The sequence below is a fragment of the Trachypithecus francoisi genome, unplaced genomic scaffold (genome assembly GCF_009764315.1).
Source record: "Trachypithecus francoisi isolate TF-2019V2 unplaced genomic scaffold, Tfra_2.0 Lachesis_group7, whole genome shotgun sequence".
Taxonomy (NCBI): Eukaryota; Metazoa; Chordata; class Mammalia; order Primates; family Cercopithecidae; genus Trachypithecus; species Trachypithecus francoisi.
Window position 1 is genome coordinate 67,034,483 of NW_022681472.1, and position 72,089 is coordinate 67,106,571.

Genomic DNA, 72,089 nt, shown 5'->3' on the forward strand with positions numbered 1-72,089 from the left:
ATTCGACCCAGAAATCCCATTACTGTGTATATACCCAAAGGAATATAAATCACTCTATTACATGTACACGTATGTTCATTGCAGTACTATTCACAATGCCAAAGACATGGAATCAATCCAAATGCCCACTAATGATAGACTGAATAAAGAAACTGTGGTACATATACACCATGGAATACTATGGAGCCATAGAAAGAAATAGGATCATGTCTTTTGCAGGGACATAAATGGAGCTGGAAGTCATTATCCTCAGCAAACTAGTGCAGGAACAGAAAACCAGACACCTCGTGTTCTCATTCATAAGTGGGAGATAAACAATGAGAACACATGGACACAGGGAGGGGAACAACACACAAGGGCCTATTGGGGCAGAGGGAGTGTGAACGGAGAGCATCAGGAAAAATGCATGATTGGGTTAATACTTAAGTAATGGGTTAATACTTAGGTAATGGGTTGATAGGTGTGGCAGACCACCATGGCATGTGTTTATCTATGCCACAAGCGTGCACATCCTGCACATGTATTCCAGAACTTAATAAAATAAAATAATAAAATAAAATGAAAATCTTGGCCTTTGGAACTTAAAATATGTGACATAAAAACAAATAATTAAAAATTAGCAGATTAGTACACTAGAGAGTAAAAGAGAGAAAGAGATAAAATGGGCAGTGCATTCTTATTGGCTTCTCTCTTTTTTGAGGGTAGACAGGCATTTTGTTTAAGAAGACAATGAAAGGAGAGTGTTGGTTATCTTTGGGGAGCTAAAGTTATTTTTAGAAATACATATTTAGAAAAGTGCCTGCAGTAGAAAGAAATACATTTTAAAGGGATGTGTATAAAATAGAAGGAAGAAGTAGCAATGTATGATCAGAAATAAAAACTAAAACAAAGTTCTACAACACTGCATTTGAACTCTAGTGTTTTTGTGCTGACAATTTTAACTACATAAAAATTTAAAATGCCTGACTCTTCAAGCCGATCAGAATTCAATTTCTTAGTAAGAGCACAATGATCTCTTTGTTCTATTGTATCAGCATAGATCAGCCAACATGGAATATTCCTCCAGATAAGCATTTTGTGTAAAAAAGGAAATCAATATAATATGATTTTTCCATCCCATGAATTTTTCCAATATAAAAACAAATATATCAATTTCAATTTTGCCTTGTTTTTACCTCAAGTTTTCTTTGGCAACAGGAAGCCATTTTCCTACAACATAAACAACTGGCAATCTTTCTTTTTAATTTTTCACTGCCATGTCAGAAGTTCATAAAAAAAAAAATATATATATACTTCTTGAAGTAGATGAATTCATTACAAATAAACAGAGCCAGGAACCAAAATATAATGCAATTTCTAAAGAAATGAGCTGCTTCTATAAATCAGAAACTGATTTAATATTTTCTTAACTCATTTCGGAAACATTACTTTAGAGGAAAGCAATAATAAAGGAATCTTCATTTTGGGTCACTGTCATTAATATTTTTTGTCAGCATAGATTCCTTTCAACTAAAACTACTAGGCTGCCAAAATTTTTTCAACTTTTTATGCCAGCAGAATTAATCTTTATGAGTGATTACAAGGTAAGATTACATTTTTTGTAACTTTTGTTCATACATATTCCTTTTGGAGGATCAAATATTTTGTGGCACAAAACTAATAAAGAAGAAAACGTAGTTTGCATATTTTAACAAGATTAAATAGCTGTACTTTATGCAAAGCTTGTCTTTAAAACTAAGTAACATTTATTAACCATTCTTTGAGAGTAGTTCAATTATTAGAAAGAATCCCCAAACTTGCTATGATCCTTAAATTTAGATTTGCTAACAATTTAATATCCATTTTCAGAAAGAATTGAACTTCTGTTGCTTATGTTCTGTTATAAGCTTTTCCTTTATTTAAGGTTGTTCTTCAATTAACCTCAATTCATTAAAAGGTTTTAAACTATATATCTGTGTTTCCCAAAGAATAGCTTATGGTTAAATCTATGTATTATGCATATGTGAAAATAAGTGAACAACTGTTAATATTGGTAAACTAACATATAATCAAGTGAGATGAAGTCAATATTAATGAAAAATATTTTTACACTAATCATAAATGCAATTGTTATCATTTTAATTATCAGTTATATTGTACACATTTCATTATTTATAGATCATATATTTCTGAATCTGAAAAGGATGGATAAAAATAATAGTGACTGTTATTAAATCAGGTATTTTCAAATAATTATCTTTAAATAAAATGATGATTTAGTAGTATGTAATATGAGCTTCTTATTTCTTAACCTATGCATTAGGAAGGTTAAAGAATAGTTAAATACATATGGTATGTTTATGTAGTCATTAATTTGCCCTTTGATTTAGCTTTTTTGGTGAAAGTTGTTAGTTATTTCGATTGATTATATATCTTAAATATCCTAAATGCAAGAAGAAACTGTTCCAATTTTCAAAATTGGATTTGATTCCTTTTAATGGGTCAATGTCACATAGTAAATGTTAGAGTCAGCATTTGAAGTCAGATCTATGAGGACAGGTATCTTTAAATACTCTGGGGACTGTACAGACTTCCTTCTGATTCTATAAAATCTTTTGATTTTTCTTCTTGCATCTCAGAAAATGGAAGACAGTAATAAATTAGAAAAGGAAAGAGAATCCTCACTGTTCTGTGTCTAGCTCTATCATTTGGCGTAAATATCTGACACATCAAATGTGCTTACAGTCTTTAGAGTAGCCTTTCAGGGTCAACATTTCATTCATCTCCTTTGGCTCTTTCTTTGTTGTTGATATCCAGATTTATTGCAGTGTAATTAACAAATAAATACTGTATATAGTCAAGGTGTTTAATGCAATGATTTTCTATACATTGTGAAATGATTATGCAAATCAAGCTAATTAACACATCTATCTAACTCACATAATTACCATTTGTGTGTATGTGGTAAAAACATTTAAACTACTTTTTAAGCAAATTTCCAGTATGTAATACAGTATTCCTAACTACAGTCACCATAATGTACTTTAGAAACTGAAGATTTATTATTCTTGTAAGTGAAAGTTTGTATGCTTTGACTAGCATCTCCTTGTTCTAGATCATACATAATTTGTGTTTCTGTGCCTGGATTATTTTACCTAACCTGATGTCTTTCTGGTTCACCCATATTGTTGTAAATGGCAATATTTTCTTCTTTTTTATAACTAAATAATATTTTATTAATATATGTGTATATGTATATAATTTTGTTTGTTTATTTCTAGATATGCAGGTTGTTTCTGTATCTGGTTATTATGAATAATTCTGCAGTAAACATAGAAATGCCGATACCCTTCAATATTCTAATTTTGTTTTCTTTGGATATACACCCAGAAGTGGAATTGCTGGATTGCATAATATAGTAGTTTTGTTTTTAATTATCGGAAGAACTACCATACTATTTTCCATAATGGATTTATCAATTTACATTTCTATCAATTGTGTCCAAATATTCCCTTTTCTCTGCAACCTCACCAGCACTTATTATTTAGGATTTTTGGTAATAGTCATTCTGTCAAGTGTGAGATGATACCTTATTGTGGTTTGGATTTACATTTCACTGATAATTAGTGATGAGTACCTTGGCATATCTGGTGTCCACTTGTATGTTTTTTTTTTTGTTTGTTTGTTTGTTTGTTTTTTAAGCCTGCTCATATCCTTCGCTCACTTTTTAAATTGGGCTATGTGGGTTTTTTTGTTTGTTTGTTTTATTTTTTGCTATTGAGTTGTATGAATTCTTTACGTATGTTGGATATTAACTCCTTAACAGATACATGGTTTGCAAACACTTTCTCCCATTTTGTAGGTCTCATTTTCATTTTATTTCATTTGCCATGCAGAAACTTTTTAGTTAAATGTGGTGCCACTTATTTATAATTGCTTTCATTGCTTACGATTTTGGTGTCATATCCAAAAAAATTATTGCCATGGCCAAAGACAGGGAGATTTTTCACTATGTTTACCTTTAGGAATTTAAGTTTCTCTTAGGCCTTTAATTCAGTTAGACTTAATTTTTGTAAGTAGTGTAAATTAGGGGCCCGATTCCATATTTTTGCATATGGAAATTTAGTTTTCTTATTACCATTTATTGAAAAGACGACTCTTTCTCAACTGTTTATTCTTGGCACTCTTCTCAAAGATTAGTTGACTGCAACATGCATGAGTTTATTTCTAGAATTTCTATTTTATTCCATTGGTCTATGTGTCTGTGACTATTCCATTCCAGTACTATACTTTTTTGATTACTATTGCTTTGTAACATACTATAAAATCAATAAATATGACATCTCCAGCTTTGTTCTTTTTACTTAAGAATATTTTGGCTATTTAGAGCCCTTTGTGATTTTGTAGACATTTTAGAATTTTTTCTACTTTTCTGAAAAATGTCATAAGAATTTTTACAGGGATTGCATTTAATATGTAGATTGATTTTGGTACTATGGATGTTTAAACATATTATTTTATGAACCTGAGTTATCGTTTCATATATTTGTGTTCTTTAATTTCTTTTGTATGTCTTACAGTTTTCCACGTACTTAACTTTCATCTTCTTGGTTAAGTTTATTTCTCAGTACTTAATTTTTTTGATGGTATTGTAAATTAAATTTTCAAAAATTTCTTATTCAGAAAGTTTGTGGCTAATATAGAAAAACAAAACTGAGTTTTGCATGTTGAATTTGTATCCTGCTGCTATAATGAATTTGTATATTAATTTTAAGTTTTTGGTAGTGTCACTAGGGTTTTCCACATTTGAGTTTATGGTCTCTGCAAGCAGAGACACTTTCCTTTCTGGTCTAGATTCATTTTTAAAATTTTTCCTGCCTAATTTATCTGTTGAGTACTTCCACTGCTGTGGTAAATAAAAATGGCAAGAGCGAGCACCGCTGAGTTGTATCTGCTTTTAAAGAAAAGGATTTCACATTTTTACCTTTGAGTATGATGTTAGCTGTGGGCTTGTCATATATGGCCCTAATTGTGTTGAGGTATTTACCTTTGATACGAATAATGTTAAAATTTTTCAAAGGTATTTTCTGCATCTGTAATAATAATCATATGGTTTTTATCATTTTAAAATGTAGTGTATCATATTTGTTAACTTGAATATGTTGAACCATGCTTGGATTCTGAGAATAATCTTGCTTGATCATGGTTTATGATACTTTTTTTCATTTTTATGTAATAGAGGTACACATTTTAAAAATACATGTGATATTTTGACACATTTATATAACGTGCAATGATGAAATCAGGGTAATTGGGATACATATTACCCCAAACATTTAATTTTCTTTATGCTCGGAACATTCAAATCCTTCTCTTCTGGATACTTTGAAATATGTAACAGATTATTGTTAACTATATTCACACTACTGATCTATCAAATATTAAATCTTATTTCTATTATGTGTGTGTGTTTTTTTTTTTTTTTTTTGGTACCCAGTAAAAAATCTCTCTTCATCCTTCCATCCCGGCCCCCACCACCTTTCCTGGCCTCTAGTAACTGCCCATCTACCCTTTATCTTCATGAGATACACTTTTTTTGGCTTCTACATATGAGTGATTAACATGAGATATTTGTCTTTCTGTACTGAGCTTGTTTTACTTAACATAATGACATCAGTTCCATCATGGTGCTGCAATGACAGCATTTTATTTTTTGTGGCTGAATAATATCCTGTTGTATATATACACCACATTTTACTTATACAGTCATCCATTGAAGGGCACTCAGGGTGATTCCCTATCTTGGTTATTGTGAGTAGTGCTGCAATAAACATGGGAGTACAGAGATCTCTTGGCTACATTAGTGGAAGGTGAAGGGGAGCTGGTGTGTGCAGAGAAAACATGGTGAGAGAAGAAGCAAGAAGGGATGTGGAGGTTCCAGGGACTTTTTAATAAGCAACTGTCATGGGAACGGAGTGAGAACTCACTCCTTACTCAGAAAAGTGGTACAAAATCATCATGAGGGACCTACCCCCCATGACTTCAACGGCCATTAGGCACCACCTCCAACACTGGGGATCAAATTTCAACACAAGGTTTGGCGGTCAAATGTCCAAATTATAGCAGCGTATATATATTTGCAATTCATACATCCTTTTGCTGAATTGTCCCCTTTATCATTATATAGTTATCTTCTTTGTCTCTTTAAAGTCTTCAACTTATAGTCTATTTTATCTAAGTATACTCGCTCCTGTTCTTTCTTGGTTTGGTTTTACATGAAACATATTTTTCTATCCATTTTATTTCAGTCTATGTTTGTCTTTATACGTGCAATGTGTTTTTCGTAGGCAGCATGCAGTTAGGTCATTTAAAAAAAATCATGTAGCTATTCTGCCTTTTAATTAGATAATTTAATCCTTTGCCTTCAATGTTATTATTTATAGGAAGTGACATAATATTGCCATTTTCCTACTTGGTTTCCAGTTGTTTTGTAATTCCTCTCTTCCTTGATTTCGTATTGTCTCTTTTTTTGTGGATAAGTAATCTTCTATAATAATAAAATTTAAGTTGTTGCCTTTTACTTTTAGTATATCCATCACAGGTTTTTCCTTTGTGGTTATCACAGGCTTAGAAAAAAAAATCTTACATATGTAACACATTATTTTAAAACAAAGACAAGTAATTATTGATCACAAAGAAAAGAAACAAACAAGGAAAGATTGAAAGAAAAAATCAACACATTAACTTCAGTCTCCATCCCCAACATTTTTGCTTTTTGTTTTCTCAATTTATATATTTTATATTGCCTATCTCTTAACAAGTTGCTCTAGTTATTATTATTTTTGATAGATTTGTCTTTTAGTCTTTATACTAGAGACCTTAGTGATTTACATACCACAATTACAGTATTAGAGTATTCTGAGTTTGTTCACGTGCTTACTTTTATCAGTGGTTTTGTACTTTCAAATTTTTTTGTTTGTTTTTGGGTTTTTTGCACATTATCCTTTTTCTTTATTTAAAAACTCTCTTTAGCATTTCTTGTAAGATTGAGTGTGGTGGTGAAGAATTCACTCAGCTTTTATTTGTCCAGGGGAGGCTTTATCTTTTCATGTTTGAATGGGACTGTGTCCTGGTCACAAGACTGTTTCAGGACTCACACTCTAACCAAGGTTGGTAGGCCTGCCTTTGTTGTAGGAGTGTGTCTCCTACTGGGTCTCTGAGTGGGAAGAACTGCTCTTGATCTGTAGCTGAAAGAAGCTAGAGCCAAGTGACATGGCTGCGTTAGGATCTACAGTTGAAGTGAGGTTGGCTGGTTTCCTTCCCAGGACATGGATGGTGTCTCCCAACAGGTTCCTGAATGGACAGGAGTATTTCAGAACCATAGTTCAGAAGGCTTTAGCTGGATCACAGCCTGTTTCCAGGTCCACAGATGTGATCAAAGTCATTGAACCTGTTACCTGAGGCATGAGTGAATGTGACTCCTCCTGCATCGTTGGCAATGAGGGACCAAAGCCAATGGAGCTTTAGCTTAGTCCACAAAGGTTCATGGTTGTTTTCCATTCTATAGCCAGTAGCATGATCAGTGAACCTGTCATCTGGGCACAGTCCTCCCTCACCAAAATGGCTTTTCTCAGTCTTGGGCTCCACTGAGGTTTTGCAACCACATCCTGAGTTCTAAATCTCCCACAAAGTCATGTTAGTTTATAGATAGCTTTCAAATGATTGTTTTTGTGTGTTCTATAAGTAGAGGATTTCTTATTCTATCAACTTACTGGAATTATTCCTTCAGGCTTTTCTTAAATGTCATTTTCTCATTGAACTCAAAGGGGAGGGAGAAATTAAAAACAAACCAACCTATTTTCATAGTTATACATACATGCACTTGAGCAAAGCAAGTAGATGTGAGATTCTTTTTTTTTTTTAACCAGTGGTAATTTAAAGTGTGGTCCAAGGAAACTTAAAGTTTCTGTTGAGACTAGGCAATCTGAATCACCAAAAATATGCTTTGCAATAATAATAAAATGATATTTGCCTTTAATATGATGACACCATCATTTTGACAGCTAATAGAATATTTGAATATGTATTCTTGTTTTCTCAAGAAGTTGGATAGTTTTAGGGCATATATGTGTACATTTTCAGATATTAACTTAGATTGTACTCAGTATTACTGATGTGCTCTTGCTACCAGCTTTCTGTTATATGTGTTATCTTTTTAACTTCATTTTCATACAGAATGTTGATATTTTGAAATCCCTAAATTTTCCTTCAGCCCATGTGGAAGGACACACACACACACATGAATAAGTGTACTTTGTTATCTTAAAAGCGTTTAAAATTTAAAAAGTTTAAAATGACTATTATTTTAGTATTTGACCATTATTTATTCTGGAACAAGTACTTGTCTTTTATCTTTAAAAATTTGTTACTGAATTAAGAAAAATATTAGAAGACCCACTTTCTCAATTACAGCAGAACTGTCTAGATCCAAATATGGTCAAAATGATATAACTGACATATCAGAGAGTTCTTTCACTTATACAAAGAAGAATCTCTTCTAGATAGAATTATAAGTAAGGAATAAAAATATAAAAAAGAAAAACAGAATAAAAACAAAAAGAAAAAATTAGAAAAAAACATGATAATAAAAATTTTAAAAAGATATAAGAATATGATGAATCTATATTTGACTTTGTAAATGTCAAGTAATTTGTTTCATCTTTTGCAATAGAACCTTATTGAATAGCATACATAATGCCAGTTATGTCATCATTTGAAGATCAATGTTTTAAATTTTAAAAGAAAATGTTAAATTTACATGAAGATCTTTGTTACAATTTTTACACTGGAAATAAAAAACTTTGGAAAGACAGACTAAGTTATTATATTGCATTTCTTGAAGATGTGAGTCCAAGAAGCTAAAAGACTAAAAAAGTTGTATACATTTTATATTGTTAAATGCTAGCAGAGTAAAAAAGGTAGCAAAGAAAACCACAAAAATTCCATTTTTAAATGATACAGTAACTTATCAAATTGATGATTTATTAATAAATGTATGAATAATGTTAGTACCTCATTTAGAGTATTGTACTTTGTGCTAGTGGCAAAAAGCAATGGTAGGTAAAACTGTTGACATTTACACACAAATCAGTAATTGGCAACACATTTTACTAGTTATTGCATTCTTTACTACCACATAATCTTAAGAGAAAAAATAAATTCTTTTGGTTTTCAGTTCAGTATGTAAGGAGCTTGGAAGTCATCAATCTTACTCTCACAACAAGAACATAGTTGAATATACTGAAATTTAATAGGTCTTCCTTGATCAATCAGAGAGTTGAGGTCATGGGGCAAACTGCTGTCCTCAAAACTGTAGAGACAGAGGTATACGCAGAATCACAACATACTGAGACAGAAATCTAAGATATAAAACCTCCACTGGGGAGTTCCCATAGAGCTCAACATGTTGAATGCTCCTAGGGGGTGGCAAGCGGGAGGGGAAGAGAAACTTGGCACCCCTTCTTCCATACCTCAACCTGAGGTCTCTTCATCTGTATCCTTTTTAACATCCTTTATCATAAACCAGTAAATGTAAGTAAGTATTTTCCTGAGTTCTATGAGCCACTCAAACAAATTAATCAAACTCAAAGAAGGGGTGATGAGAACCTCAATTCAAGCCAGTTGGTCATAAGTTCTGAAGGCCCAGACTTGCTACCGGTATCTGGGAAGAAGGGAGTACAGTTTTGGAGACTGAGCCCTTATCCTGCGGGATATGATGCTATAGTATAGGACTGAATTGGAAGACACCCAGCTGGGGTCTGTTACTTGATGTGTGGGGAAGGAAACCCCACACATTTCGTCAAAGAAGTCTTCTGTGTTGATTGTTGTGGTGTGAGAACAGAGGAAATACCTGATTTAAGAGATTTTTAAAAAAAATTTTCGTAAATAATTGGTATCAGATTAGTGCGATTTGTTGGAATAAGCCTAGGCTCAGGGAAACGTGTAGTTTGGGAACAGAAAAGATGAAATGGTGGAGAGTGAGGAACATTTGGTTCTTCAGTGGCTACCTGGTCACCCATGGCAAGAAGCTATATTGTTCTCAGTTACTAAAGGTAAAAGTTATCAGTGGAATTTGGTATCAGATGGAATTTAGAGATGGATCAAACTCCCAGGAAGATGGTTCACCAGCTGCTTAAAGAAATCTACACTAGCAAGAAAAAAGGCAAAACCAATCCCTTCGTTATTGTTATCTATAATAGCTAAAATGAAATTGAAGGAGAGTGCTGGGTCTGACCTTGATGGTACACTAAGCTTAGATTTCAGTGAGTCTGACTTTTAGCCACCAGCTGAAACCTGGCACCTAAGGACAAAATTATGCAGAGACAACAGAAAGTACCTCTGAGACTTGTGATTACCAAGAAAGTAGTTAATGTGGGGGAAGAACAGAACCACAAAACTATTGAAACCAGATGGTAAAGTGTGAAGAAATTATTCCATTTTGTTGTTCCATATCATCAGCTTTCTGATGAACCTTTACTAAAATTGATTGTGCTAATAACTAATTTAGGAGCAGGGTCTTTGGTTTTAAATTCTGCAGAGTGGAAGAGCATGTTTGGTTGATACAGGACTTATAACTACAATCACCTGACAGGTTCTTCCTGCCTCCGACACAGATAAAACCAGTTCACTGAGACCATGGTATTGCAGTAGAGTTTTATTGTCAAGAGACCAGCCCAGTGGGAGAACTGGAGTTACTGCTTAAATCAGTCTCCTGGAAGGTTCAAAGATTAGAGTTTTTATGGACAATTTGGTGGGCGGTAGGCTAGGGAATAAGTGCTGTTGATTAGTTGAGGATGAAATCATAGGAGTGTGGAAAATAGTCCCTATGTGCTTCTGGGTGGGGCCACAGAATCTGTTGAGCCGTCAATCATAAGCCTGGGTGGGATCAGTCTGAAAGATTCAGAAAAACAATCTTAGGTTTTACAATAGTGGCTTTATCATTTTTAGGAGAAATTGGGGAAGTCACAAATCTTGTGACCTCTGGCCGCATAACTCCTGAGCAGTAAGGGATTATAGAAACTATGCCTACATTTTAGCAGAGTTCATGACCCTCTCATAATACTGTTCTTGTGGCCTTTCATTAGTCTTATAAAGGGAATTTTGGTCCTTGAGCAAGGAGGGGTTTAGGGAGAGACTATTTTCATCCTTGCTTTCAAGTTAAACTATAAATTAAATTCTCCCTAAAGTTAGCCTGGGCTATTCCCAGAAATGAGCAAAGACACACAGCTTGGAAGTCAGAAGCAAGATGGAGTCAACTAAGACAGATTTCTCTTACTGTCATAATTTTGAAAAGGTGATTTCACATCTCATTATCAAATAATTATAGATTATCCGGATACACAGGAAGTTATTCTTGAGGAAACGGCCAGCCTGTTGGACTGGATAAAAGCCACTGTAAGATATTTATATCCTCAGAAGGAGGATGTCCAACTTGACCTATAAAGGCCAAGTGGAACACCCCAGATGAAGCAGCTCATATGCAAGCCATGTGGGATCGACTTTGTGATGACAAGGATATTCACCCACTGAATATTCCCATTACTCAGGTCATGGAATTTGCTATGATTAAGGGGGTGCTTTTTACATGGGCACCCCAAATGACATTAATCCTGCAGACTCAAACAATAGTTCAAAAAGTTTTACCAAATTTGTTACCTCAGCCTCTCCTCATGGGTCTTATGATGCTAATAAAAACATTAGGTTAATTAACAAGAGAATGGTGAAGGATATTGGGGAGAGTCAAAGGACTCATCCAGAAAAGATTTCTTCCAGAAAAGAAATTTTTACATGGCTTTTTGAAAATAAGATGGATAAGGAGAACATTGATAGTGGTAAAACCAAGAGGAAGAAGAATGAGGAGAGTCATGGGACTTTTCCCATCAGAGTGGAAATCTTCAGATGATTATTTAAAAATGGAATGAATAAAATGGGAATTTGTAGGGTTAAAACAAATGTCTTACTACAATATTACCGACGGTTGGGTGGACCAAAGGGAGCCCTGCTGTTCCTCCAACATTAAAGAGCCCCAAACCAGTTTGTTATATTTCTCCCCACTTGGAGACATTTTAAAAGCACAAAGGTAAACATTTACAATTAAAAACTGCATCTGAAATTGCCTAGGGATAGTGGTTAGACTGGTTAATCAAGGTAAAAATTGACAAAGAGGCCAGAGTCTCTTGGCCCCGTCCCTGGCTATGAACCCAAAACCTTTTGTACAAGAGAGGGTAAAATGGTCTGGGGGTTGAAAAGAGAAGTTTCTGGAAAGAGAACATAAAAATGTAAGGGTTCATAAGATTACAAAAGTTGGTATATTCTTGTTGTGCCTCTTTTACCTGACTGTATTATTGAAATGGACATTGCATCTGACTAGGGAATGTTTCCCCTACCTAGCACTGTAAAACAGCAGGCATGTAAATCGACCATTCAAGCAACTTCAATTGTACAAACTTAATGGGAATCAGTAATATTGCCTGAGCCCACACAGTGGAGAGTAGAATCTGGAGTGCTGGTAGGAAGGAATTCTCCACCTGATAATCTTCTGTGGAATGTGTACTAGGGCTTATGGCAAAAGCCTGTGAGCACCTCCCAGTGACTTTGGACTTTGGACTACAGGATTTTCACTTGAGGTGCATTTACTGCCTTACTATGGGAAGTTCACTGAAACCCCTATTACTGAAAGATGTAAAATGATCTTGACACCTGAACTACCCATGCTGTCTTGAATGAAGTTAGAGAAAAATTCTAATGAGGACAGCAGTACCCAGAAAAATACTGTAATAAAATGGAAATGGTTTATTCAAGATTATGCTATCTGGAAAATACAAAAAGAGAATACTAAAAAGTAGAGAGCTTTTTAATCCTAGGGCTGACTTTGGAATGGTGTGAGGAGCTGCTGGATTTTATAGATACCTGGACAATGTCCTATGAACAACTCTTGATTGACCAACAAAGATTTTCTTGGTTTACTGACAGCAATTCAATGTGAATAGACAAAATTCTATTTGGAAGTCTGTTACTTTGGTCAAAGAAGGTTAAAAACAGATCAAGTCAGTGGGCTGAATTGCATGAATTAAATAGTGGTAGAATCCCTGTGTTGGGATTTTACTGACTCGTGGGCAGTGACCAATGGACTGACAGTCAGGCAGAAGGGCAATGAATGCCTGACCCATTAAAAGAATGTCCATATGGTGTATGGCCCTATGGAAATTTATCTGAACATTAAAATCAAATAAATCAATGTCCATCAGGATAATTTCCTTCCAGGCTCACAAGGTGACTGGAACTGACAAGCAGGTATCCTCATGTGCTCCTTTAAGATGGACACCTGGCTCCGTGAAATAAATGGATGTGGGGGTACTGCAGCAGTGCAGAGAAAGGCTGAATATAGATAATGTTCATTTTGTACCATCTCAGGTACACAGTGCCAGTAAGAACTGTTCTGATTTTCAGCAAGAGAGAGAGAGAGAGACTGCCCATGGCTATGGGGCAAATTCCCTGGTGGGAAAGCCATGAACATAGCAGGAAAGACCTATGAGATAAACTGACATTGATAGCCCTGAGGGGCTACAAACGGGTCTTAACAGGAATAGACACAGACAGGCTTTGCTTTCCCAGTAGAGGATATAAACAATGAGAGAGACATTAAAAACAAACAAACAAACAAACAAACAACAACAACAACAAAAACAGAAGATATTGCATGGATTCCAATGGTCAGTCATTATTTTTTCAGATCAAGGAACACATTATACATCTCATAATGTCCAAGAGTGGGCAGAGAGAGAGAGAGAGAGAGAGAGAGAGAGAGAAAGATAGCCTGTTCAGTGCAGTGCAATAGTTTGTTAGAGAAGTAGAACAAACAATTAAAACACTGGTTGTCTATACAGGAGGTAATGAAAACATGAAGAGCTGACTTACCTTCACGACTGTGTGCTCACACTCAACATGAGTGGGATTAAACGTGTTCCCCCAGTAAATTTTTCTGTTTTCCCGGGAGATCTGGGGAAGAGAGGGTGGGGAGGATACTAGTATGACTATATAACTCTGTAACTCTTGACAAAGGGAGAGTACATTACTCACAGAATACTCTGTGAGTAAAATCCCAACACAGAGATTCTACCACTGTTTAATTCATGCAATTCAGTCCACTGACTTGATCTGTTTTTAACCTTCTTTGACCAAAGTAATAGACTTCCAAATAGAATTTTGTCTATTCACATTGAATTGCTGTCAGTAAACCAAGAAAATCTTTGTTGGTCAATCAAGAGTTGTTCATAGGACATTGTCCAGGTATCTATAAAATCTGGTATAACGACTCAATTTGTTCTTTTTTCCCCAAATTACCATATTTTTTTTTTTTTTAATTTTCTACTTGATGCAGTGGTCCTAGGACCAGGGCTACAACAAGTGCTAGAAACAGGTACAGTTTCTAAGCAAGAAACTGTAACTATGCTTTCAAACATTATGTTAAAATTTCTAAAGGCCTAATGGGGGTAGGTTATACTTTCACCCCGTCTAGCAAAGTTGGAGCTAATAATGAATGTACCTTTATTACCTGGTGGTTAAAATAGCTCACTAATTCTGTACCTATATAACCTTCCCCTATCTGAATGAGAGTAGTCTGAGGAGGGAGTACTTGCTAGACTAGTATTGCAGTCTAAATACAGATCAACACAATGGCAATTCTAATGATATCCATTTCAAAGGTGAAAAATTTTGGATAATAATGGAGAGAAGAAGGAATCATAGAATCATAGCTGAGAATAAAGAAGTCAATAAGTGGATTATTAATTGAGGGAAATTCAATACTACATTACAACTCAAAAGAGTCTCAGAGCAAGAGATGACACAGTTTCCTAGCTCAGTTATTCCAGATACTTGACAGCATGAAGCTATGTATTTACCAATGGGACTCCTGCGTTTGGAACCTGACAGGTTTGAAAGGAAGCCTACAAAGCCAAGTGATCTTATACTGAAAGATACTCATTCACTATAAAGGACCAGACTAAGTATTAATGACTTAATGGGTTTCTAGTAATGTGGTAGTGCCTTTTGAGTTGTATGTTCTTTAGATGTAAGGGATCTGCTCTCAAAAACCAGGGGGTGGCCTGTGTTGTTGTAATATATTTATATATTGACTTTTGTCCAAGGCTCCTGGCTCCTAACTTTCATAGTCTTTGTTATAATGTTGGAGCACTTTAGGCTTCGGGAAACAGACTCTCTCTCTCTCTCTAACCTTCTTCTGTTCTTCTTTAACCCGTCCAAGGCAGGACTCTAATCCGATTGTGGGTCAAAAGATCTTGATTACAGAGTGGGTCCAGTCAGAGCCGCATATCCTGGAGGAAGGAATGCTACACAGGTCAAGAAAAGTCTGAACAGATCAAAGAACTGTTTAGTTTAGACCCTGTGATTTTTGACCAATCACATTTCTACATGGTTATCAATCTTGCCTATGTAATGAAGCCTCCATAGAGACCGCAGAGGGCAAGATTCCAAGAGTTTCTGGATAGCTGAACAAGTGATGGCTCCCGGAGGGTGGAGCCCCTAGGGAGGGAGGGCATGGAAGGTCTTCTCCACCACCTTGCTCTACACATCTCTTCATCTGTATTCTTTGTACTATTCCTTATAATAAACTGGTAAACATTAAAAAAAAAAACAACTTCCATGGGAATTACTATCAGTTGTATCATGTCCGGTTTCAACAGAAAAATGACAAGTGATACTAAGACAAAAAATATACTTTGAAAAGATGGAGCAAGTGTCAGACTGAAACTCAAACATGACAGATACTGCTATTATAAAATTAAGAATTTAAAAGAACTATGATAAGTATGCTAAGGGCCATAATAGAAAAAAATGCACTATATGCAAGAATGCATGGGTAGTGTAAGCAGAAAAAGGGAAAGTGTAAGAAAGAATGAAAAGGAAATGCTAGAAATCTGGAAGAGCTCTGTAACTCATCAAACCAATATTTGCCAAATGGCCAATGCATTATGGTTGAAAATTATGAATGAATCATAAGATCTAATTAAAGTACAAGATATATATATATTTTTTATTTTAGCAGTGTATTAAAAGACCATTCATATTATTTCAGTTGCCACAGTGCAAGTACCCTGTAAGAAACAACTGCTGGCCAATTTTGGTATAGAATCAGTAAAGAATATTCACAATTTTTTGAAAGGCTGTTAATATACTGTATCTGTGTGAGCCCAACTATATCTGTGTGAGCCCAGAATTCTTTGAAATTTTTAACCAATATCACAACATATTGCAAGAAAATGCAGAAAAAACAATCCAGATTTCTTTTATTAAATCAGACATTAAAGAAATTTGCAAGAATATAAATTTTTGTTGTTCTTCTCAATAAATTCTATTTTATTTTGGAAAATATGGTCCTTTTTAAATTTGAAATTATTCTTATACTAAGAATTTTTTTATATCTTTAATAATTGCATAATCAAATGTCTTTTTAAACATTTTACAGTTTTAATTACTAACAACTCACATAAACTAAAGTTGTTTGGGTTTCTGAATTATTTTAAAAGTGTAAAGTGATATTGACACCAACAATTTCAATAATCACTGCTGTAACCAAATGGGCAATTTTTCCCACCATCTAATTAAAACAGTAAAGATGGGGTAATACTTGATGATTTAAACTCAACATTGAATTTTTTTAAGTTTTGTTTTTATACATATTGAATATAATTTCCATTTTAATTTACTTTTTATTTATTTGACCAATGAGTACATATTTTACCCCTGTATTCAGTTTTATAAATGTAACAGATTATTATTTAACTTATCTATTTTTTGTTGCTGAATATACACAAATGATTGTTTTATCATCCTTGCTTTAAGCCATACTTAAAACACTGTGGTATAGGTCTCCTTCCAAAGCAATATACAAGGTGCTGTGACAGAGATGACTTCGAAGGATTATAAGATCACAGCAAAGGTTTGCCTAGAATAATAAATACCTGCCTTATAGAACTTTTATGAGATAAAATAATGTTATTAATTGCTTGAAATATTGTCTACAAAATAATTCTAAGTTCTATATAAATGTTTGTTAAACATATTCATACTTTATTGGTAAAATAAAGCCCAGAGAATACCATCCTTTCCACTTTCTCCCAGAAAAATTGGAACTTCACTTTACCTTTTAATTAGAGACCTAGCCCAAAGGAACATTCAATCTCAGTATTTTAAGTTAGATGCCCTTCTCTCAACTTTTTCAGAATAAAATTTATATTCATCAAATGAGAAGTGCTAGTGAAGCATTATACTTATGAATTGGTAAATAAGGTCTATTGCTTATAATATAAAAGTTCAACCAATTGGCATTTGAGAGCATTTCATTTTTTATTGACTCCTGCTCTTCTAAACAACTCTTACAGAAAGTGCACTACTATAGTCATTATTTTGTCATGTAGAAAATAGAAAAGTAATAATCTCTAACTCTACATGACTACAGTATGGAATAGAATAAGCGTAAACTTTCTTTTTTTTTTTTTTTTTTGAGACGGAGTCAAGCTCTGTCGCCCAGGCTGGAGTGCAGTGGCCGGATCTCAGCTCACTGCAAGCTCCGCCTCCCGGGTTCACGCCATTCTCCTGCCTCAGCCTCCGGAGTAGCTGGGACTACAGGCGCCCGCCACTGCGCCCGGCTAGTTTTTTGTATTTTTTTAGTAGAGACGGGGTTTCACCGTGTTAGCCAGGATGGTCTCGATCTCCTGACCTCGTGATCCGCCCGTCTCGGCCTCCCAAAGTGCTGGGATTACAGGCTTGAGCCACCGCGCCCGGCCAGAATAAGCATAAACTTTCATTGGAGCTGGGGTGGATATTTTCTAAAAATGTATAAATGTTTACTATTTAGCAATGACTTCTACCTAAGATGGAGGTGACTGAATTTGACCACAGTGTACAATACACTGTATCCCGAAAGGAAGGAAGATATTTTGGTAACTAACCAATTTTTGTGTGTGTGTATATGTATGTATGTATAAATGTACATGTATGTATATATGTAAGCAGGTATATATGTATGTATTTATATATGTATGTATCTACTTTTAAAGTGCTAACTCACTTTAAAACTATAGGTGATCATTGTAATATATTAGAATATCATAAAATGCCATAAAACTGTTGATAAATGAAATATTGGGTAATTTGAACGCTTATTATATATGATAATCAAAGCTGATCACTGTAATTTTATAAAACATTATTTATGTGAGCTTATCATATTTGTTCCACTTTCTTAATAATGCTTGATATTTCTTAACATTTATGATAGCAATACATCTATTTGGCATTATTATTCATTTTGTGGGAGATGACTATGTTATTTATTCCTTTTCACCTTGACAATAGCATGACATACAATAGAAGACAATAATAACTCTATTTAAGCCACGTCATTTGACATTCTAGGATATGTTATATAATTAATAGAATAAAGATATTTACTATTTTCATAGAACAAACTATTTTGTATTTTACAACATTTCAGTCAGTAGTCTTGAAGTTAGTACAATTTTTTAAATGTGTTTCTCAAACTTAGTTTTGATTGCAGCAAATAACTTATTTGAAGTTATGAGCAAAAATTTTAAAAAATCTTGGGATATTCATGGTATGTCACTAATTACACACTATATTAAATTGCTTCAAATCATTTCTATATATGACTCTTTTTCTCTTGCTAGATACAAATCATTGAAAGAAAGTTCATGATCTTCTATAATATCAAAGGATAAAGTATTATCAAAAGATAGTGTCCTAGACACACACAAAAAAATCAACATTTTTTATGCTTTATTTAAATGTTTTTTAACTGATTTCTCTAACTTAAGTCTCACATTGCTCTTTCTTTATTTTCTTTATACTCAGTATCATCTTGATAAAATGCAAAGCTATGCACGTAATTCGTCATCTGAAAATGTCTCTGTGGGTCTTCTTTGCATATGATATTAAGAAAAAGTCAAAGAATGACATAAGAAATTATTCATAACCCAAATTTGACATTTCTTTTATCTCCTAGTATTGATCCTTCTCCTTAGATATCTAATGTTTTTCTGACCACCTAGTCCACTAATTAGTAAACTGCTCATTAATATTATCTTTTGCCATTATTTTCCTGATATCATAAAAGAAAGTAATCGTGTTGTTTTAATTCAATTGTAATTTAGTATTTCACCTTATAGCATTTACCATACTTCCTGTAATGGTAAGTGTGTGCATATATATATATGTGTGTGTGTGTGTTTGTGTGTGTGTATAAAATCACATCTGTGTAGAGTAGAAAATATAAATATATGTAAAACATAAGACTTGAAAATTTTGAAATCTGAGTCTTTCTAAAACAGAAAATGTTTAATTTATATCAGTAGTGTCTAGCTGTCTCCATGAATTTTCATTTGTTTTCATGAGGTAATATGCCAGCAACAAACTTATAAAACTTGTGATTTTTTTTTACATTAATTACTTCAAAAATATCCATTGAGAGTGTAGTATTTGTCACAAAGTATATTTGGTACAGAGACTTAAATGGGTCATAGCCATACCATATCCTTGCCTTTGAGAAACTTGTAGGCCCATGGGAAAAATGCATATTTAAAAAATAACAATAATAATAATAAATGTCTACACATGGCAATAGATATATTTAATATAATTTAATATAACCTTTCCATCTTTAAGAAATATGTATGTATGTGTGTTAGATAGATAGATAGATAGATAGATAGATAGATAGATATAGATAGATAGATAGATAGACAGACCTCCAACTCTTCACTCTGCACTTACTCCTATTTGCAGTTTTATTTTCTGTCAATTTACCTCTCTGGGTTTTCAGACAATTAGTTCTCTATCAATACTATTAATACTACTTCCTTGTCTACTAACCATCCTAGCATTTTTAATTCCCACTAACTACTTGATAGAAGCATGAAATCAGAATCCCCATCTATTTTTTTTTTCATTTTAAAATAGTTAAACGAACTTCAAAAACTATATAGACCACAAATTACAGACTTTTTCATCCCTCAGGCATTTTCATTATTGATTACTCCACAAAAATATCATTTTATTTATGATTATCATTTTAAATATTGTTCATGATGAGTGACACACATTCTCTCCTTACCCCCATTTCAGACTCTTACATTTCAGATCATAGTCTTACTATATGGTCATGCAAACAAATTTAATAGGAATATTGAGGATAACCAGGAAGTTAAATTCAGTTGCCCTCATGTTAATCTCAAGAGAGATTTCTGGTTTTCTTTCCTTTTTTTTCTATCTCTCTGAAGAATTATAACTCCATAACTCTAATGCTAAGACTTTTTAAAAAATACTTCATGTTCCCATCTTCTTTGCTTCTGTTTATTTATAATTATTATCTGAATTAAATATTATATAAATCAATGCTTCTGTTAAATAACTTAGTCACTTAAAATATGTTGGCTTTAATTTAGAAGTACATTTTCATAGAGCCAGGCTCTTTTTATTAAGTTTAGTATGGTTTTATTCATAAATTATTATTAAAAGCAATTTAAATTCAGTGGCAGAAAAAATAAGTGCTTTTACAGAAAATACAAGATGGAAAAACTGTTCAAAACTACTTTTCTTTTTCTTTTAACTCTTGAATTCAGGGGTACATGTACATATTTATTACACAGGTAAACTTGTGTCGTGGTAGCTTGTTGTACAGATTATTTCATCACCTAGGTATTAAGCCTAGTATACAATAGCAATGAAATGGAATCAGCACAAATGCCCATCAAAGATAGACTAGGTAAAGAAAATGTCATATATATACACCATGGAATATCATGCAGCCATAAAAAAGAATGAGTTCATGTCATTTTTAGGGACATAGATGGAGCTGGATGGAACATCTATGGATGGACATTCTTGCCTTTCAATTTTATGCCTATTTCTTTCTTTCTTTCCTTTTTTTTTGAGACGGAGTCTTTGCAAATTAACACAGGAAAGAAAACCAAATACTGCGTGTTCTCACTAATAAATGGGAGCTAAATGATGAGAACCCATGGACACATAGAGGGGAACAACTCACACTGGGGCCTATCAGAGGGTGGAGAGTGGGAAGAGTTAGAGGATCAGGAAACGTAGTTTTCTTTTACAGTTAATTTAGAGTTTGTCTCATCGATGTTGCAGGCAGAAAACTTGAGTGCAGAATAACCTAGATGTGATTACATGACTCTACAGTGGTCACCAGTGCACTTCTGTGTATGTTTGCTCTTCACTGTAGTGAACTAATATCAGAAGTTTCTAAAGACAGTCCATTTGTCAGCATTGTAATTCAACTTTATTTTAAGCTGGTTTTGCAGGGGTGAAAACAAAACAACTTCTTACAACTGATGAATTGGGTAACTGCATATGTGCAGGGGCCATTGAAAATAATATGCTAAGAATAGATAAGGCTCAAGGACAGTATCTCTAGCTAGTTGCACTTTCAATGAACTCCAGTAGTCAAGGACAGTATCTCTAGTTGAATTTTTAATGAACTCTAGTAGGCGCCAAGAAAGCAGACAAAATAAGAAAGAACTTAGAGACAAGGAACTAAGCAGAAGGTTATATCTGGGTGCAGAAAGTTTGTTTTGCATTGTGTTATTTTTGCTGACGTGGGATTTATGGAGTATAAATAAAGTGAGGCGGAGGCTCTAGGCGCGGCCGCCATGTTCTCTGTTTGTCTTTGTCTCTTGTGTCTGTTCATTCTCCACCATTCCCGGCGCGGTCCCCAATACATATGTAAGATTTTTCATAATTAGAATAGGAGAGGAAATTTCTACCTACTTCTCTCTCCTAGAAATAGGAGAGAGAATAAGGTAGAAATAGAAGCACTGTTTCTTTTCCAGTGATGAAAAGACATCCCAGGGATATAAGAGAGAATATGAATTTAGTGGATCCCAGTGCTTCTGTTATAAATACATATGGCTTTTACTTGGATTTTATTTGTATTTCTTTTGTTATTTTGTGTGTTTTAAAAATACTTTTGATCCACAATTGGTTGAACCTGCAGATGAAGAACTCACTGAGGTGAGAGGCCAACTGTATTTTGAGATGTCATCATATTGTTAGAGTAGCAATTGATCTTTTCTCTCTGAGTCATAAACATAATCCAATTGCTGGCACCACAGGATCAAGCAGATAAGAAGAATAAAAAATAGATGCAGAGAAGAGTACATATAGTTCCTCTGTCATTCCCTACATCCTCTGTTCTACTTTTTGCATAATAACTTAACAATTTTTCCAAAGTTGATCACCTTTTCATATTACATATATTGTTTTATCACATATTTATTCAAATAGGCAAACCAAAGTATCCCTTTATTTTTTAGCCACACCTCTCCCTACTCTCATTTAATAAGTGGGTGTTACAAGTGCCCATTGCAGTATTCAATCAGTGCACTACTTTGTGGTATTAAGATATATAAGTTCATGGTAAATGATGCTTCTTAGCACATTGGTGCACTGCATTTGTAGTAAAATAAATTATTTGATCATATATGATACAAAATGAAATATTTTCTCTCTAGATATCTATTTGTGTTGAAGGCATTTGCTTCAGTTACTGGATATGCAAACGAAACTTCAGATTAAGTATCTATCCTAGTCAAGACTCACCTGTAATTACATGGAACCATAGGGAGCAGGCCAATGTAACTCACCTACCAGCTAAGCGGTGGTCCAGACCATCCTGGTAGATTAGATATATTTTCTAATTTTCTTATTCACAAAGAAACAAATGTTAGTCACATTTCAAGCTTCTGAAAGAGATAATGGAATATGTGTTTATTTGTTTGTTTTTTCCTGCTTATTGTTACATCGCTTGAATGCCTTCATGCTACAGCTACTAATCTTGTGTATTTAAGAGAACACTTCCAAAAACAAATTTTAAAAGAAGGCATATTATTATTGGTTTCAGTCATATTTAGAATTTGAAATAATATTCTTTTGATGTGCACATGCATGCCCCACTTACATTTTATCCCCTACTCTGCTTTCACTTTCTCCCTCCCGCCAAGGGTCATGAAGTTTTTCATAACATACTATTTTTACTAGGGTTGCCTTTTTCTCCTAGTTTTCTAAGATCAACCTTTCAGATAATACTGTTAGTCCATTGTTTACTATTCAAAAAGCCAAAAAAATTATATCATTATTGTTACTATCCAATTTCTATAGTGCCATAAGGAGCACATCTTTTAAGTCTGCCCATTGAACAGGTATATCTTTTCTCAACTTGAGTCAAAAAGGAGTCATCACTCAGTCACAATGTAGCTGCCTTTTAGACTGCATGCTGGCCTTCCACACTTGAGCTACCATGCTGCTTTTTGGGAATCCTTCAATAACTGCAAACCATGCTGCTGTTTGTTCAATTCACTTATAGTATTTAAAGTAGGACCAAAGGATTGTGTCAGCTGTCTATTTGTAGGTGATGAATAGATGCTTTCCCATCTAATGAGGGAATTCTTCTGAGCATTTTCTTCCTGATGGAATAGTATTTTGATATAACCAGAACTGACCATTTCAGACCTGAAAAATGTTATTTCTTCTGTAATATTATTTCAACTAAAGCCTCGTAACCATCAACAATTCCCTTTTAAATTATGTGTAAATTTTTACTGGCACTTTTTTAACTTGGCTTTGTACTTTCATTGATTTAATCAGTCATCCTCGATTAGATTAACAAGAAATTGTAGTTTACTGTTAGCTCTGATTTCAGTTTGAAATATCAACACTGTATCGTAAGAATCATAGATAAGTTCTTTTCCATGGAATCAAATTCAAGTGTGTTCTTACTAGTACTTACTGCAGTAAGTTGTGGAATTTAAATATCTCTGTAAAAGGACAGTAACTGTGTGTTGGAGTCCATCCCATGTGAATGCAAAATGGCTTTGATGTTATTCCAAAATAGAAGGAAAAAAAGCATTAGAAGAAAATCAGTCAAGGAATACCAATCTCCTTGAGCTTTCTGCACAACATACATTGTTAATTTCACATAGGGCACAACTGATATTAAAAAGTATTATTTTATTAAAATCTCCAAATCCATCAGCTTATCTTACGTGCCTCAGTAATGTATTAAACAAGGAATTTTATGGATACTAGTACACAAGTATTCAATGTATTTTAATTAATACCAGAATATCTTGATGTCCTCTAATTGTTTCTATATACTTTCAAATTAACCTCTTGATTTTCCAAAGATAATTGTATTATCCCACATATCAAATTAAAACACAAATGAGAATGGACATGCATGGCAATCCGTTCTTTCATGATTTCTGTAAAAGAAGTGTCCTACATACAGGCACTCTGCTCATTCCAATAATATATTTGATAAAGGTGAGAAAGAATCGTAACTGTCTATTCAAATATCTCCATGTTTTAGTAGTCTCTTGATTCTTTATTCCTGTGGCTTATTTTTTTTTACCAAATATAAAAAGACAAGGACCATATTCCAATCAAAACGGGTATCTCTCCAACTCCCGTTTGTTGTTATATACATTGCATTTACAGGCCGAAACATTATTCATACCCTGAGAGTTCAAACAGCCTTGAAATGTTTCTTATTTATTTTCATTTTTTTGCTAAAACAACCAAAAGGGCTCAAGAAACCACATTCTTGGTTGCTTTATCTTCCACATCATTTTCTTTATGATCCATTTATTAATTTTCTCCACTTCAGATCATCCAACTCCAAGAGTCATTGATATGTTTTTGTTCCTCTCACTGATTAGAACATGATCTCCCACAGGCATGGCTAGGAATTCAACCTGGCAACAGTGGTTTCTCACCTCACTTCCTTTCTCATCTTTCTTGTCCTCAAATAGAGCCTTAGCCATTTTAAACATTATAGAAACAGAAATAAGTTTAAATGTCCTGCAAACTACACCAACTACACGTATTTCACATGTTGGATAGTTTACAAGAATCCACAGAGCATATGCAATTATAGATTTAATAAAGGGATCTTAAATAAGTTTCTTACAGCTTTGCTACTATTCTTTTCTTAAAATACCATATTGTTTGTTGCTGTAATATTAGAGTGGAACTGAATTATGTATATTAAGATTACATCCAGCAACCTGGTTGAAATCTTGTTAATTCAAATAAATTTATCTGGTGATTCTCTAGAGTTTTCTCGGTGTATAGTCACATTATCTAAAAATAATGTAATTTTTTTCCCTTTCTAAAGTTTATCTTTTATTGTCTCTTACTATACCTCTTTGAAATACTGATATATTATCATAAAGGAAGACATAATTTTAGCAAGCTTCACTGTGCTGTTTCCTGTTTTTTATTTGAAATGGTGTCTTCTAATTTTACACTACTATGAATGACATGAGCTTTGATGGATAAATGTCTATTCCTGTAGAATGTGCAGAAAGTTTCTTTTGCTCTCTGGTATTATGAGGTTTTTGTTTTATTTCTAATAATAAATGAACATAAGAATTTATCAAAAGGTTTTGTTATACAATAGGCTTGGGTAATCTTTAGAAAATGTCATTTTTTTGACTGACTGGAACTTGTGGGCAGCATCCTTAGTAGACAGAGTTCAGAATAACATAAAAATGCACTGGTTATATGTTTGATGTTACCTTTTATTTAAACCTGTATGCATATATCTATATAAACTATAAAATTATTTGTAGGAATATCTATCCTATACTAAGTAAAAGAAAAGTCTTTGAGTAATTTATGCACTATATCCTCCATTGCATGTGTGCATATTGATACAGGTCCAGAAGAACAAATAGAAAGTTGAGAGGATTACATAACAGATTATTAAGCTTGGTTAATTCTATGTTATTGGGATGGGGCATGAAGTGGGGGAAGAGAGAGAAAAAAATGTATTTTTATTTACATATTATTCTTTTATTTCTCTTGTTCCAAAAGTATATATCACATTTATCCTTTAATTTTTAAACTGATAAATATAAAACAATGGTGAGAATAATAACCCTCAATTTTTAAATCAATTATCTGAAAATATTAAACTTTTCAGACATATAACATGATGGATAAAGCCTCTCTAGTTACTTTTCAAAAAATATAATGAATATAGTTGTAATAGGTGACTCTTTCATAATAGACCATATACTCTAGTGAATAGATTAAGAGAAAAACCTGGGCTCTAATCTTAGCTCTGCTTTTTATCAACTATGTGAATTTAGAAAACTTATTCAATACACCAAACTTCCCTCTTACTTATAAAATATGCATAGTAATGTCAGGCTTACTGTGGTGATAAAAGATATAATGCATACAAAGTGTCACAGACCCTTGCACTCTAAATTTACCCACTCATACAAAATATAAAGCAAATTCTTTTAGGAACAGGTCACTTTCCAAGCAGGTTAGCAGCAAGTCTCACTAAAAGTAGCTCTTGATATACTTAGAGCATGAATGAAGAAGCAACCAGGGGAAAACAATTTTTTTTATTCCACCAAGCTTCTGTACATGTCACGTTCTTTTCTAGGTGATTCCACAAGTGCTATTTTATTTAATACATCTACACTATACAAATGTTTCAAATGCCTTCATATCTGTATAAGAAAAGCATGCAACATACTATTATAAAAGTAATACACAGTTCTTTTTAATAGAGTTCCCTATATATTTGTTGTATCAAGACTTTGAGGCTGAAGTGATTTTTTCTCCATGTTAGAAATAGGATCACTAGAAGAACTATAAATATCATTATAACTAGAAGAAGAAGAAGAACAACAACAACAACAAAAAACTCGATAAGAACAGGAAGGCAGAAAGTTTATGATATTTAATTTATTTATTTTTTATCTTCTATAAATATGGAGTTATTACATGCTCTCTACATTTAATAAATCTGTAAATCAAAAGATGAAAATAGAGTTAAACTTTCTCACCATGTAAATTATTTAGCACAGTAGAATCACTATAGTTAACAACAATATATCGTATATTTTAAAATAGCCAGAAGAGAAGATTTAAAATGTTCCCAGCACAAAGAAATGATAAATGCCCCCGGTAATAGATATCCTAAATACTCAGACTTAATAATTACATATTTTATGTATTCATCAAAATATCACACATACCTCATAAGTATGTGTGTGTATATATAGATATATATAATATTAATACAAATTTTTAAAATTATCAAGTACAAACATGTATTTTTATAATCATTAAAACATACAAAATTAATTTTAAAAGTTCAATGTGTTTACCCTTGCCTCAAAATCAAGGTTCCTAGGTCATAAGACAGTTCTCTTTGTACTTGTTACTGATTTATTTTCCATTCCAAATCACTACTTCTCTTTTTAAAATTTTCACCTCAAATATACTAATTTATTATTTAGATATTTAGAGAACTATAAAAACTTAAACCTCTATCAAATGAGATACTAAGTCTTAAAAAGAAGACAATCAACGAAGTTTTAACTATGAAATCAAAGTAAATGTGCAGCCTTTGGCAGTGTGTTATAGTAGAAAAATTTTAAGTCTGCCTTATAGTTGTGTCCTAGTTCAGGTTTATGTGTTCTGAAATAGTCTTTCAAGTACATTTCCGTAAAGTGTAGTCTCCTATAAGTGAAATAATAGTGTCAGCTGAAAAGATTAAGTTTAGCAATAAAGGCAAAATCCAAGTATGCAGCCTAGTCTTGAATTTACATAGTTTTCCTATTAATAAGCAATTAAGGCAAAGAACTAAAATCAATGCTAATTTTATTCAATAAATTTAGAGAAACATGTTAAAATACAAACCTGGATAGCCAACAAAGTGATCCAATAAAGAAAAACTTTACATAGTATGTATTATGAATCATGCGTTGTCTTTTTTTTTTTTTTTTTTTTTTTTAGAAAAACAGAGTCTCGCTCTGTCACCAGGCTGGACTGTAGTGGCACTATCTCAGGTCACTGCAACCTCTGCCTCCTGGGTTCAAGTGATTCTCCTGCCTAAGCCTCCCAAGTAGCTGGGATTACAGGCAGCGCCAGCACACCTGGCTAATTTTTGCATTTTTAGTAGAGATGGGGTTCACCACATTGGCCAGGCTTATCTTGAACTCCTGACCTAAAGTGATCTTCCGACTCAACCTCCCAAATTGCTGGGATTACAGGTGTGAGCCACCACGCCTAGCCATGCATTGTCTTAAGAAATGCTAAAAACATTGGTAAACCAAACAGGCACAGGTGCTGCTTCATGTTTTTTAAATACTACGAAAGAGAGAGAGGGAGAGAGATCGCGTGTTTTGAAGGCCATCTGGGACCTGACCTAGGCCAGCCCCCTTACTGCCTGTATGACTATGGATAAAGTAACTTACTGTGATTTATTTTTTCCTTGTAATAGGCTGATAATGGCTTCCAAAGATGTGCACACATTCCAATTTCTGTATTCTGCGACTCATACCTTAGGAAAATAACTGTTTGCAAATGTAATTAAATTTAAAATTTTGGGATGAGATTATCTTGGATCTTCCTGGTGGGTAGTAAATGTCATAGGAAGTAGCTTTATAAGAGAGAAGCGAAAGGTGGTTACACACACGAAAGAAGAGGCCACGTGGCCATGGAGAGAGTATTGTGGTGATGCAGTTCTAAATCGAGGAGTGGTGGCAGCCACCAGAAGCTCGAAGAGAAAAGAAACAGATTGTCCCTGGAGTTTCTGGAGTGAGTGTGGCCCTGATTACTTCTTGATTCCAGCCCAGTGAAACTGATCTCAAACGTCTGGAATGCACAACTGTGAAAAAGAATCAACTTCTCATTTTAAGCCACCAAGTTGGGGCAATTTGGCAGCCTTGGGAAATTATTACACCTATCTACAGAATGACAATAAAAATGCACCTTTTAAAGCATAATTTCAAATATTAAAGAAAGTGAACTGTGTAGAATTCTTGGAACATAGTGAGCACAATAAAATTTATTTAAAGTACAGTGGGTAACACAGGCAAATAGTCAATCATTCATGTACTGTTATCCTACCTAAAGGAAAGCTGGTGCTGTTAAAGGAAAAGATCAGAATCATCCCAACACTAATGGCAGGAGAGAAGAGAGAGGGAGCGATCAAGAGTCTTTTTTTTTCTGGATTATACCCTTCTTAGTTACACATTTTTTTGTAAATTTATTTGTTACTGCTTAGCGATAAGAGGAATATTTTAAAATGATAATCCTCAACCTGGTATACTGGACAATTTTAAGTGTTCATTACACTCCAATGCCATCCAACCTACACAATCTTCTTGACATTTTGTATTGATTCATTTGTCTTATTTTCATTTTTCAAACTCTTTGACATACATTCAATATCTCTATCTGCAACATACATTTTTATATCTAATTTAAGAATTTTAGAAAATTATACAGCTCAAAATGAGCATACCACAAGACTGTTTAAAAAACTAAATTTAGGAGCTATTTAATATATGTATAAAATAAGTTTACTTATAGTTTACTCTCTTTAGAATTTTATATTCTAAAATAAAATATGCAATGGTAACAGTACTCCAGGAAAAACAAAATTATGTGTTCATCATTCAAATAATAAATAAGACACATGAAATGTATTAGCAGTTGCATGCTATATTATTTTTAGGTTTTAAAGACATATATATAAAAAGATGTAAACTATATCTATTGTATAAATGTACCATTTTAGAATAAATAATTCAAATCGTAAGTACTATTAGTGTTAATCTCTGTTGTCCAATAAAATAAATTATTTTATTTATTGGAGAATATATTTCAAGATGATTGATTAGAATTACATCAGAGTATACTTACTTTATTGAAACAAGATAAAATTAAGCAAATGCAATAGTTACATGCATGTTTTAAAATATTCTTCTAATAATTATACAAAATTGTAGGTAGTTGTATAATTAAAAATCTCAAGCTATTAAAATCAAACTTGCAAAAGTGTGCTTTACAATTATATTATAGATAATTCAAATAAAAAACATTTTTTGGAAAGAGATTGCTAAAATAAAAAAGTCGATGTCATGGTCGTTATGCTTGCAAACCATAAAAATGGCTTTTAAATCGTTATATGCAATACTGTAACTACTAGTGTAGTAACTATAGTGAATAATAATTGATTTTTTTTTACATTTAACCTAGTATCAAGAGGATATGATCACAACCAGTACACAAATTTCAATGCAGAATAATGCTTAATAAGTATATATTAATTTTCAGATGTGCATCTATTAAGATTTTTCTTAATCATGTTAAAATGTATGTGAAACCTTGTTTTGGCTGACCCTTGGTATGGAGTCAACCTGTTTTTGTATTTTCTTTTTGCATATGACTATTAGTCATTGGAATATATATATATATATATAATTTTGTTCTGTAAACTTCTGGTTTGGAAAGTTTGGTAATCCTTTAGTTTCCTACACCTTGACATTCTAACACCTCCTACCTTGCCAAGACATTTTGGAAATTGGGTGATGGAATATTAAGCTAGAAAGTTTAGGAACTGAGTTTCAATCACATGAGAATGATCCTTCTCATCCTCTGTAAAGAAATTCAGTATAAGCAGTGCATGTGCAGAGTTTGAGCTGAGAAAGGGAAGAGACAAACTATATACATTGTCTTATTTTCCAAGTGGTATAAGTCTATAATTAAAACTTATTTAAAAGAGAGATATTCCAATCAAAAGCAAATGTCAAAGACTAAAGAGGATACCAAAACTGACTTAAGAAGAAAGAGAAATCTGAACAGAACTATAACAAGTAAATAGTTTGTGTCAGTAATCAATAACCTTCCAAGAACAATAACAAAAAAAGCAAAGATCCAAATGGCTTCACTGGTGAATATTCTCAAACATTTTCAAAAAGTCAACACCAATCCTTCTCAAACCCTTCCAGAAAAAAAAATAAAAAATAAAAAAAAAATAAAAAATAGAGAGGAGAGAGACTACTCCCTAATTCTTTCTGTGAGGCCAACATGACCCTGATACTATGATAGTCAAATACATCACAGGAAAATAACTACAAATCAATTGCCCTTATAAATATAGAAGAAAGAAAATGCTAGTAAGCCAAACCTACCAGTATATTAAAATGATCATACACCATACCCAAATAGAAATGCAGTGGTGGACCAACATATAAAAATCAATCAATGTAATAATGCACCACATCAATAGAATAAAGAGGAAAAATAATGATCATAATGTATGCAGAAAAAGCATTTGACAAAATCTCACACTGTTTCATGGTATAAAAAAATTCAGAAAACTAGAAATATAGGAGTGCAAGGCTTAGTGAATGAAATTTAAAAAATAGGAAAAAAAAAAGAAAACTAGAAGAGTGTTTCGAATCACTCATTTGCTTGTACCAAATGAGTGAAAACCCAAGCTTTCTCATTAGATTGATGTGGGAAATAAGAGCAGTCAACCACCCAAAATGGTGTGAGACACCTTGTTAAAATGTGAAAAGAAAGGAGCTAGACTATATATTATCATCTCTCCTCCTATTATTAACATATTTTTCCCAGGGAAATGGAATATTTCTGATTGTTACATTGTATCCCATTCTACTAGAAGAGGAAAGGACAAGTCTCTTTCCTGATTGAGAGGAGTATGTTGCAGTATTAGTGAGGACAAGGAAAGTACCCATGGGTTCCTCAGAAGGGAAGACATAATGTACAGAAACTAAAGGAGAGCATTGTAAGAAGACCTTATACCATTGAAATAGAAGGTGTCAGTACTCTAAATTGCTTGAGCCATGGACCATTGAGAATATAGTACTTCAAAAAAAGTTTTCTCGGGTTCTAAAATCTGATAGCAGAGAATACCAGAAACCAGGGTGACACATTTCAGCATGTAGGAGGCACATCTCTTATGGGCATTCTAAAGTGTCTTATTATATTAAATGTTAAATAATTGAGGCACTGAGAAATGTGTGCCATACAATTAATAAGAAGTTCTCTTCTCTTTCATCAGCTCAAATGTAATAGTAAAATGTCTCTCAATGGTAAAAGGAAAAAGGTCACAGAAATAACATTAATCATGTTCAGATATAATAATGAGTTGTATGGAAATCCCATGAAAAGATAATGTTTTAGTAAAGCAGTTTAATCCCCACCTTGAGATAAAATAAACCATATTTAGATTCAAATTTAAATATTAGATTCAAAGTTAATAGGCAATAGAAAGATTTATGACACCCTGCAATGGTATGAAAATATTGTGAGTGTACCTGTATTTTAGATAATTTCCTCCACGGCAGTCTCCTTGTTGATACCTAGTTTTCAAAAGTAACTGAAATAGCAAAACTGTTGCAACAGAATCACAAGACTTCCACTATGTTGATGCATATTGCTCTGCCTGTCCAGTGCTTTTTCAAACTGAGGGAGTCATGATACTGGATAAAACCCATTTTGTGTCATTAGTTTTATTCTCAAAGAGACATCAAGTTTGATTCTCAAAGTGGCATCAGTGAATCTTTGAATCTGCGTTAAGAGAAGAGTAACCATTACACAAGTAGTTTTGAATGTATGAAATTAATAAAGCACAATAATATAGCTCTGGTTGCAAAAAAAGTCAGCAGCTTATATTTATTAACTGGATATATCAGTTTATTACTAGAATGGATATATAAAGATAATTAACTGCCTTGTGTAACACATGAATCCAATCCAATATTTTATGCCATTTTGATTTAAATATGAAATATTGCTAGAGTTGATATAATAAAGCACTTATATCAGTAATGGGTACTGTCAACTGAGACCCCCCCTTTTTTTTTTTTTTTTTTGAGACAGAGTCTCGCTCTGTTGCCCAGACTGGAGTGCAGTGGTGCGATCTTGGCTCACTGCAACCTCCGCCTCCCGGGCTCACGCCATTCTCCTGCCTCAGCCTCCTGAGTAGCTGGGACTACAGGCACCCGCCACCACACCTGGCTAATTTTTTTGTATTTTTAGTAGAGAGGGGGTTTCACTATGTTAGCCAGGATGGTCTCGATTTCCTAACCTTGTGATCCACCCACCTCGACCTCCCAAAATGCTGGAATTACAGGCATGAGCAACCGCGCCTTGCCTGACACCCTTCTATGTCTCAAACATTGCCCTGGGAATTTTTCAGATAGTCTACTTTAATTAAGACTCAGAAAATCCAACATTCTTATTGCTATTCCTGTTTTTAAGTGGAAAATATGCTAGTTTAGAATATCTAATAACTTTTTCCACAGAAACTAGATTGAAGGTGAAAGAATTAAAATTAAATCAAAGCCCAGTATGACTCTAGACTCTAGACCCTAGAATTGTTTTGTAATATGAGTAGTGTATTGTCTAGATCGCATATTAGTTTTAAATAAATGTGTTTGGATTTTTAAATTTCATTTGTAAATGGATTCCTAATTTAAAACTAACAAGGTCGAAGCTTGTGTTTCTATTAAAATTTTGTTAACGCATATTGCGGGATACCTAATTACTCTGAAACTTATTTTGGAAAAAGAGAATAAAGAAATAATTACTTTCAAAGAGATTCTTTAAAATCAGTCAATCAAGTTATTGAATGTAATTTTATTTCAGTTTGAATACAAAACAAAGCAGAGTTACCTCGATGGGTTTAGCATAACACACACAAGTGCACAAGCCTGCACACGTAATTTAGCAAAATAAGTTTTAGTGTGACATAAACATAAAGTTTATTCATATTCTAAAGTTAATTTTTCTCAGCTCTTACAGAATGTATTTTTACTATCTCTTATTCTCTAATTTTAGGAATAACTGACAGTATTCACAAGAGTGTGTGAAAATGTTATTCTATAGTAATACTAATTTCTAATTCAAAATACTGTGATTTTGTAATTTTTAAAAAAGGTCAGTAATTTTTACTTTGTTAAACTGCACAGGTTTTAAATTAAAAAATAGGTTATGTTATTGTGTCAGGGAAAAATAAAGCATCTTGTTTATTTTAATTCATATTATTTCATTATAAGATTCAAAGCAACTCTAAACACTCATATACTACAGCAAGGTTAAGTGAAATAAATATAAAACAGATTAAGTTAAAGTAGAGGAATACTGAAAGCCATGTGAAACAGCATGGCAACCTATAATGAAGCAAGACTTACAAAGAAATCTGAGTATTCCCTTATTAAGATAAAGATAACCTCTACACAAATAAACTAGAAAATCTAGAAGAAATGTACAAATTCCTGAACACATACACCCTCCCAAACTAAACCAGGAAGAAGTCGAATCCCTGAATAGACCAATAACAAGTTTTGAAATTGAGGCAGTAATTAATAGCCTACCAACCAAAAAAAAGTCCAGGACCATATGAATTTACAGCCAAATTATATGAGAGGTACAAAGAGGAGCTGGTACCATTCCTTGTGAAACTATTCCGAACAATAGAAAACGAGGGAATCCTCCCTAACTCATTTTATGAGGCTAGCATCAAACTGATAACAAAACCTGGCAGAGATAGAATAAAAAAAGAACATTTCAGGCCAATATTCCTGATGAACATCGATGCTAAAATCCTTAATAAAATACTGGCAAACCAAATCCAGCAGTATATCAAAAAGCTTATCCACCACAATCAAGTCGACTTCATCACTAGGATGCATGGCTGGCTCAACATACGCAAATCAATAAATGTAATCCATCACCTAAACAGACTCAATGACAAAAACCACATGATTGCCTCAATAGATGCAGAAAAGGCCTTCGACAAAATTCAACAGCTCTTCATGCTAAAAACTCTCATTAAACTAGGTATTGATGGAATGTACCTCAAAATAATAAGAGCTATTTATGACAAACCCACAGTCAATATCATACTGAATGGGCAAAAAATGGAAGCATTCCCTTTGAAAATCGGCACAAGACAAGGATGCTCTCTCTCACCACGCTCACTCAACATAGTATTGGAAGTTCTGACCAGGGGAATCAGGCCAGAGAAAGAAATAAAGGCTGTTCAATTTAGGAAAAGAGGAAGTCAAATTGTCTCCATTTGCAAATGATATGATTGTATATTTAGAAAACCCCACTGTCTCAGTCCAAAATCTCCTTACTGTGATAAGCAACTTCAGCAAAGTCTCAGGATACAAAAATCAACGTGCAAAAATCACAAGCATTCCTATACACCAATGATAGACAAACAGAGAGCCAAATCATGAGTGAACCATGATTCACAACTGCTATAAAGAGAATGAAGTACCTAGGAATAAAATTTACAAGCGATGTGAAGGACCTCTTCAAGGAGAACTACAAACCACTGCTCAAGGAAGTAAGAGAGTGTGGGCAGCAAGCCACCCAGGTGCAGGGGCAAGAGACTGAAGGCACAAGCTGCTCCAGTATAATAAAGACAATATATAGAACAAGAATAGTTATACTAGCAATAGAATATAGATATGATTACATATAAATATTATCATTAGTTTGTAGCATTACTCTTTATTCCAATATTATAATAATCTCTGCTCTACAATTGTAACCTAGGAAAAACCAGGCCATACAGACATAGGAGCTGAAGGGGTCATGCCCGGATAGGGCCACTAGAAGGCTCCTTGGTCTAGAGGTAGCGCCAGTGCCTGGGAAGGCACCTGTTACTTATCAGACCTTGGTCTAGAGGTAGCACCAGGGCCTGGGAAGGCACCTGTTACTTAGTAGACCGGGAAAGGGAGTCTCCCTTCCCCAGGAGAGTTGGAGAAGACTCTGCTCCACCAACTCTTGTGGAAGGCCTGACATCAGTCAAGCCCACACGCAGCCGTCTGGAGGCCTAAATGTCTCCCTGTGATGCTGTGCTTCAGTGGTCACACTCCTGGTCCACTTTCTTTCTTTCTTTTTTTTTTTTGAGATGGAGTCTCGCTCTGCCGCCCAGGCTGGAGTGCAGTGGCCGGATCTCAGCTCACTGCAAGCTCCGCCTCCTGGGTTTACGCCATTCTCCTGCCTCAGCCTCCCGAGTATCTGGGACTAGAGGTGCCCGCCACCTCGCCCGGCTAGTTTTTTGTATTTTTTAGTAGAGACGGGGTTTCACCGTGTTAGCCAGGATGGTCTCGATCTCCTGACCTCGTGATCCACCTGTCTCGGCCTCCCAAAGTGCTGGGATTACAGGCTTGAGCCACCGCGCCCGGCCCTGGTCCGCTTTCATGTTCCACCCTGTACACCTTCTAGATAGCAGTAGCAGAATTAGTAAGAATATTAAAGTATTTCATCTCTCTGATAAATGCATAGAAGAAATAATGACGTAAGCTGTCCCCTCTCTCTCTCCGCCTCTGCTACCAAATAGGGAAGGGCCCCCTTCTGGTGGACACGTGACTTGTGTGACCTTATCTATCATTGGAGATGACTCACACTCCTTACCCTGGCCCTTTGCCTTGTATACAATAAATAATAGTGCAGCCAGGCATTCGGGGCCACCACTGGTCTCCGCATCTTGGTGATAGTGGTCCCCTGGGTCCAGCTGTCTTTTCTTCTATCTCTTTGTCTTGTGTCTTTATTTCTCAGTCTCTCATCTCCACACATGAGGAGAAAAACCCACAGGCACTGTAGGCCTGGACCCTACAGAAAGGACACAAACAAACGGAAAAACATTCCATGCTCATGGATAGGAAAAATCAGTATTATGAAAATGGACATACTGCCCAAAGTAATTTATAGATTCAATGCTATCCCCATCAAGTTACCATTGACTTTCATCACAGAATTGGAAAAAAATACTTTACATTTCATAGGAACTAAAAAAGAGCCCACATAGCCAAGGCTGTTAACCACATTTCTTATGCATAACATTAGGGTTCCCTTTTATAAGCAGGGAGAATTTTTCACATAAACTTTATCTAATTCATCAAAATAAAAAATATCACCTATTTTTGAAGGATTTAATGATATAGATATATATTTTAGTGTTCATTTTCCAATTTTAGAAGTATAATATTTAAAGCTCAACAGCTGTCCCTACAATAATTGCAAATATTTATCAAGTAGATAAATATTCAAAGAGGCTTTGTACTCAATATTAGTCAGCAGTTGACCAATATACAGTATTCTTCAAAACAAAATCTCTAAACATTAAATATGGATATAATTTATAATAAATTCCACAGTTCCAGATATGCTATGAACTTGTGGGTAAGTAAAGCAAACAAACAAACAAAAAAGTCTGATCAAAAGTTGCAAAAATGACAGAGGACAAGATTGAAAAACTCCAGGAGTGCGATAGCCTGTAAAGGATTTTAGGAAGGCAAAATATTTTGTAATTACAGTAATTAAAATGTGTAACTCTAATTATATTTCATATACGCTCTAGGAGTTAGAAATAAGCATTTACTTATTATTTTAGAAACTGGTATCTCAAACTACTATTGTATTGAGAAATCTTGTATAATGAATGAGTTATTTTCTGAAATTATATAGAATTAGGGAAATATTTAACTGTCATTTTTTCACATTCAGTTAATTACTTTAGTGGATTTTATGGTAAACAGAAAGCTTAAGCATTGAAAATAATTTCTATGCTCTATTATTTATATTGTCAGATATATTCTATGAAATTTTTAATGTTATAAGAAATGATATATATTAAATAAGTTAATAAAAAGATAAAATCAGAATGTAATGTTTTTGAAAATGTGAAAACTATGTACAAATTGAAAATAACATGTATACTCATTAATATGTTCTTTACACTACCATTTTTAGTATACTAAATTGTCAGCAAATAAATTATTCACACACTTTAGTACTATTGGTTTAAGTTTATTGCAATCTTGTGAATACAGATTGACATTCTAGAAACTCAAAGCCATGGCAAGGTTTTCCTTCCTTACATCAGATAAGAGCATTTTTCATCAAGGTACACCAGGTTAAATTAATAAATCTGGGACCATTTTAATCATATTGAATTTAAACGGCAACTGATATTTCAGAATTGCCAACTAAGATATTGCCAACTCTATAGTCTGCTTTGCAATGCCTTTTCTCAACATATTAATTTCTAACCATAACAAAAGGCCATAATTGCAATAGTTACATTATTACTTTTCTTAACAATAGAATATTTATTTGTCATTTGCAAAATTTTAGTTTTGCAAAAATTTTATAAACATGCAACTTTTGATACAAAACTATAAAAGCTGAACATAAGTATGTATTAACAAGTTGATGTTCTTCTTAGCCAAATTTACAGAAATATATTAAGATGATGTCTATTATAAAAGTCTTAGTTCAGAATCACAAATATTGCACATTTTACTCTATTGTCTTTTAATGATTCTACCTCCATTAGCATTAGCTTAACTTTAAAAGTAGAAATTAAAATTCTAAAATCAAAAAGTTTAGCTAACTATATACATATAACCATGAAAAGGACAGTAGAAAAATCACATAATTTAGAAAAAGTTACATTTTTTTTCTTTGTAGTTAAGGGGTAAAAATATTACATACATATTATGGATTTCAGAATCAGACGGACAATAATGAGGTATGGTGGATGTTAGTTCAGTGAGCTATTTTGGACCTTTTGAGAGAAATAGCTGCTGGTTAAAATGTTTAGCTAGTATAAAAACAGATGACACAAATAAATGTGTCATGAAAAGAGTAATATAAAATTCCCTGTTAAATAACCTCTATCTCACTTTTCAGGCAAATGTGTTTGTGGCAGACATCACAATCTATCACTGACAAAAAAGAAATCTAAAAAGCTCCAAAGTGGTAAAAATCAGAAAGCCATAAAGAGACTCTAAAAGCATCTAGCATGAACTTTTACTTTAGCAACTTCAGATGGAGTCCAAATATTTTATGTCTCATCACGTTTACTTAGATCCCCTACACACATTCAGTGACCATCAAAGTTGTCAGCAGGCTATTCCCTCACAAATAAAAATTATATGCACCTCTCATATTAGTAGTAGTTTTCCTCCTCTCCACAATCTTGTCAATTTCCTGGCTCTCATACTTTGGGCTTTGTACTTGAAGCCTCAAGGAAACTGATTTAAAAAAATATTTATAAATTCTTGTAAATAAATATTATAGATTTTATTATTTGACTAAATGAATACATTATCTCAAAAATAATTGTTGATTACTCTTTTTAGTCTAACAGAGGCTATAGAAATACAAAATCAAATAAGAAAATATTCAGACTTTCAGGAGTATACAGTTATGGGGACCAAGTGAATTTGCCAAATCCATAAATACATCATTTATTTCAAACAATGTGCTATTGAACAGCAAAGTCAATTTTGACATTAGTTTCTGAAGAGCCCCCAAAAAGCCAATTGCCAATTGGCAACCAGCGAGACTACCATTTTTAGTCTAGATGCCCAAGAGGAAGTGCTAAAGTCAAAAAGGGCAAAAAGAGTTAATCCATAATTTATCTTGATCTTTAGTTTTGTAGCATTACCACTGAACTGTGAGCCAAAGCTTTTTGTTCAATAATAATATTTTCCCTTGTACAATTGTGTTGTAAGTCTGTGCACAGTAGGCGTCTAAAATGTTAAGATATGTTTATATACACATTTACACTCTAAAAAGTAGGTTTCTCAGTGAATAAATTTTCATTTATCTATACAATTTTCTTTCTACTTGTAAAAAGGTTTCATTCCAGTGTTTCATGTTTAAGAATGTCTATAATTAATTGTTTGTAATAATCATGTTCATAAAGAATAAAACTGAAAAATAAATATTTTACATACATATAAAAATATCAGACAAGAATGAAAAATTATAAATTATAACAGGGATTAACCTATAAAACATAATATGAAGCAAACAAGACAACGTCAAATATAATACATCCATTAAGATTATATCCACATTAGTTTAAATTGAGCAAAACTTAACTTTGTTATGTAGAGATGCATACAACTATTAAACAAAAAAAGCATAAAAATAATTATCACAAGATAAAGCATAGTGATTACCTCCAAGAAAAGCAATGACAATTAAAAACATATATTTTAATAAAAGAAAAAAATTAATCTCATTTTACAATCTGTGATTGAATAAATTTTTTTACTCAACCCTCCTGAAATTAACTCCTCTGATTTCACTGTGCCATTTAGACAACTCCAAATAATGCTGTTTTCTTTGAGAAATATGTATTTACACACATAAAATCCACCATCATCCAAAAATTTAAAAGAATATAATTCACACAAAATTTTGCAATGTACATTTTTCTTAAAAAGAAAGGGCATATTAGCAGCCAATGTTGTCAGTTTTCCTTAGGAAACTTCACTCCTTGAATCACTTAGAATTTATAATTTGTATTAATAAGAAAAATTAATTTTTCTGGTATTTCAAAAATTACATTTTCTGTTGCCATCAAACTAATCATCAGGGGACTTGTTCAGGGTATTTTTTCCTTTTTTTTTTTGAGATGGAGTTTTACTCCTGTTCCTTAGGCTGGAGTCAATAATGTTATCTCAGCTCACTGCAACCTGCAACTCAGCCTCCCAGGTTCAAGGGATTCTCCTGCGTCAGCCTCCCAGGTAGCTGGGATTACAGGCACCCATCACCATGCCTGGCTAATTTTTTGTACTTTTTAGTAGAGATGAGGTTTCACCATGTTGGCCAGGCTGGACTCAAATTCCTGAACTCAAGTGATCAGCCCACCTCGGCCTCCCAAAGCGTGCTTGTTTTCTTTAAAAATTACTGTATTACCACCTTGTTTCAATTTTTCTAAGAAATTGAAATTTCATTGTCTATCCAGGTTATATTTTCTCTTGCCTTGAAACATGCTTTGTAGTTTTGTTGTTGTTGTTGGAAGTCAGACATGTTATATTTGGAAATAGAAATTGTGTATGAGAGTTTATGTTTACGAGGCTGAAAGTTCAGTCTTTACTGTTTGCTGTGCGTACCAATGCATGACTTCAATTTCCTCTACTGTCTTTGTTTTGTCTTTCCTGTTGTCTTTAAGTTTCCCTAGAAATTCTTCATTACATATAGTCTGAGCCTTGTAGTTCTATCAGATGAAATCTTCTGCTATTATACAGATATTCTGTTGATATGCTGATAAGGTGTGTGGGGAGAGGAAACCTTCAATAATGCCATGATTCAGTCTCAGTCTTTCAGTGGGCCCGTGTCCCTAGGGTCTGATGTTTGTACGTGCCCCTCAGTCCCTCCCTCCTCCCCCACCACACACACAGACCGACACCATACTCACAGAACTGACTTTCTCAACTAAGACCAGAGAAGGTTGAAACTGAGTATTTACCTACCTTTACTTTAGTTAACTTCTTGCACAGTGGTTTCCTTTGAGGACAGAGAAAAATACTCTTTTAGCATATTTCGAATCAGTTACTTTCTCATGAGCATTCTCCATGATGGTTAGTTTTCCTCTCCTTTTGCTGAAGCGTGAGGGGCTTTTTTCATGTTTTCACCCTGAGAATCTGGATGAACTCCTGGGGATAAAGCTCACTACAGTGACCCTTAAGGCTGAATCTTCAGGAGTTTTTAACTCTGAAGCTTCTATACACAATGTGACCAACAGTTGATCAGTAACCGTTTAAATTTTCCTCTTCTTCCTCTTCTAGCATCTTCTGTTCCTGGTGAGCTGTAACTTTCTGTATTTGAAAGTCTCTCTAGTTTTAAGAGCATCAGTCTGTTACAAAAGCTTAATTCTCTGATGCACCTAAGAATATTTTTGATTTTCAGTTTGTTCAGTTTTTCTTTTTGCTTGAAGGAAGAATGAACGTGATGCCTTCTAAGGTCTTCATAAGTAGAAGAAACAGAAATTCCTAAATGTATATATTTAAATTAAAGTTTCTGAATCTAAAAATGGTTTAGAGACTTTATTGTAGCTTAAAAAATTGAAATCTAATCAAAATATGCAACTGAAAGTAACTTCAGTGATTAATACTATATTACACACTGTTATGTTAGGAAAGCATAGATTTCATATATAACAGCTTGACTACAGCAGTTATGTAATAAATTTTGAGATAAGAAATCATGTTCAAAATTATAAGACTGTAATTTTTAATTTTCTCTGCCTAAAATCTATTATCACCACATCGAGCATCGTATAGCAAATGTGTTATTTTATGGCCCTGTTTTGGATGTGATGAGATGTAAATATAGTTAATATGAACTTGACGACTATTAGAGAGACTAGAGCCAGCGTCTTCTCTTTCTGGAAAGAATGTTTACAAACTTGGAATTTGAAAACATATGGACAATATACATTATACCATAATGTATGTACCCTGTACAATATGTATAGTACATTTCAAATCATTGTTTAAGAGTAAGACAAAATATGTGTTAAGTGAATTCATAAAAACATACAATTGCATGATATAATAATCTAATACTAGGAAAACCAAAATAAATGTCTAAATTATATGATAGTCTTAAGGCAAGTAAAAGAGAAAGTAAGTGAGGCATTAGAAATTATAAGGTTTCCGTTAAAGGAGAAAAGAAGGTAGAAGATAGCAACAATTTGGGGCGGGGGTTTGGTAACTTCAGTAGAATAAGAGAAGTAGAAAGGCAAGAGGACTACCTAAGAAAAATTTAATTTTTAATTTGATGTCCAAAAAGTGTACAAGTTAATTCCTCTCATCCTGTCGAAATTGTCATCTTTTTTCTCCCAAATATTTCCATAATTCTTTTGAGATTTATGTTAGTTTATAAGCTAACATTTTGGAATATTTAAAACTTAGATGTACTCATCAGGTTCTCAAACCTCAGGGCTCCAAAGGTAAAAATGCTATTTAATTAAACTAATCAATTTTGAAAAAATTGTGATTTTTAATTTGGAAGCTGGTCATTTCTTCAACTGGATTTCCTCGCCTGCTCTTCATTGACTGATAATTTTAATATGCTATGTGTTTCATAGGCTTATTAGAAGTTGAACAAGCCAAATAGGTTTTTAGGAAGTTCTATCACTGCAATAAATAGTAATTGTATCAATGTTATCAGTTATCATTACTCATTGAGTAGTGATATAAATGAAAGGCTCATGTCTATTTAACATTCTTGAAAAATGTAATGCCATTTATCTCATAATCAGGAAATTACGAATGAATAAAAAATTGAATATATATGTATACATACAAAATAATGGAAGTCATAGTATTACATGAATAATCTAGTTTTGATATCAAAAACGTAAGCTTTTGGCCGGGCGGGGTGGCTCACGCCTGTAATCCCAGCACTTTGGGAGGCTGAGGCGGGTGGATCACGAGGTCAGGAGATCGAGACCATCCTGGCTAACACGATGAAACCCCGTCTCTACTAAAAATACAAAAAATTAGCCGGGCGAGGTGGCGGGTGCCAGTAGTCCCAGCTACTCAGGAGGCTTAGGCAGGAGAATGGCGTAAACCCGGGAGGCGAGGCTTGCAGTGAGCCGAGATCGCGCCACTACACTCCAGCCTGGGAGACCTAGCGAGATTCCATTTCAAAAAAAAAAAAAAAAAAAAACAGAAAAGAAAAAAAGAAAAAAAAAAAGTAAGCTCTTTTCAGGGATAATGTCAGCAGTTGGCTAGTATAAGAAACCGCAGACCTCACTGCCCCACAGAAACACTGACTTAGCAACAACAAAAAAAATCTTTAAAAGAACTCCAGAAATCAGTTATGAAGTCATAGTGAAACAGTTCCACTATCTGAGGAATTACCCATGGTTCGTTGTCTCACGCTGAGAAAGAATTTAGGACACAGATCCACCCGAGGAGTGGGTTTAGGAGTGGAAAGTTTAATAGACAAAGAAGAAGAAGAAGGGAGAGAAAGCTTCCTCATGCTGAGAAAGTGGGTTGCCCAAGAGAGGGTCTCTGGGTTAGGGGCAGAACGTGATTGATTTTGTACAGAGGCTTAAGAAGGCAGTAATTGATTTATACAGGGATCAGGAGATTGGTTTGACCAGGTGTGCCATTTACATACCCGAAAAAAGACTGGCCCTCCCACCCTAATTTTTATTATGGAAATGCGGCTTCTGCCTGATGGTCACCATGAAACCTGCACACATGGTTTCACCTGGCCGTTGCCATGATACCTGCACACGTGGCCACAATAAAAAGAGAGCAAGAACCACCATATTAAATGTACTTGGCTTCCAGGTAGACCTGCTGGTATTTAAATAGGAAAGCTTCTAGCTTGCTATGCTTTGCAGCTTGACTTTTCAGGCTGCTTTCTGTTAGAAAAAATGGTTTTGGGGCTGCTTTTTATTAGAGGAAAATTCCACTGAGAACTCTTTTACCCTTTCTAGCTGCCTAAATATAATTCCTTAACAACTCCTGTATTATTCTCCCCTCAGGAGATGTAACCCTAACTACTTTTACGAGGTGTTGGATGGTGATTCTTTCTGGCTACTTCCTGCTTAAAAGGACCATCATGTGGGGAGACAGCAGTTGGGGCTCCTCCTGAGGCTGATCTAAGGGCTCTCAGAAGAATGGCATGTCCATGTGTGGCTCTGTTCGCAGCACCATTTGGAGTTTGCTTCTAGGTGAAAAGAGACAAATTTTGTAGAGCTAGAATACGAGTATTAGGATTACCACTATTAGTGGGGTTATTATAGACCATAATTATGACAGCAGAGTTTGATACCTGTCAGTTATTATCAATTGATTGTAATATCAGTTTGCCTCCATCAGATGTCACTGTAGAGTACCAGAGATATTAATATAAAAGTAACATTTTATTTGAGAAAAAAAAAATACATGTCTCCCTTGACTTGCCATTAGGGAATAATTTTAGATTTAGGCCATTTTTATAACTTGGAATATGGTTGGGAGAAATAAGTTATCAAGTAGTTAATTTTAGTGTTAATCTTGGCAATTCCCTTCATTTAATTATTAAATTCTTTCATGACTTCCATAGACAATCTTACAACATACTTAAACTTTCTGACTTGTCCTACACATCCTTCCGTTAAACAACCAGTCATTTACTTTTAGGACAAGAATTTGCCATACAAGATCCTTCCTTATATAAAATCTCTTTCTTTATAATTTTCTTTTCATAGCTTAGAGTCCACCATATTACCAATCTTTAATAAAAAGTTCTATCAAATTTAATCATAGTAAAACTTCCACGCTTACTTCTTGTCTGTAACTATTACTCCTGCTATAAGCAAAACAACCTTGACTCAATCTTTCCTGCAATTATTAATCCTGTTATAAAGATGATAATTAGGCAAAATATTATAGCAAGTAGAGCTTTACAACCAGAATTTCACATTGTGGATGCCACAGTGTATAGTTCTATTGCAAATAGTAGGGTGAGTATAACAATTACTGTAAGAGTGGTATAACAAAATAATTTACATTTAAAACTTTACTTGTCAAGATATAATATTTCCCTTTGGGGATTTATGAAGTTATACTGGCAGTCCCATGTATAATTAAAATCTCTCTGCAAGTGTGCTTTAAAAAGGAGTTCTAATATTTGGCAGTGAATTTTCAGAGGAAAGGTAGAAATGATAAAGAAGTATCTGGTAAGGTAGGAGTGGGACTGAGTAGGATGAGTAACCTTCACTCGGTTGCTTGTCTTTCATGACTATCAGCTTAAGATCTTCCATTTCTTCACATCAATATTTAGGACATTACTCTGAGTTGTCAGGGGTTCCTTCCTCAGCTCTTCAGGCTTTGAGTTGAGTGTGATACATTCAAAAGTTGATACCTGTAACTTTTACTGCCAAGGGGGTTGGGAAGGAGAGAGAGAGGAGAGTTTTCACTAATACCAAATGTCCTGGGTTAAGTGAAAGTGGTCCTATTTATTGGGGTTGGGCTTTTGCTATTTGTGTTAATTCCTGTTGGAAGTGAGTTAGAGAGGCTACAAGCTTAACCAGTTTAGAGGTTTTATTCCTGAAAACAATCTCGGAGCACCCTGATAAGTTTTATCCTTTCTTAAGTCAAAAGCTTGGTGAAGAATTTTAAGGACTTTCCATTAGTTGTAGGCTAGCAAATGGAGTTTGCCATCCTCTGACTGCAGCCATCCTAAGGGCTGGAAGGAATACCCTTGAGAAGTGGCCTATTTTATGTCTGCAGGGGAATACTGAGGTTTAATTTGTCTTACGGAGCCTTCCTAGATTAGAAGGGCTTGAAGTGGGCTGCTGCCTTGAAGTATCCTTGCTGCTCACGTACATGCCTGATTAGCTAACCTATTTCCTTTGGCTGCTTTATTTGTGCACTTTTGATGTTCCCTATAATGTATCACTGATATTTCTTATGGAAGGAAAACTTAGGATAATAATAAGGATAAAGAAACCTTATTTCCTGGTGATATTTTATAGAAGATACATTAGTGGTAAGAAAATGTCTTTCCTTTTAAATGGCAGCATGAGCATGGAGAACTAAGAAAGCATACTCAGAGTCAGTGTGAATGTTAACTACCTTTCCCGTGCTTAATTTAACTGCTCTGTAAGAGCTATTAGTCCAACTAATTGAGCACTTGTGCCTGGAGAGAGACGTTATTTAGAGTGAGTAGTGCGTATCCTGCCTTATGCATCGCTTGCTTTACTGGTTGTTTGTTAGCTAAGGGCTCCCCGTACAGGACAGTAATTTTGCCACATTACATCGGGTATAAACAGTTATTTCCTAAGGCTAATTTTGAGGCTTTTCTGACTAGTAGAACCATCGTGACAATGGCTTGGAGGCATGTGTAAACAGTAGGTTCTCCTACCTGTAACTAAGAGGTTGAGAAAAATATTGGATTAGAGTTTTTCCTGAGTTGCCCCTTGTGGTTGTGCTATGGGAGGAGGGGAGGCCTGGATTAGAGAAGTGAAGAGAGAGAGACTAGCTGTAGAGTTTAGAAGGAGGTCTACTTTACTTCCTTCAATTTACAGAATCACCCAGGACTCTTGAGCTGTCATGGTAGCTTGAGCTGCTGGAGTCAGGGGTTTGAGCCCTGGCACCCATCAGTTCTGCTGGAGCATCTGTGAAACTGGTTCTGAACCTGGTGACCTCTACCTCTGGGGTCAGTTTGATCTCCAGTGGTCTCCACCGCAGGCTGGATGGGATCAAGGTGGCTTCCTCTTGCTGTTTGGGCACTCCTTAAAATGCCCTTGCTTGCCACACTGATAGCAACCAGCCGATGTACCTCAGGGATCCTGGACTTTGTAATCCTGCAAAGCAGCTACTAGAGCCTTTGTTTTTCTCCTGAGCTACCTCTTTTTCTCTTAGGCCTCCTTCTGGTCCCTACTATAAAAGACCAAAATGGTCACCTTCAGGAATTTCTCTAAGGTGCTCTCCTATAACTTGCTTCTGTAGTTTCTTTCTAATATCGGGAGCTGCCTGTGCAATAAGTTTGTCCTTTAGAATGAGCTGTCCTTTGACTGAATTGGAGGATAAGGAGGTGGGCACTATTTGTGCCTCTTTCAGTCTTTCCAATTCCATAAAGGCTGCAGGATTTTCATCTGACTTTTGGTCTATCATACACAGTTTAGAATAATTGAGAAGTTTGGCCTTAGTTCTTCGTATTCCCTTTAATAGGCATTTTAAAAAGTCCTTTCTTTTCCATTTATCTGCAGAGCCATTGGGGTTCCAACCAAGGTTGTCAAGAGGAACTGCTTCACTTCCTATTGGGAATGGATTTTCTGCTATTTCTTCACTTTCCCTATCTCCTTTCTTCCCTTTTAGTGTATTATAGGACATATGTTGCTCATCTCTGGAAATCTCTATTGCCTGCAGAGCTGCCTGTTTTCTATTTGTGGTTAAGGTTTGGGTAGCAGCAGCGTAACATCCTTCTATTTGAGTTAAAACATCTGAGTTAAATTCTGAAAAGCTATATACCTATTGGAGTCGTCAGAAAATTGGTCTAAGTCTTTCTTTATTTGCCTAAGGTCCTGTAATGAGAAGGGAACTTGAGGTGGCCCCAAATAACAGGGATTCTCAAATGAATCCCTTGGAAGTTGCTACTTTAATTCTGGGGGATTATTCTCTATAGGCCTGTCTGATATGCCTGTTAAAAAAGGCTGGGTTGATCTTACAATGCTTGCAAAGGTTTAGTAGAAATGCCATGTCTTTGTGCAAAGGCAAATGAGTTGCTTTTCGCTTCAAAGTCCTGAAGTTAAAGCAGTACCAGTGTTTCAGAGTGCACTCCAGAGGAGTGCAAGCTGAAGTTGATTTGTTACCTATCTAGAAAAATAAATGAGAATGAAAGTGTCCGTTTAGTCTCCCTCCTTTCACTGTGACCCAGGGTGGAGTGGAATACAGTGGGAGCGTCCGCTTGATTGTTTTCTCTCCTTGATTCCTGAGTCCTGGCACCATGTTAAATGTCCTGGCCATGGTTGCAAGTGTGGCTCTCCAAGCCATGGAAGTGGATGAACTAAGTAATGGGATTTAACCACACTTTACCCACACAGCCTTAGTTATCCTCCTGTGAATCCCTTTTGCTTTTCTATACTTGTGTGATCTGCCTGGCTCCCTAAAAAATAGATCTCTGAAGAGACTGTAATAGTCACTTTTGAGCAAGGCTTCTTTAACGGAGGGGATGTGCTAGTCGCCTGCTATTACAGCATGTGTTAAAACATTCGCCCTTAAGGAAAATGGTTCCAGTTAAATTCTAAACTTAAAATCCCCTTACCTAATCAAGTACTGTTTTAATTAGAGACAGAATGGTTGCCTGAAATGAACGTAGAGGCCTAATGCCAATTTCTCCTGTAGATAGGACAGTATTGGAACTAAAATTTGGCTACAAAGGACATTTTACTCCTAACTGTTGAAGGCAGAGCTTTCCCATTCATAGAAGGGGCTTTTCTAGTGGCACAAAAAGAGAGAATTGGGAAGCTGCGGTGTTAAAGCAAAGGACCTACAATGTACGCCATCAAGAGGGTTGCTATTTCCATTAGGTGGTGGTGTTGGCTGAGAAATACCATGTGCTCCCCAGTACTATGGCATTTTCTCAACAGAACTGTTTACATGAACTGTAAAACTTCCTGCACATTGCATAAACAGAGAGGATACAAGATATAGCAACCGTGGTTAGAAAAGAAGGAAACTTTTGTGATCTAGAGATCCATGACCAACACCCAGATGGGCTGTTGGAGGCCTTTGTATAATGCCATGTTGTGCTTTGGTCAAAAATCCTCAGTTGCTCCAGTATTTCTCCCACCCACACATAATGTCAAGGTTCTCTATGAAAGAAAATTTGTTCAAAGAGAGTCTTGAGACGAAAGGACAGATATGAGGTTCGCTCCATCTTCACCACTCCAATGTTTAGATCTCCCTTCTGATCCAGATCCCAAAAGAGTCCCCAAATGAAATGGCTTTGTTGTCTGGGGAATTACCTGTGGTTTGTTGTCTCACACTTAAAAATAATTCAGGACACAGACACACATGAGAAGTAGGTTTAGGAGAAGAAAGTTTAATTGACAAAGAAGAAGAGAGAGAAAGCTTCCTCATGCTGAGAAAGCAAGTTGCCCAAGAGAACGTCTCCAGGTTTTGGACAGAACACAATTAATTTTGTACAGAGGCTTGAGAAGGCAGTAATTGTTTTACATAAGGTCTGGGGATTGGCTTGACCAGATGTGCCATTTACATAGTCCACAGAAAGACTAGCCTTCTCACCCTAATCTTTTATTATGCAAATGTGGCTTCTACCTGAAGGTCACCATGACACCTACACACGTGGTTTGACCTGGCTGGTGCCAGGACACCTGCACACATGGTGACAAGATAAAAGAAGCAGGAACTACCATATTTAATGTAACTGGCTTCTAGGTAGAGCTGTTGGCATTTACATATGAAAGCCTCTAGCTTGCATATCTATGCTTGCAGCTTGACTTTTAAGGCTGCTTTCTGTTAGGACAGAAATGGTTTGGGGGCTGCTTTTTATTAAAGGAAAATTCCACTGAGAACTCTTTTACCCTTTTAGCTGCCTAAAAATAATTTCTTAATAACTTTTGTATTAATAGTAACCAGGTAAGCTCAAATCCAGAAATGGCCTTATTTAAAGGAACAAGAACATCATTTCGTTTCAAATTTTTCTGTCTCTCCCTCAAAGCAGAACAGCTCACATTTAAGGAGAATAAGCCCAGCGTGTGGCTGCTTCCTCAGGAGGGAAAGGAAAGAGTGGAGCATGCTTCACATGTTTTAGTTTTGGGGGTTCGATGCCTGAGGAAGTGATTTCTGTCTCATCTGTTTCATGGTACTGACGGGAAAAACACATACTTGTGCCTGTGGTTGCTGAGCACAAAAGAGAGCTCAATGGGTTTGTTGCAGCACCAGAGAATCTACAATGCCAGAGTTAGACAACAGGGGAAGTAAGAAACTACAAGTCCTCAAAAAGGAAAAAAAAAAAAAAAAGGGAAGAAGAAGAGAGAGAGAGAGAAAAAAAAAACCAACTCTGCAAACCTCTCTAATTCAGAAACTGCATTCCAAGCCCAGAGAAGCAGAATCTCCATAAAAAATTTGAGAGGTCCCCAGAATTTCTAGCTTGTCTTATTTATGGAAGTGTTTTCCTGTATACAAATGGTTCATAAGGCCTGAGACAGGAGATTGTTTTTTAAAAAGGCAAGAATCATAACAAAAAATAAAAAGACACACAAAGAAGCAGGGAAACATGACCCAATCAAGGAAAAAAATACATCTCCAAAACTGCTCCTAAATATATTCAGTTCTATGAAATATAAAACAAGGAATTCCAAGTAATTATTCTAAAGGAGCTAAGGATGATATGACAACACAGATAGAAAACTAAATGAAATTAGGAAAATGATGCATGAAGAAAATAAAAATATTAAGAAGGAGATAGAAACTATAAAAAAGAACCAAATGGAAATTCTGGAGAATATGAACTTTTACAAAATACTGGAAGGACTCATTAGCAAACTTGATCAAACAGATGAATAAATCATTAAACTTAAAGATAGGTCATTTAAAAATATAGAGTCAGAGGAACAACGACAATAAAAATGAAAAGCATAAAGAGGTCCAAAGGACTCATGGAACACCAGCATGCCGATACATGTATTCATTATCAGTATCTCACAAGGAGAAGAGAAAAAAAAAATAAAGAAGAAAGCTTATTTGGAAAAATAATAAATTCTGACGTCTGAGAGCCTGTGAAGATGCATGTCTCAGCTCAAGAGAAAAAATAAAGGTTTACCTTTTCCCTAAATGTTTATTCTATTCAGGCTCTCAAGGCATTGGATGATGCTCACCCAAATTGGTGAGTGCATATCTTCTTTACCAGTCTACTGATTCATGCTAATCTCTTCCAGTAACACTCTCACAGATACACCCAGAAGTAACATCAATGAACTATCCAGGTAACCAGTCAAGGAGACATGTAAAATTAACAATCCTAATGTGAACTTAAAAGGATCCCAAATTGCCAAAACAATCTTGAAAAAGAAAGCAAAACTGGAGTTCTCACACTGACTAATTTAAAAAGATATTATAAAGTAAAAGTAATCAAAAAGGTATGGTACTGACATAAAGACAAGCATAGAACTAATGAAACAGAATAGAGAACCTTGAAATAAACCCACACTGATGTAGTCAGATGATCTTTGAAAATGATGCCAAGTCATAAAATGGGGAAAGGATAGTCTTTCCAACAAATAGATATCTACCTGGAAAAGAGTCAAGTTAGACAATTAAAAACATAAAAACTAACTCAAAATGATTTAAAGGCCTAAATGTACTAAATAAAACTATAAAATTCCTAGAAGAAAAAATAGAGAAAAATTTTGCTGACATTGGTATTGGCAATAATTTCCTGCATAAGACACCAGTAGCACAGGCAACAAAAACAGAAATAGGCAAATGGTACTACACCAAACTTAAGAACTTCTTCATGGCAAAGGAAACACTCAAGAGAGTGAAAAGCAATCTATGTAACTGGAGAAAATATTCGCATACCATACATATGATAAAGGCATAAAATTCAAAATATAGAAAGAGCTCCTACAAGTAAACAACCACCACCACAACCACAGCAACAGCAAAAATAGCAACAAAATATTAAAAATGGGAAAAGAACTTGAACAAACATTTTTTCAAGGAAGGTATACAAATGTCCAACAAGCATATGAGAATATGCTAATTGTCACTAATAATCAGGGAAATACAAATCAAATCCACAAGAAGATATTACCTCACAACTGTTAAGATGGATACTCCTTTTTAAAAACCAAACTAAACCAAACCAAAAAGAAAACAAATATTTGAAAAGATATGGAGAAACTGAAAGTCTTATGTACTGTTGCTGGGAATGCAAAATGGTGCCAGCCACTATGGAAAACAATATGGAGATTCTTCAAAAAATTAAACTTACAGCTACCATAATGTTCCAGCAGTCCTACATATGGGTATATATCCAAAGGAATTACAAACGGGATATTGGAGAGATATTATCATTTTTTTTTTTTACAACATTGTTTACAATATTCAAATTGCATAAGCAACCTACATGTTTGTTAGTGGATTAATGAATAAAGAAAATGTGTCATATAAGCACGATGGAATATTATTTAGTCTTAAAAAAAGGAAGAAAATCCATTCATATGCTACAACATGAATGAACTTTGAGGACATTATGTCAAGTGAAATAAGCCAATCACACACAAACATATTGTGTGATGCTATTTATATAAGGTTTCTAAAATAGCCAAATTCTTAGAAACAGAAAATAGTATTAGGTAGTAGCTAGGGACTAGGGAAGGGGAAAAGTAAAATAGTTCAATGAGTATAGAGTTGCAGTGTTACTACACAAATTAGTTCTAGAAATCTGTTGTCCAACAATGTACATGTAGTTAACATTTTTATACTGTGTACTTAAAAGTGGCTAAGATGGTAAGTGTTATATCCATGTTTTCATCACAATGAAAAAATAAAGATGAAGTCTTTACGGTGGGCTTGTATCCCAATATGCTTGCTGTCCTTGTAAGAAGATGATGTGAAACTGGGCCCACAGGAAGGAAACCTTGTGAAGATGGAGGGAGACTGGAGTCATACAGCTACAAGTCAATGAATAGCAAGGCTTGATGGCCACCACCAGAAGTTAGAAAGAGGCAAGGAAGGAGTCTCAGAAGGACCACAACCCTGCCAACACCTTGATTTTGGAATTCTGACCTCCAGAACTGTGAGAGAAGACATTTCTGTTGTTGTAAGCCCCTCAGTTTGTGGTACTTTGTTATAGAAGCCCCAGGAAATGCAGGCACCCCACTTCAAGCCTGCTTTGTCACCCATGGGGCAGAGAAATACAATATTGCTTAGTACTGTTCCTTTTTTTTTTCCTTTTTGCTTCTAATCTACTAAGCACATAGCAGTGTTCCTTTCTAATGAAGAGACTACCAAGTGCAAAATATTAAGCAATTTTTAAGTACCAGTGTTTACTTATGACGATAATGACGACTACTAGTAGGAAAGCCTTCAGTCATTGTCGGTGAATATCACAGAATAGAGGGAGAATATTTATATAATTACCCCCTGTAGGTCTTTGGTAAATCAGATTGTAAATTCAAATATTTTCATAGTTATATTAATCTTATGCACAAAAATGAAAACTACAAACATGTATGAAAAGTCATGCAGAAATGAATTTGAATTCTAATTTTAGTACTTCTTGGTATTTTTACATATGATACCATTAGTTGCTAAACTAATTTGTTGTCCTCATTCTTACTCAAGACACATTATAGTTATAAGGTGCATGTGAATATTAAAAAATATCCCTATGCACCTGAATTACCAGGCAGGTAGCAAGCAAATGTGAGAGAGAGACACAGAGAGAGCAGGAAAGGGAGAAAAGGTGAGCTGGGCCCCATTCCAAACCAATTGAATCAGAATTTTCATAGTGCTGGGGTATCAGTATTCCTTCAAAATGTCTCTAGGTTATTCTGTTACACACAGAAGGCAGAGAACAACTATTCATAATGTGAGATTTGTTACATAAAATATTCTTAATGAATTGAATCTCTGATTATTCATTTCCCTATCTCTTCTTATCAAATGACCCTCAGAATCTCTGCTGTGAGTGTTAAAATTCATGGGCATTTATATGAGTCATGATTAAGTAGACACTTTTGAGTAGCCCCCTAAATTATCATAATGTAATTTCTATTTTCCTAAGGTGTTGCTTTGTCATTGATTATGTGAGCAAAACTTAAGAAAATTGAGGAGAGTAATTTTTAATAAACCGCTAGCTGAGAGCCTCTTAAAAGTCTGAAGTCTTGGTGTCTTAATAATTATATTCAGTGTTAGATACAAATGGCTTTATTGAACTGTAGGATCTTAGGTTGTGTGTAGTCCATGAATCTCACAGAATTTGAAGCTTGTGCTTTATAAATATTCGCCATGTATAGGTAGCATTACCTATATAATTTTGCTTGTCAGAATATTGTTTCTCATTTCTTCCCTCTTCTGGGTTTGTTGCCTGACCAAACATAAAGATAAAAGAAAAATCATGGTGATTTTGTTTAAAAGCATCCGATTTATATGTAAGTATGTTTAAATTGAATCTTTAATTAACTACTTTAATAAATCTAGCACAATTATAACCTAAGTAGTCCAAAAAATTCAGCTCCATGTACCATTTTCAGTTAATGATATCAGCTGAAATTAGAATGTCTTAAGTATTCTCTTTTCATGGAGTCAGAATATCAACTGAAATATGAAGTTACTGTATTGTACATTTTAACTTATACTCAGTCTTCAATTTTTGAAATTTTCATTTAATCTCTATTCAATCCCTTTTAAATAATTAGCAATCATATTTCCCTTTCAAAGCATTACATACTCATTTTAAATTTCTAAAGCAGAGACCATATGACCTTTTTTGGTGATCTAAAAAGGCCGTTGGAGGGCTGCTTGTGGGAAGGTCAGATATGTGAGATCCAAAGTCTTGAAGATTTAAAGTATTCAAAAAATAAAATGTGGCTATTAAAGGAATTATAAAGTTAGACATTTTCTTTATTTATATTGGCTGGTATTGCTTTGAGAGACAAAGGATATATCAATTTCAGATTTTCTATTCAGATTTTGAAGTGTTACTGAACCTAAAAGATTCCCCTAGACAGTTCTGTTTTCTAGAACATCACAAGTATTTTATTGTATCATACACATGTATATATGTATATACTTAAAATACTTATTCATATATGCTCAAATGTAGTTATATGTTCATATACTTATAGCAGTCTTTGAAAGTTGCATAATGTACCTTTCAGCTAATCATAAATGTAATTTTTGTCACTTTTAGCAGAAATTTACTTTTCTTATATGTGCACATCTGGAAATATGAGAGAAAATGTAAATATGCAATTATTTGCTTTAAGCACAAGTTTTCAGGAAATAATCTAAAATCAGATCTCTACTAATAATTAATGCAAATAATATTTGTAATAAATGCTATGAAAATTTTAATAAAATGTATTAAACTTCCACTGTGATCAGACGGGAATATCATATTTCTGCAAATATGGTAGCAGTTGGAATTCTGGTGTTACATTCATGGCAGAGAAAAGTAAGTATTATTTACATTTCTAAGAAGGTGGAAAAAACTTACATAAAAGTTACCATAGCTTTATTAATTTTTTTTTTTTTTTTTGAGACCGAATTTTGCCCTTGTTGCCAAGGCTGGAGTACAATGGCACAATCTCTGCTCACGACAACCTCTGCCTTCCGGGTTCAAGTGATTCTCCTGCCTCAGCCTCCTGAGTAGCTGGGATTACAGACACGCGCTACCATACCAAGATAATTTTGTATTTTTTTAGTAGAGATGGAGCTTCTCCATGCTGGTCAGGTTGGTCTTGAACTCCCGACCTCAGATGATCCACGTGCCTCGGCCTCCCAAAGTGCTAGGATTACAGGCATGAGCCACCGCGCCCGGTCTCAATGTGTGTTTTAAAGATGTTAATAACTTTTCGAGAACCTGTCCTCAATAATAGGCATAGGAAAAACCAAAGAACCAGAAAGAAAGTTACCACCCGCCACAAGTAATTTACTTTATTTCCTGCATATGTGATATGTCCGTTTAAGAGGCACTTTTGAAAAAATTCAGAGGAAACAACCAAAAAACTACAACACAGTAAACATTCTTCAGTTCTTTAAACTACAATAGCATGCATTCTTTTACTATAGCAATGCAAGTTGATAACTGGACTTCTTCACTTGGAGATTAGAGATTCTCATGGATTTCTTTTGACATAAATGGCTATTTATAGCATCACATCAACATACTGTTGCCTGCAATCCTATTATGGATTTTAGTGCATTTGTACATTTATTCCTGCCAATAAATATATGGAAAATGATTTAGATTCTGTCTATATATTTTATTTGTTAAAAGTATATAACCTAAATAAAATATTAATATATTTTATATACATGCATATATATATATACACACACACACACATACATATTGAAACTATCTAAAAGGCAGCTGAAAACTTTTGGAAATCATTTGGCTCTTTCACTGTACATGATTTTCTGGCCACACCAATTTCTTCAAGCTTTAGATATTATTCTCTATTCAGAACACTTGTATAAATCATCCCATATTTGAGTAATATCAGCCAAATACTAATATATTCTCTGTTCTGTTATTAACGAATACGGTTTGGATATTTGTCCCCTCCAAATCTGTTGAAATGTGATCCCCAATATTGGAAGTACAATCAGGTGGGAGATGTTTGGGTCATGGGGGTGAATCCCTCGTAAGTGTTTTGATGCTCTTAAGAAATGAGCAAGTTCTCACTTTATGATGTCACACAAGAGCTGGTTGTTTAATAGAGTGTGGGACCTCCCCACACATTGCTCTCTAGCCATCTGATAGGCCTTCTCCCCGTTGATCTTCTGCTATGATTGTATGCTTCCTGAGGCCCTCAACAGAAACCAAGAAGATATGTGTGCCATGCTTGTACAGCCTACAGAACTGTAGGCTATCACCTAATAAAGGAGGGAGTAGGAGTAGTCTTCCCTTTCTTACGTAAAAAATATGTGATTCCTGGAAAAAAAAGAAATTTGAAATTGATGATAGTATTCTACTTTTGTGTGACATTGTCCATATTCAAAAAAATTTAGCATGAAATGCTATTAATGATTTTATCGAAGTTAATAGCTACTACAGTTTCAAAGCTTCAATTATTACTTATACTATTTTATCAGCTCTAGTATTTTTTATATAAGTTCAAGTAATGTATAATGCCAATTTTAGTGTATACATAAATACTGTAAGCTGTATTTAGCATCTATGAAGTACCAAACAACTATTAAATGTAAATTAGTTATATGTATGTCCCATAACATACACTAATAAAATTAATACTATCTATAAAGTAATATTTTTTCTGCACTTAGAAAATTCCCTCACATAATTATTTTTATAATTACCAAACATGATACATCAACATTTTAGAAAATGAATAACGGTTTGAATAAAGTTCAACAATAAGAGCTTCTGTAATCTGCCAGATATCTGCCAGATGTGTAATGCACTCACTGCTCATATTTAAGTATTTAATGTCACATGTTATTGGCCTGCATTGTATCACTACATATTTTTCAAAGCTATGTTTAATATATGGATAACTTTTTTACTTTACAAAGTTGCTTAGTTATATTTATCCATTATTTTAATATTCAGATTATTTCAGTGATTTCACACTTTCAATAGTAAATTTTTACCAACGAAACAAGACCTTTTTGTCTGCAGTTTGTGTATGTGTTGATTATTCATAAATATATTGAATCTACCAAAACTCAAGGTGAATATTGTCAATGATGACGTTAATGATGAACTCAATATTTTCCACCCACCTCATTATTTACTTTGGTGTTGGCTACTTATCTTATTCATATACATATAGAATAATTTGGATGCCATCAAATAACTTTAATGAATATAGTTCCTGGTTATATTTGTGATGGTATTATAAATAATAATCCACTTTTACTTAAGAATATCTGATGAAACAGTAACTATTATACATTTTATCAAATATTTGTCCTTGAGTACATGGATTTTAATATATTATGTGACATAATGAAAAGTATGACTAAAGCACTTGTGCTGTATACTAAAGTATAATGTCCATGTCAATGAAAAGTACTTGTGTGATTATTTGATTTGCGATCTTTACTAGCTACTATTTTTATATGCTTTTCATTTGAAGAATAATGTACAGACAATTTGTGGTTATACCTACTTGATTTTTTGACAGAATTTGATTTTGAAAAATAACAAAGAGTCCTGTCGCTTCAATAAAACAATGTAAGTTTTCAAGAGAAAATTAGAATTTTAGAAAACATGCATCCAACATTTTATGTTTGACTGCTCCTCAGCAAAAATATTTTTCTGACAAAATTGGGAATGATATTAATAAATGTGACCTCAGAAATACCATATAATACAGTGTGTTGGGATTTGAAAGTTGTGCACAACTCTGTAAACCAATACTTTCCAAATGACAGGTGAAAATTGTTAAAAAAATGTATGCATGAGGAAAAAAGTTGCAACATGGATTCACTGATTTTATATAACAGAATAAAAATTATAATTTTTCTAATTATAAATACAATTTAAGAAGTAACCTCTTGTGGAATTTCTGTGTAATATTAAAGGAGACTATTAACAATTATCTGAAATGCCTATTGCAATTTCTCTCATTTTCCTGATAACATATGTATGTGAGTCCAAATTATCAAATTCTTCAAGAACATCATATACAACAGATTGAAGGAACAAGCAGATACATAAATGTAGTTGTATTTAAGGCAAGTATTAATGAGTTTTGAAACAATGCAAAATATTTCTGCTTGCCTCAGTAAATTTTTTGTTTCAAAATGTAGTTTTTACATGCAAATATGTATCTTTATATGTAATGGACTTATTTAAAATCCAGTAATAAAAATTGATTTAAAATTCTTTTAAATTTTTATTTTGATAATAAAATTAGTTTATCATATTTATATTATCACAAATATTAATATATTCATATGTGATATGATAGATATTGATAGCAATAACCCACACACCTGCGAGAAAGGAGTCACTCCAACAAATAGGGCTGGAAAATTAGCAATAATTGTGCACTCAAAGCAAAACTCAACTTGTTCCCTGTTTTATTCCTTGTCACTCTCCTTTATTCTCAACAAAGCAATACAATTTTCTTAAAACAACAGTGCTCTCTGGTAGCAAAATAAGTGAAAATCTCCCATTTGTGCCCCACGTTCTTGGGGTGCATGGTTGTCTTGAGAAGTAGTGGCTTATTTTCAAGTGTTAATTTTGTGATTTGTAAGTCATGGCACATTTCTTTAGTGATGCTGTGTTCTAACCAAAAATATATTTGCATTATCTGTGATTTATGTTATGATTTGTGATTTATATTCTATAATTTATGATTTGGATCATAGATTTATCCATTTTTATATGTGTAAACTTGAGACACAATATATTTTATTATATTGAGACATACATTCAGTGGTAGTAATTACAGGATTCAAGAGAGAAATGATGATGGTGTGGAATTGGGTAGTGAAGTGCAGTCGAATAAAAGTGGGCAGATTCTGCTTTATTTTGAGAGTAGGAACAGAAAACAGGTTTACTAATTAAATTTGGGATGTGAGATAAAGTTTTGGGGAAATAATTTACAGCAAATTTGGGAGCCTGAACAAATAGTAAGATTAAGTTGATGTTCACTTACATGAAAATGTTATATCTTTAGGGGAGGAGAGTGCATGAGAGGGTGTGGCAGTATAAAATTTCACTTTTAACATACTATGTTTGACATATTTATTAGTCTTAAATGTGAAGATATAAGTAGGCAGAATATTACATACTTGAAAAGTGGAGTTCATTGAAGAATTCTACTGGCGATTTCATTTAAGGAGCTCTCAGTGAAATGGGCATATTTAAAGTCATGATTATGTAAACTCAAGAGAATGACTGTAAACAGAAACAATATGCAGATCTATACTTCTTGAAGAATGAAGAATTTCTCCATTAATTCCACATATGTTTAAGTGTTTCGCTGAAGTCCTCTTCTAGAGAAGACAGGGTAAGATTGGCCTAAAGGAATCAAGAAACATTCCTGTGAGTCAAAGTTTCATACTAGGGATGGGCATAGGATCCAATAAGAACTGAATGGATGTAATGATACTTGTGTTAGTCTGTTTTGCGTTGCTAGAAAGAAATTCCTGAGACTGGGTAATTTAGAAAGAAAAGAGGTTTATTTGACTCACATTTCTGAAGGTTGTGCAAGCATCATACCAACATCTGCTCAGTTTCTGATGAAGGCCTCAGGAAACTTACAATCACGGCAGAAGGTGAAGGGGAGACAGTCTGTCATATGGCAGGAGAGGGAGCAAAAGAAAGAGAAGGAGGTACCAGGCTCTTTTTTGTTTTGTTTTGTTTTCTTGAGATGGAGTCTAGGCCTGTCACACAGGCTGGAGTGCAGTGGTGGGATCTCGGCTCATTGCAAACTCTGCCTCCTGGGTTCAGGTGATTCTTTGGTCTCTGCCTCTTGAGTAGTTGGGATTATGGGCTCACACCACTACTCCCGGCTAATTTTTGTATTTTTAGTAGAGATAAGGTTTCACCATGTTGGCCAAGATGGTCTCATTCTCCTGACCTTGTGATCCACCTGCCTCGGTCTCCCAAAGTGCTGGGATTACAGGTGTGAGACATCACACCCAGTTTGTACCAGGCTCTTTTAAACAAGCATATCTTGCAATATTTACTATCATTGGGAGGGGACCAATCAATTCATGAAAGATCTGCCCCCAGTGACCCAAACACCTTCTGCTAGGCCCACCTCCAGTGTTGAAGGTTACCTTTCAACATGAGATTTGGAGGGAACACACATACAAACCATATCAATACTTTTTGGGGGATTTTCTGGAATATAAAATATATTATTACTCTTTCCTATTGAACTTAAATGTGAGAAGACGTCAGCTCTGTAACTACTAGTGTAGTTTTGTTGCTGTAAGAGGAGGCACTGTTTGAAAATAATACAAATCTAGAGAAAAAGCTAAGAAATGAAAACAGGCAAACTTCCCCTTTGTAAACTCACTTGAGATAATCAATAATAGGATTCCCAAAGTCAGTGTTACCCTTGAACTTTTAGCTGGGTATAATAACAAATTTCTTTTAAACATTCAATATACTTGTTTTCATTAAACAGTTTTAAATTTGATTATCTGTCCTGCTCAATTTTTAGTAGTCACATAGTTCCTGGATTTCTAGGTGATTATGTTATCTTCTGAAATTTAATTTATCCACAATAACTAATAGATTTAAAAAATTCGAGTGAGGTTTTTAGCATCTGAATTTTATTTAAAAAGAAAAACTATGATATATGTAAGTATATGGAAGAAAATTGTTAAAATAAGAGTCGTTTAACAACATTTTTTTATTTTGAATATTTGGAAAATGACATATCAAGTATATTTTATCAGTCTTGCATTTTAGTTTTAAATTAATGTAGTATTTATTTACTTATTTATAGATAAGCTACAATGTGATTATATGTAATAGATTTTGAATCATTTCTAATAATATAACATATATCTTATGGTATTTATACCACTTAATAACTACAGCATTATTGTCATCTTTTACATTTTTGATTACTTCCCTGCCCTGTCATCTACTGCAAAGGTTATATCACAGTTTCTTAAGGTCTATCATTCATCTGATGTTTCAATACCTGCCTAAGTGAGAAGTTCTCCCATAAATATTTCAGTAGTTTTCAGAGACTAATAGGGAATCACAGATTTTGAATTGGAATATTTCCCTTATAGTTCATTTATACTAACCTATTCATTTTCATTAGAATATTACATTGAGAGATGTTACGTGATTTCATCAAAGTCACATACCTGAAGAGAAGTGGTGAATATACGAACTCACTCATGTATCTGGAGTCTTTTAACTCTTATATTACTTTCACTTGTTTTGTCTTTATGTCTTCTGAGATAGCAAATGTACCTTGGTGTTCTTAATGCCATTCGTAGACATATCCTGAATCTGGTCTGTGACCCAATTTATCTACAATACCAAATACAAGCATAAGAATCTTACAGCTTTTTTAATTTTAAAATTCTTTTAAAATTAAAAACAAAAAACACTGATTCTTAAATAAATGCTATCAAAAAGACTCCAAAAGAGGAATTGCTATGTAAGTGTGTGTAGGTGTATATACTACATATATAGCATTTATACTTCTCTATTTATAAATACATAAATTTATAAATATATATGTCTATATAGAGATAAACATATATGCTCATTCATCCCACATAAATAATAGACATATATTTATAAATGTATGTATTTATAAATAGAATATATATGTTCTATATATGTATTTATATGTTAAAGGTACATGTTTAGTAAAATAGGGAAGAACCAAACATTAATAAGAGACTAGTGCCTTTGCTAAATAGTGTTGCAAACACATATATAATCTTTGGAAACATTTTGACTCATTGACACTGATTTGATTTTTCCCCCTAAATAATTTTTGTTTTGCAAATTACTTATAATAGCATTCAATACAAATTCATACTTGTTAGTGGAATTTATAATCCCTCATTTTTGCATTCCCAGTAATGAATAATTGACAAGTAAGCCAATGTCTTACGTTGCCTAAATTTTTATACAATACTTAGAAATGTTTTCTTTAGGCCATATTCTTAGAAGTAGAATTGAGTTAATGATATAGATAGTTTTAAGTACTAAAGTTAGAATGCAATATTAATTTTCAAAGGAATTAGAACCTTTTAGAGTTCTCCACTGCTGTGTTTACTTAATAGAGCTATTGTTTTGTGCCTGTACTTAGCACTTTTACTTCTTTTTTCTTTTTTTTTTTTTTTTTGAGACGGAGTCTCGCTCTATCGCCCAGGCTGCAGTGCAGTGGCCAGATCTCAGCTCACTGCAAGCTCCGCCTCCTGGGTTTACGCCATTCTCCTGTCTCAGCCTCCCGAGTAGCTGGGACTACAGGCGCCCGCCACCTCGCCCCGCTAGTTTTTTGTATTTTTTAGTAGAGACCGGATTTCACGGTGTTAGCCAGGATGGTCTCAATCTCCTGACCTCGTGATCCACCCGTCTCGGCCTCCCAAAGTGCTGGGATTACAGGCTTGAGCCACTGCGTCCGGCCTCCTTCTTATATTATTATGACGCATTTAAAAATTTGGCAGAACTTTTCTCATTCATATTATCCATGTATTGTTCAGCTGTCCTTTATATGTTCAGCTATCCTTGCTGATGCTCATTCATCCCACATAAGTAATTTTTATTAAATTAAAATTATTTTAATACTATCATACTTTATGCATTAATTCTGAAAATTATCTTAGAACTTAACATGTTCAGCATATCTGCTTTACCTCAAAGAACAATATAACATTAGATTTCCTGTATCTCTGTAAAAGTTTTACAACCTTTTTAAGCACCTCACATCATTTTTTATCATATTATCCCCAGATATATTGATGGAAATACTAACATTAATTTCCATTTTGTCAAACTGCTGACTGATACTTGGAAATTTTTATTGTGCCATACCCTTATTGAATGAGAATTCTAATAGTTTCCTTTTTTTTTTTTTTTTTTTAATAAGATGGTGTCTCTCTCTGTCGCCCAGGCTGGAGTGTAGTATCGCGATCTCCGCTCACTGCAAGCTCCGCCCCCTGGGTTCACGCCATTCTCCTGCTTCAGCCTCCGGAGTAGATGGGACTACAGGGTCCCGTTACCACGCCTGGCTAATTTTTTTGTATTTTTAGTAGAGACGGGGTTTCACCGTGTTAGTCAGTATGGCCTTCATCTCCTGACCTCGTGATCCACCCGTCTCGGCCTCCCAAAGTGCTGGGATTACAGTTTCCATTTTTATTTATTTTCAGTGCATAAAATTAAAATGTTAGTTGCCAGGAGGAAAGAATCTCTAAGGGATTTTTCATAAGAATAAGTCTTAGTAAGTGAGACAGCAATGTTGCTGGAAGAACGTGATTCATCTTCTTCCAGTTCTTCATCTCAGCAGTTAAAATTGGGTAAACAGTTACCTCCATTGGAGTGCTGTTGTAAGGACCAAATTAGGTAACTTACATGATATGCTTAGCGTATTGCCTGACAAAAAGGAATTCATTATATTTATGTTAGTTTCTTTCCCTTTGTATATCTATCCTAAAGGTAACTATGAAGCAATTTGACATGAGTCAATTTATTTTCAGCAAGAAAATTCTGGCAGAAATGAAAATGATAAGGAGAGTTGCAGAAGACAGACATTATGAAGACAGTTTAGGAGACTATTAGTAATCATCAAAATAGCTACAATTGACTAAGTGCAAATATGTCACTAAACATTTTGCCAATATTATATAAAATTTTCCAAAAATTTGTGCAAGAAAGATACTACTAATTGTCAATTGAATTATGGCAAACCAAAGCACATAGAAGGTAGCAGTCATGCTGAATATTACAGAGAAACAATGATAACATTAGGGATTTAAATTAAACCAATCTTATTCTACAGTCCTGTTGTAACATTATAATGTGGAAAAGAGGATGATAATATTGATAATGAAGACATAGAAGCTGTTGCTATGTTTGTGTAAGCTATTTCTACTTACTATTTATTTAAAAGCAATAAAATGCTTTAAGTTAGGGACAGTTTTTATTGCTACTTTCTATAGAGAGAAACAGAAATAGAGAGAAATTAAGTACATTGCTCTGGTTAGTACGTAGCAGGTGGTTTAAGCCCAGGTAATTTGACGTGAATCCACACGTCATTTGTTCCTGTTTAACGGCAATGAGCTTGTACTCTCCCGTCATAAATATAGTCTTAATACTTAAACTGCTTTTGTCAGTGTCCAGTCTATATCTATTTTCAGATAAATGAATGGATGTATACATGATTGACAGATACATAGATACATAGACTAGTAGAAACTTTTTCTAAAGTTCTTATTACTATTTTCATTCTTTTATCCTTGTTCTTTTATCACTTACAGCCTCAGTAACCTTCTCACTTAAGCTTCTTAAGTCATATTTATGAAAAACAACACATTACTCTTGAGTGTTTTAATCAGTCATTTCTTAATGACTGGTATTTGAGCCATACTAACTGTATACTTGATAGAACTAGTTAATAACTAGTCATTAGCACTGGGAAACATAAATATTTAAAATAGCATTCAAACTTTTTCAGCAGTGTGAAACCTGTGTCAACATAGACACATCTGTTGAGTTCTACAATGTCATGAGTAGAACAAAATAACATTATTTTTCTCATAACTTCTACATATAACAAAAATTAAATATTAAAATTTAGGTTATCTTAGAAAATGTATATTCATTCCATAAAGCTGTTATCAGTTAATAGGTTGTATTTTTTAAATATTAATTTTCTTATTTTATCCTTAATTTACAGAGCAATAATTCATAAGCATTTTCTTAACCACTATTAGAAAAAGTACATTCTATGATGAACTATTCTTAAGGAGGTATGGTGTTAGATTTAAAGTAAATTTTAGAAAAATATCTCTCGATTTTAAAGTTACTTCAGTTTGTTTTGAAACAATGAATTTCTTCACTTTAGCTGAATATCAAGAAGCACTTTAAAAATACGGGCTTTTGTAAATAACAATTTGATATTAGAATTTGTCAACATGATAGTAATGAGATTTAGTGAACATTATATATGTCATCATTATTACATTTTCAAGTGAGTGTTATTTCCTGAAATTTTATGAGAGACAAGTGAATGAAGATATTCAGAAAATGTGAAAGCAAGAATAAATAATTTTTTTAAAGTCAGATTATCTTATATTAAAAAATAATACAATGCTGAAAGCTGTAATTTTAATTTATTAGGAATTGCTGGAATTACAAGTGTAAGCCACCACACTCAGCTATGGATAATATTTTTAAAACCTAATTTGGACATAGCACATATTAGGAGGGTAGAGTTTAATAAATTAATCATAAACATTCAGGTTTTTACACTAAAATATTTGTAGAAGTCTACAAAAAAGCCACTACTTATTTTTCTACAGAATTTTGTAGAAATTACCCAGCAATGATCAGGAGAGATAATCAATTTTGTCCTAAAGTTCAAAGGAATAAAGAATTAAAAATAAATCTATATCAGTCATATATTAAGAGTATTCTAGTAGAAAGTAGAATAAAGGATTGTGCTCTGTTTGTGAAGCAAGATTAAACACAGTGAAATAAACAACCACAGACTGCATCACTATGAATTGATACTGTGAAATCAGTGGGGTAGAGGTGACTACAAGAAAATGTTCCTTGGACAATTTTCACAAGATGTAAGGATGGTGAGCGATATCCCAAGTATCCCACAGTACTTGGGATAACAGTTTGGGCTGTTTTCCTTGTATTTCAATGATACCTTTGTACAGTTCCTTTGCAAGAGTATACCCCATTGAACATTTTAGGTGTTACCAATATTGTTAGTAAGTGAAACCAATTTCTTAGTGAGAACTTTGGTTGCTGTTACTCTTTGATACATTCTTCAATATGCTGAATGGAAATTTTAAAAAATGTATTTTATAACTGATTTAATATAAAGACACAATCTATTCTGGTATTTTAATTCTAATTTTAAAAGAAATTGAAACATTTTTTGAGCCTCTAATTTGTGACATGTCCAAATTAGGTTTTAAAAAGATTACCCTTAGCTGAGTGTGGTGGCTTACACTTGTAATTCCAGCAACTCAAAGGGCAGAAAGGGGAGGATGATTTGAGGTCAAGTTTAAGACTAGGCTGGGAAACATAGTGAGACTATGTTTCTAAAAAAATTTTCTTAAATAAATAAAAATGTTACCCTGACAACAGTGCTGAGGATAGAATTGCGAGAAGGAATGCAAAACTAGGAGTAATTACTGTAGAATCTGACAGCCATGTTGAGATCAAATAAGGTCGATACATTTCAAGCTAGCAACAAACAAATAAATTTAAAAAATAACTGGATATAGAAGCCTGTTTCAAAGATGTTTGAAACAAAATATTGAACGTTTTGGGATATTACTTCATTATTAAATTACAAAATCTCACATGCTAACATAAAATAATTTTTTCTTGGTTACTTACTATTTTTTTTTTCACCTTTCAATTTCGTTAATTTAATGACCTGTTTTCTTCTTGTGATTTATCAGGAATAATTACCTGCTCCCGGTGTTATACATATGGTTCCCCAAACCATTCAAATAGATGAATTTCCTTATCTCTAAGAATCAATTCTAAACCAATGTTCAAACAAGTAGAAAAGGATATCTTAAATATTGATTTATTCTGCCATGCCAGAAGAATATATGTCAGGTAGACTCTAAGACAGACACTGAGGAGCGACCAGTAAACATAACGTGTGCAGATCTTGCCTTTTTGTGCCCTAATAAGACATTCACTGCAATTAAACTTTTAATAAAACTGAATTTTATCTTAATGTTAAATGTGGAAGATTGGTTAAAGAAATTCTAGTCTGTCCACAAAACCTACTGTACCTAAGTCAATCAAAACATCTATAGACATAAAGGCCATGTTCCTATAGTGGGGAAAAAAAAAAAAAAAAAACTCTCCTAAAGAATATCTTCTAATTTCATTCTTATGCAAAAGTAACACAAACAGAATCATATAAAAGCTTGAAAGGACATAAACATATGAATACTGACAACTTGTTTGCTGATTATTCTTTTAATTTGGATGCATTTCTTCCTTTTTTTACCTGTTTATATATTTTTTCTTAAAATGAACATTTATTCCCTACATAGATATAAAACATAGATGCATATAGATAGACATGTAACATTTATGAACTAACAATCTTTGGGTGAAAGTGAAATGCAATTGTACAATAATGGGAAGGAAGAAGAAAAGTCACCGTCTGTTTTTTAGGTATATTAGGTCAAGCCTCTTGATACATGCATAAGTTCTATGGTGGGTCTTCCTCTACAGATTCCAGCCATAATCTGTGTGCTAACAGCTGTAAAACTGAGAACAATTTTCTTGCCACCAAAAACATATAATGGAAAGTTTATTGAATTTGCTCCCATGGATGAACTTCTGCTTATAGACAATTGACTTAACTTTATTTCCTGATCACAATCAAAGCATCTATGAACTCAATTTCATTAATAATACAAGACACTAATATTGAAACAGTGGGAAAAAAGGAATCTGCCTGAGGATAATTGTTTTTCTTCTTTTTTAATGGCGAATAATATTTCATTGCATGTAAATACTACATATAAAAATCAATTTATCTATCAATAGACATTTAAATTACTTACACATCGTGGTTATTGTGAATAGACGGTGAGAGGGAAATGCTAATATCTCTTTGTGATCCTGATTTTAATTCTTTTAGATAAATAGCCAGAAGTGGGATTGCTGGCTCATATGGTAGTTCTATTTTTTTTTGTTGTTGTTGTTGTTTTTTGAGAACCTCCATGCTATTTTGCATGGTGGCTGCGCCACTTTGCATTTCTACCGACAACATGAAAGGGTTTAAATTTATTCATGGTCTCACTAACTCTTGTTTTATTTTTGTTTTTGATAATAGCCATCCTAACAGATGTGAACTGTTATCTCATTGTGATTCTAATTTGCATGTCCCTGATGAATAAAGTCCAACATGAAATTATCACATGACCTGGCAATTCTACTCCTAAGTATATTCAAAAAACAAAACAAAACAAAAAAACAGAAAACAGGCATTTTCCAAGCAAACATTTGTACATGAATTTTCACAGCAGAACTATCCAGAATAGCTAAAATTTAAACACTCTACTATCCATCAACTGATGAATGAGTAAACAAAATGTGTTATATCCACATGATAGAATACTATTCAGCCACAATAAGGAATGAAGGACCGATACCTGTTACAATATGAGAGAACTTTGAAAACGCAGTATTATGCTAGGTGAAAAAACCTCAAACACAAAGATTGCATACTGTGTGACTTCATTTATATGATATATCCAGAATACTAAACCTATAGAGGTAGAAATAAGTTTATGATAACTAGAGCTGGGGGAAAGAGAAATGGGGAAATACTTAATACACAGGGAAGTAGATAGAAATGATCATTGCAGAATATTGTGAATGTACTAAATGCCACTAAATTGTAGCCTTTACAAATGGTTAATTTTATGTGAGTTCTTCCTCAAATTTAAAAATGTATGTCCTTAATTTGACCTTTTCTGAAGCATGTAATGATGAGAGTGACACAATGACAAGGATATGCATTTTTTTTATAAAGATAGTTCCAAAAAGTAAGATTAGGTAGAATAAAATGGAAAAGTAGATTACAAAACAATATGTGCTTTATAATGCTGTAATTTAACAAGACCGTACAATATGAGCAGTCTTGGGTCTAGTCGTTGATAGCTTTCTGTCATGTGACCATGGGAATTAACTCTGAATATGTTTTTATTTATCTATTAAAGAGCTATACATACAACTTCCATATAGTACTGCAACTCTTATACCATCACATGTAAAAATTCAAGGTCTTTTTTTTATCTTGGACATGCCATTAACCTCTAAATCTTGGCTGATAATGCTGCATGTTTGTACAAGAAGAGTCAATAATAAATCACATTATTTGATGTGGAAGAGTAAAGTATATAAAAACTTGAAAAAAATAGGTGGTTATATTTTACTAAACAAGGCTGTATGTATAACATTTGATATTTATGTCTTTGTTTATTTATTTAGAGATGACATCTCACTGTCATCCAGGCTGGAATGTAGTAGTATGATGACAGCTCACTGCAGCCTTGAACTTCTGAGTGCAAGTGCTCTAGCCACCTCAGTCTTCTGAGTAGTGGGGGCTATAGGCATGTGCCACCATGCCCAGCTAATTTTTAAAAGCTTTTTGTATATACAAAGTCTTCCCATGTTGTCCATGATGGTCTCAAGAGATTTTCCTGCCTCAGCCTGTAGAGTAGCTGGGATTATAGTCCTGAGTCACCATGCCAGCTCCAACAGTTGACATTTGAAAGAGTAATTTTTCAAACATATACCAGAAGAGACGTAAAAAATTAGAACTTTCTTTCTTCTTCTAAGATGCAATTTTGAATATGTAAAGACTCGTAGGCCAGAGGAATTCCAGTATCTTTTAGCTATTCTATTATGTAAATTGATATTTAAAAAAAATTATTACATTTCTGAAAAAATTTAATGTTAGTTGTGGAATAATATTACTCTATTAATGTCGCTATGGAATAATTTTAGATATCTTAACAAGATATCAACTAGAACATTTCATGACTGACGATCTCAGAAATAGCACAATTTTTATTTAAGTAATATGTAAATCAATATTTATAGCTAGTTGTGTAGTTAATATTATGTCCCGATGTAATGCTTCATCTTTTCAAAGTAATGTTCTCTCATATGTATGTGAGCTCTGTATTTACAGTAAACAGTGTCATTAAGTAACTTAAAATTTAAAAAACTGAAATATAAATTTATTACCTTCATTTTATTATATAATATATGTTTTAATTTAAATAAATGGAAACACACCACAGAACTGGTAAAAATATGTGAAGAGTTGAAGACCTTTGTCTCAAAATTTTGATTGTGTGACATGAAGAATACATTATGAATTTACTAAACAAATACTTTGTCTGATTATGTAGCAATGATAGATGAGAGATAAAGAGGTCAAGATAGATTTTACACTTTGCTTAGAGTGAATAAAAAGATAAATAGAAGGAGGAAAAGAGAAAGAAATAAAAGAAACACAGCTGAAATTCTGAATTTGCTTCAATGGCTTGTCAAATATATTTATGTCTGATAATCTTGGTCCAGATAATCAGCTTCATTGTGTTAGGGATAGTGTTATGTACATCAGCAATATCTGATAGTTTCAAAGACCTATTACCGAATGATGAATGTTGGAGCATACATTTAGATTTCATTTTTTAATTTCACATTTTTTTTTTTCTGAGCAGCAGCGAGATTTATTGCGAAGAGAGAACAAAACTTCCACAGAGTGCCAATTTCACATTTTATAACAAAAATTTACATGAAATAAAATACAATCTCTTATACAAATATACATACATTTACCTTTATACAAACAGATATGCCTAAAAAATCTTCAGATAGTTCTACTCTAAGTGGTGGTAAAAAGGCCATAAAAATATAATTAAAAGTGACCTATGTATAAGGCATATTGAATAATATATTTTGTAATAGAAAATGAGGTTGAAATAAGCAAAGAGAAAATATTGAAGGAATTTGATGCTCAATAATAATCATAGAATTTAATTTTATTAATGAAATTTTTCTGTTTCTCTTCATTCTGATGTGATATTTTCAGATTATTCTTCAGTATTACGTTTTAGAAATGTAAAACTTAAGAAAATAATATATTAACAATATGAAACTAAGTATATCAATGTGTATTTCTACATATTAAATGCAAATCTTAAGATACCTGTAATAGAGCTAAATTGAATACTTGAAAATATTATAAACTAAATCTATTAAAAGGAATTTCAATGACTGTCATTCACAAAATAAGTAAAACAATAACAAAATATAGCACATTTAAATTTTAAAATGTAGTGATAATATCTTGTAATTTTTCTGAACTTCATCATCAAAGAAATAGACAATAATTCTAATATAATGTATGATTATTTTATTGTCTGTTATTGAAGTGTTCACATTTCTGAGCAGCTACTATGGTGTTTTATTATAGTTTCTTTGGGGAGTGGTTTGATCATTAGTCTTAAGTGAGTGATCAAAAAATGTATATATTCAAATTACTAGTATATTTTTAATAATATTATCACTGAAATTATTTTTTAGTAATCACAAATTATCATATTTGTTTATTCATGACTCACCTGGCCATTTATTAAGTAATTAATTTTACATTAATCCTTAGACTCAATAAGTATTTATTGTGCCTCTCCCATTTTAAAATATAGTGTGGGCCCGGCATAGTGGCTCACACCTGTAATCCCATACTTTGGGAGGCAGAGACTGGCAGATCACAAGGTCAGGAGTTCAAGACAAGCCTGAGCAACATAATGAAACTCCGTCTCTACTAAAAATACAAAAGATTAGCCGGGTGTGGTGGTGGGTGCCTGTAATCCCAGCTACTTGGAAGGCTGAGGCAGGAGAATCGCTTGAACCTGGGAGGCAGAGGTTGC